Source organism: Pinus tabuliformis, chromosome 1_2, assembly GCF_031772625.1.
Source record: "Pinus tabuliformis cultivar Carrire ecotype Pingquan chromosome 1_2, CPIR1, whole genome shotgun sequence".
In the NCBI taxonomy this organism is placed as follows: Eukaryota; Viridiplantae; Streptophyta; class Pinopsida; order Pinales; family Pinaceae; genus Pinus; species Pinus tabuliformis.
The window spans coordinates 987,697,316-987,769,404 of NC_142298.1; the positions used below are offsets into that span (position 1 = coordinate 987,697,316).

The following is a 72,089-nucleotide window of genomic DNA, read 5'->3' on the forward strand; positions in this document are numbered from 1 at the left end:
TCTGGATGAATAAGTCTTTGTTCCCTTAATACTTGCATGTTTTCATTACAGATTTTACACCTTCGATAGGCTAATTTCTAATACTAGTTAATCTAACTCGTTTTCCTTTCTTAATGCTACAATTCCCACGTTCAAACTCTATATTTTGTTTATTATTATTTCTTTCTACAAGCTTTCTGATTCTAATTGGTACCTTTACCAGTTCTTGTTATCCTTCTACCTGTTTTATTTTATAAAGTTATTTGCAGACTACCCTACTATTTCTCATGGTAATCTGTCATTTTCTACACTCTAAGAGCATTTGACCTGTAGATATAATTATTTATGAAGATACATAATTTCCTTCAGTCTAGTAACTTCGACATGTAGATATATATATACAAATACATAACAGATTTTCTAAATCACTTTATAAGATAGTTTTACTTATCTGGCTCACTACAATTATACAGTTTTTTTCGCGCTGAAAAATAAATCCAGTGACAACATATCTCTCTTTGGCATCACATAATGCATCACTGTAAACAAAACTTTCTTTTTGTGCCTAGGCTCCGTCGTTTCTGGTTCATATCTGTGGTTGTTATGGACGGGATTTGCTGTGTGCCACGATTATAGGCGAATTATAGTTGGGCAAAATTCCAGGCTGCCAAATCTTTACAGATCATGGTGTGATTGTCTGATGCCTGTACTAATTATGCCCTCAAATTGTTTGCAAAATGACAAACAGCATTATTTTTCAGAAACTGTTTTTCATTCGGATTAGGTTTTTGCCATGAATATTAGTAATTTGTCAACATTCAGATTAGGTTTTTGAGGTTCAAGATTTTTGTTTTCAGGATATATGATTCTCAATACTGTTAATTTCTGGTATGTTTTTTCTTAATTTCACACAACATGTTAACTTTCTGTTAATGTTAAGGTATCCGCTCATCAAGTTTATGTTATTTTGTTTCCTTTGTAATTTGCAAATTAAAGCATACGAACAGTTCCTATATTGTTCTGCTTGGTCAATTGTCAAAAATTAAAAGCAAGCATGTTAGCTAACTCACATCTCACATCTTTTCTTGAAGCTTCTCAAATTCCTGTTGTTCTATCTCTTATTTTTCAGTGCTCATAACTCATGACAATCCAAGTGATGTTATAAAGGCAATATACAACATTGGGCAACATGTTTAAGTAGTAAAATATAGATTTCAATAGACAATCTATTGTTATTTTATTTCACAAATGCAATCGACAATAATGTTAACTTTCAGAAATATTCTTAAAGTTATGGTGCATTTTTTCATTTTGTCTTTCCACTGCTTCCTTTTGTTAACTTGCAGAAATATTCTTAAATTTATGGTGCATTTTTTCATTATGTCTTTCCACTGTTTCCATTTCCAATTTCTTTGTTATTTATAAATATGACTTGTTGCTAGAAATTTGATATTTGTTTGGCAACATAATGCAAGAGCCTATTTTTTTAATATATGTATTTTGTTCGAAACAATCATCTTCACTTTTTGCTAATTTGATCAATATTTTTTGCAAAGCTGTAGAAGACAATTGCAGAAGGCAACTCTGGTAAGCAATTGCAAATGATGGAAGAAATAATAGATGTTGACAGTTACAAATTCAGATTGCAATGCATCTTGCCTGACAGCATTGATATTGTATTAAAAAGAAATGGTCTTTTTAGACTAAATGCATTTTCATATACTGTAGGAGATTGTCTATTTGACTCATTCGAAATGCTTCTACATTTTCGTTATACTTCAAATGAACTGTGAAATGGGTTAATAGAACACTTTCTTTTTTGCTTAAACAACAATGATGTTGAAGCAATAGAGTCATATGAGTATGAACTAGCACCTGAATTCCTATACGAGTTACATGGTGTTAATGATATTGGTATATATCTTCATAAAATGCGTTGTTCTACATCTACAAATATAAAGGAGTCTAACCGAGGTTTATGGGGTGATACCTTTTGCATACATTGGTTAGCTAAATGGCTAGATATATCAATTGCAGTTTGGTCATTGACAAGAAAAACGAGATATTTGCTTTTTAATCAACATGAAAATGCAATTCCATATTGCATTCTCTTTGATGATGCAAATCCTGTTAGTGGTCATTATGAACCATTGGTTTACCAAAAGTTTCCAATATGCATTTGCAACTAGTCTAATATCTACCTGTCACCTATTTGCAAAGATATTGAAAGCCACTGGATGCATATTGCAGATAATATGCTTTTAAATGAATTAACAATCGCAAAGCAAATGACATCTAATTGTGGTGACAATCTCTTTAATACAATTTGCTATTTAGTAGCAACAGAATTCGATGCAGAGTGTTTGCGACTTTACATTGTGCAATCTTTTTGCAATGCACTTATGCATAAGAATCGAGATGCATTACATTGTTTAGAACAATCCCTAGTAGTTAATGTGATATTCTATGCAATGAATAACAACTGGCAACAATATCTCATAAATATGGCAATTCCATATGAGAAAGGACAGGTAGAAGGCGGATCATTCTGTTTGCAATGGATATCTGTGATATTCAAAGTCAATATCCAGGTATGGTCCTCTGTTGCTAATAACTTTGTCAGTTACAGTTCTGCCTATTCGACATGTAATCATATTGTTAACATCATGTCATTCAGGACAGATACATCACATATTCACTACCACGCAATGATACAAAAATACGTTCACAATTCTCAACAAGTGCACATGGAAGCAAAAGAGGATTGTAATCAATTGCATCATAAGCATATACTAGAAAAACAACAATGTATATCTCAAGTAGATTTTAACAATAATATTGCATTTGAGATAGCATCTCATTTAGAACAAATGCAGCCAACTAAGCATCGTAGGCTCAATTATCACAAACTAAAGCAATTCATATGTACAAAACGTAAATGCAATGACATATGCAAAAAAGCATTTTCTAATAAGAAGTCAAGAATTACAAGCAAGAAAAATGCAGTACAGATTTATATGGAAAAAGTCAAAGACACGCCTAGGAATACATGTGCAGTTTGCACCAGATTGCATTTTGCAAAAAATATTAGATTCTTCACTATAGAGTTGCAAGAAAAGCATATGAATTTGACACTGAACAATAGGACCTTCAGCAATGAAAACATATGTGTTCCTTGCAAAAAAACAGTCAAGAATGGAAAGCTACCACAATTTGCAACACCTGAACAAATAAGACGTAACATTCCATTGCCAACTGTAAATACACTTTCAGATCTAGAAGAAAGACTTGTGTCATTGAGAATTGCATTTGCACAAATCAGACAATGGGGATATAGGCGATCACAAATTGGCTTAACAGGATCAATTATCAATGTACCAGTTGATATGGACATTGTGCAAAAAGCATTGCCACAATATCTAACTGATACAATGACAATTGCAGTTGCATTAAAAAGACGATCGCAATACAAAAATGCATACCAAACAGGTAAAGTACGTCCAATTATTGTCATGAAAGCATTGAACGAACTATGTTCTAGAAGTCTTTATAAAGCTGAGAACATTTGTATAAATGAGAATTGGGCCCATGTTTTACAAGAGAATAATGAATACATTGTACAAAATTCAAACAGCAACAATGAAAGTGATACAGACAATGATGCAAATAACGAAACACCTACTGAAACATTGGTGCATGGATTAATAGAGTCACAACGCATCTACAATTTGCAAGACAAGATTATTGAACTGGCACCTGCTGAAGGACAACGACCACTAGGCATTTTCAAGGACAAATATGCAAAAGAAATGAACTTTTCAACATTATTTTATGGCGACGCACGTGATCATGACATCAAAAATAGGTTTAGTTACCAAAAAATTGTACAATGGGAATTGTTACAAGCAAGTGGTGACTTCTCATATCATACAACAAATTTGTTTTTCAAGACAATGCGAATAATAATTGATAAAGTGCTTTCTTGCATATGGGTACGAATAAGAAAAGGACAACTAAAAGGCAGGAAAATATTAGCAAAAGATGTCAAGTATTGAGCAAATTTGGAAAAGTTATTGAAATCTGATATTGGATACATAGATTTCAAAAACATTCGCATATCTTCTAATCATTTGGAACAAATTAAGAAAAACATATTTGCAATGATACGACAATTGGGGCCTCCAACTTTCTTTGTGACATTTACAAGTGCAGAACATCGATGGAAACCATTAGTAGATACACTCGTCACATTGTTTAGAAATAAAGCAAATAAAAATGCTATTGATATATTAGAAGATGATGACATTGACTACCTTATAAGAAAATATCCAGTCACATGTAGCCAGTACTATAGACATAGAATTAATGCTATAAAGCGATTGATATGTCAAGATACTACATTCTTTGGAAAAATATCTGATTACTATTTCGTAACAGAATTCCAAAATAGAGGAACTGAACATGAACATGGACTGTTATGGATAGAGAATGCTCCAATATATGGAAAACAAAGCAATTCAGAAATTGAGAAGTTTCTTGACAATTACATAACTTGTAATACAGATCATTTGGACCCAGATATTGCTAAATTGCATAAACATCACCATACAAGAAGTTGTAAGAAGCGAAAAAATTCAAACTGCAGATACAACTTCCCCATGCCACCAATGAAATCAACAATGATCATCGAGCCAACCAATGCACAAAATAAAAAAATCGTAGAGAAATCAATATCACTTTTCGCATTCTTGGAGCAAACAAACTACAATGATTCAATAACCCATGACAATTTCCTCCTAGAAATAGGACTACTAGAAAGTGAGTACATAGAACTATTACAACATACAATAAAGCAACCAACAATTTTCCTGAAACGAAAACCTTCTCACATTTGGAATAATAGTTTTGCAAAGGCTATGCCTACTTTATGGAATGCAAATACAAATGCACAATTTGTACTAAATGCATATGCCGCAGCTTCATATTGTAGTTCATATATGACCAAAATTGACAAGTCTATGACAAATGCATTTAGAAGAATACGCAAAGAGCATCAGAAAGATGAAATTGATGCTATGCAAATGATTCGTAAACTTGGAAATACATTACTCAATCTACAACAAATGTCAACTCAACAAGCAGTGCATATAGCACTTTCATTGCCATTGAGTTGTAGTTCAAGGGAATGTATATTTGTAAACACATCTCCAGTTGATGAACGCACATTTATGCTTAAACCGCCTATTCTTTTGAAATAAGAACTTGATGATTCAGAAGATGTTATGTGCCATTCCATTATTGACTACTACATTGGACGGCCAAGTTCCATTAGCAAAATCTGCCTTGCAGAATTTGTATCAAATTACAAGAAAGATGGCACACCCATATCTAAAAGGAAAAAACCAAATGTTATACGATTTGTCAAATATAACAAACACAATGATATTGAAAACTTCTGTCGAGAGAAATTATTATTATATATGCCATTTGAAAATTGTGAAAATACATTGAAACAAGAATTGTCTACATGGCTATCTGCATATACATTACATGAAAAAACAATTCAAGCTAATGAAGCCAAATTTACATATAACATCAATCCAACATGGGGTGATTTAGAGACTGCAACAAATGAGCAAATTAGTTCTTTAAATACTAACCAAATGAATATGCGAAACCAAGAGAACAGTTCCCATTATGAGGAATATGATTTGCAATCGGACTTGCAATTTCCAAAACAATTTGAAATGAAGAAAAAAATCAATCTTGGATTTCAAATTACTGCCCATCCATTTTTAATGGAGAACAATGAGTATTACAAACTTAGAAGAATCTTGAACAAAGAGCAACAAGCAATTGTAAAAGACGTTGCAATTAAAAAAAAAAAAAAACCCAAGGAACCAATTTACCTTTTTATTACAGGCGGAGCAGGCGTAGGTAAAACACTCATAGCAAAAGCAATTTTCCAAATGCTTATACAATTTATGATTCACAAAACACAACTGATCCTATGAGACCAAAAGGTCTAATATTAGCATACACAGGAAAAGCTGCATATAATGCAGGTGGAACAACAATCCATTTTGCATTGCTAATGCCTTTTAACAAGTCTCAACTGTTCTCACTCAGCAAAGAAGTATTGGACAACTTATCAAAGCTATATCAAGAATTGCAACTAGCTTTCATAGATGATATCTCGATGATTGGTAGTCGGTTCTTATATTCTATTGACAGTAGATTCAGAAACATAAAACATTTCCAAACCAAATACTTTGGGAACATTGACATCATATTTTCTGGTGATTTCTATCAAGCACAACCTATTCAAGACTCTCTTATTTCTGAACAACCAAGAATCAACAATCAAACAATAACACATGATTTCTGGAAGGATAATGTCAAGTGCTTCCAATTGCATATGACTATGCAACAAACAAATAAGAGATTCATATGAGTGTTAAATAGAATGCGAACAAATTGTCTAACATCTGATGATATAACATATATGAATACAAGTTGCATGCGCCATGTACCAAATGATCCGACATTTCCCTATTTATTCTACAAAAACAAAGATGTTGCAATGCATAACAATAAAATGTTAATGCTGATGCCTGGCAAAGAAATTTTAATTAATGCAATTGATGAAAATGAGGAGAATAACGGCAATTTCCCAACCCATCAACATACAGCTATTTTGCCTTCGCACCTTCTGATAAAGTTGAACATGTTAGTTGAAATGTATGCTTGCAATTATGATGCACCAGATGGCCTAGTGAATGGTGCAGATGGAATAGTTAAAGCATATACCCATACAGATAAGGTCGATGTTCTATGGATTAAGTTCCATGACCCTAATATTGGTCAGCGACAATCTAGAAAACTAGCTCATTTGTATACTTTAGACATAGCACATGATTGGACACCAATACTGCGAATATAAAAAGCAATGCCTATGACATCAAAGATGGCCCAATTGAAAATACGGAAACAATTTCCAATTCAGCTTGCATGTGCACGCACAATACATAGATCACAAGGCTTAACCTTGGATAGGCTTGCATTCGACCCTACTGGAGTACAAGTGCATGGCCTAGTATACACAGCACTATCACGTGTCAGAAACATAGAATCATTGTATTTGCTTAATCCTCTTAAACACAATAATTTTAAGGTTAAGCAAAAAGTAAATTGTGAAATGCAACGTTTGCAAACCACTGCAAAATGGCAATTAGAATATGACTCTTCATCAATACAATCATTGCGATCCATCTTTATTCTTTCATTGAACACTCGTAATCTTCATGCACATCTTACTGACGTATGCAATGATTATGACACAATGCAATATGATATCTTATGCTTACAAGAAACACATATGTCATTGTGTATGGAAAATGAATATTTCAAAAATTTCAATTGCATCTCAAGTTGCATTAAGCATGGAGTAATGATATTGATAAAGAAAAATATCATTATCCTTGAACATACCCATTTTGAAGAGCACTTTGTAGAAGCATTGCTCGCAAAAGTAAAAGTTCACGCATTACAAATTGCAATACTCAATATATATGCATCGCCACATGCAAATCTAAACAATATTTTAAATGTCATTGCAAAAGCTTTATGCCACTTAGATCTAAACAATATCATAGTTATATTAGGGGACTTCAATATTGATATGGTACATTGCAATCAAAAAACAAAGCAGCTAGAAACCTACATGGAAAACTACAATCTTCATTTCCTTATTGACAAAACTAATACCATGCATAAATCATTCATTGACCATGTTTGGGCAAATCTAGCTAATATAAAATATAGAATTTTCATATTGGATACATATTGGTCTGACCATGATACAATATCTCTTGTCCTTCAGCTATGATATACACATGAAACAGTTTACAAAATTGCAAATTTTGACATTTTTGCAATACCTCATTATTTTTACCATTTCTATTTTACTAAAGCATATTACAATATTCTTTTTGTATTAAACCAAATGATAACATCATACATACTATGCATTCTATCGTACATTTACATATATGAGGTCGTGTATTCATCAATGCAAATTATGCCAAAGACACCCTTTTCAATTAACCAACACAAGCATCCTATCATAAATTTGCAGATATGACCTCATCTATTTATGAATGCAGATTCTACCAGTAAAACCTTTTTCAATTGAACAGAACGACCAAGAAAAAAGAACAACAACATGGAACATAAACAAACAGAGTATATTCTTCTTGCCTTTCCTTTCCTATGGATCTTCTGTTCTTGTTCAACTTTTACTTTTATATGTTCTTTTAATTTGCACTAAATATGTCTTACTATTCTATAACATAGCATAAATCTTGAAAGAGGAAAAGAAACAATTGAAGAAATAGAATGCATAACCCAATTAGAAAGGGCAAGCGAACCGCTTGTTTTGCAAAGGTATGTCTACGAGAACTACACAAATATGCTAATTTGTATTTAGGATATTAATGTTTACTATATATGCATTCTAATTTTACATATGTATGGTTCTATGGTTTTAATGTTCTTGTTCACTTTTTACTTCTAATTTGCACTAAATATATCTTAGTATTCTATAACATAGCATAAATCTTCAAAGAGGAAAATAAACAATTGAAGAAAGAGAATGCATAACCCAATTAGAAAGGGCAAGCCAACCACTTGTTTTGCAAAGGTATGTCTATGACAACTATACAAATATGCTAATTTGTATTTAGAATATTAATGTTTACTAAGGTATGTCTATGACAACTATACAAATATGCCAATTTGTATTTAGAATATTAATGTTTACTATATATGCATTCTATTTTTACATATGTATGGTTCTATGGTTTTAATGTTCTTGTTCACTCTTTACTTCTATATGCTCTTTCAAATTGAACTAAATATATGTTGCTATTCTATAACATAGCATAAATCCTGAAAAAGGAAAACAAACAATTGAAGAAATAGAGCGCATAACTCAATTAGAAAAGGCAAGCCAAGCACTTGTTTTGAAAAGGTATGTGTATGAAAACTATACAAATATGCTATTTTCTATTTAAAATATTAATGTTTATTATATATGCCTTCTCTTTTTACATATGTATATTTAAATGTATATAAATTAGAAAATCTTGGACGAGTGAAGAAAGCACTAGTAGTAAGTCGCCCCAAACAATGCAGCAAGAAGACATGTACAGGTTACATATCACAATTTCTTTATTGATTGCTTATCACAAAATACATGTGATAATATCCACATCATATTGAAATGTGCATTTACTTGTGTTAGTCCAAGTGAAACAATCACAACAAAACATGATTCAACAAATGTACAAAATGATACATCAAAAAGGTATGCATATGAAACACAACACTCTAATCTATTTATAGTTATTCAGTTTTTAGGAGAAACATAGCATTGTAGAAATGTTTATAGCAATTTCTAACTAAGCAATTTTAATAGGCAAAAACAGATACTGCCAATTAAAGTATCAATTGAAGATCTGAATAGTCGTAAAATTGGGCTGCTATTTGTTGGAGACATAATGGTTGTCTATACTGCATTCCTTGATAAAGCAAACAAATCACGTCAAATATTACGAGCTGATTTGACAGATTCTCAAGGAATGATGACTATAACGTTAACTGTACCTGCACATTTAGTGGAGCGACATGAACAGAAAATTTTGCAAGGCAACAGCATCTCAATTACAAATTTCAGGATATTGCCTAAAACTGTTTATGATCGCAGTGACTGTGACAAAATAATTTTGTTTAATGAATCAAGTATCATAAAAACTGTACCTGAAGTTTGCAAAGAATATTGCTTCATTCCCAATACAACCATTAGTCAACTTGCAAACAAAAAAGAAATGTACCCAATTGGCACAATCGATGCAGCTATTACACTTGCCAAACGGGTTGGATTGCATTACATACTCCATATCAAAGATGGAGATTCTGAAAATGACAATGCAACTGTATGTATTCGCATGTTACTTATTCCTAATTTTTAGTAAATAACATGCATCACTTCAATATATCGTTATTGTAATTTGTCTCTTGCACTTGCAATTTTTCAACACATACGAACAATGTATTTGCATATTACTTTTCGTATTTTTCAATAGATAACAATTTCTCTTTTGCAATTGCAACTGTTTGACACATATGAACAATTTTTCCTTTCAATGGAAAAACAATTGCAGAAAGGAGACTTCCCCCTCATCCTTTTCAAAAATTTAACAAAAAAGGTAAACACAAAAGAAACAATATCCAGGGCATCAAAGTAAACGTTCATGACTGAACTTAACACAGATGCACTGAACAATCTCAGAAAACTAACTACATCTACCTATGCTGTAAGTATAACAATAATAGTGTTTTTAGTACCTTTGCATTTGCCATGTAATAATGTAAATTAACATTTGAATATTTTATAAACAGGTCGAAGGTATTCTAATGGCAACAAATCCATATTCAACTCCTTTCAAACCTGTTTGTGCAATTTGTAATTCCCCAGTGAATTCATCCATAGTGATAGCCAATGGAACAATTTTCTATTCACAATGCAATGATAATTGCCCTTTCATCTACAAGCATTGTATAAATTCTGTAATAGAATGCATTACAAATAACTTTGTCCAGTGCACTATCAGGCAGCCCTTATTACATGACTTATTTCCTGATTTAAAAGCAATGTCATATGAGGAATATTTGCAACAGAAAGCTACGACCGTTTACATGTTACGTGACTTCAAAATTCAGAGCAAGTTCACACTCAATGAAGATAGTGAGCTATTACATGTCAACTAACAAATGGAAGGTACATCAACATATGCCTTAACATCTTTTGTCTCAAATATGTCCTCTTTTCAATTCACAATGTTATCATTTTATTATAACTAACTATTTGTTATACAAATTACAAAATGCAGGAACATGGCGGCCTTCATGTACACATCAAATGCAAAAGTGATATGAATATGTTTCTTCATATTATGGTCTTACTGTAATACAACTATTTAAATTGCAATTTCCACTCATTTACAAAGAAAATGTACTTTCAATATTTTAAATTCCATTGCTACTTCAAACCGAGAAGAGAAGATTTTAAATTTCTGTTCTCGGTTCAAATTTTAGTCATAATGAGCTTGTTGTAAGCCATCTTGTTTTGTTAGTTTTTGTTTCTTGGGTAATGTACACAACGGTTTAGGAAAGAAGGCTGGAAAGTCTTTATGCATGTGTGTCTGTACTGTTTCTGTTTCTGTCCTGTATTTCAAATGGAAGGCATTCTGCAACATGCTTGAAGCTTGACAATCAGACATTGTCTTGCCACCTTTTGTATTTATATTTTTGCTCCATCTTAAAAAGTACCATGTTTGGTTTAAATTATATCATTGAATACAGCAAATGCAACATCAGATGAGCAATAATTTTGTATCTACGGCTGTTGAATGCGGACACCAAAGGTTCCATAGATTGATTAAACATGGTGCTTATTATCCACTCAAGTTAAATGACAAATTGTATATTGAATCGGTTACTCATTTCTGTTTCTTCCTATGTTATGCTTGAAAGCTGTGTTAGTTTTTGTTTCTTGGGTAATGTAGGTAACGGTTCAGGAAAGAAGGCTGGAAAGTCTTATGCATGTGTGTTTGTATTGTTTCTGTTTATGTCCTGTATTTCAAATGGAACGCATTCTGCAACATGCTTGAAGCTTGACAATCAGACATTGTCTTGCCATCTTTTGTATTTATATTTTTTCTCCATATTAAAAAGTACCATGTTTGGTTTAAATTATATTGTTGAATACAGCAAATGCAACATTAGATGAGCAATAATTTTGTATCTACGGCTGCTGCATGCGAACACCAAAGGTTCCATAGATTGATTAAACATGCTGCTTATTATCCAGTGAAGTTAAATGACAAATTGTATATTGAATCGGTTACTCATTTCTGTTTCTTCCTATGTTATGCCTGAAAGCTATGAAGTTCTGGAGGTCGCATCTCTTATTTGTTTTTTTTCCCAATTTTCCCTAGTTACAGATACATACACTGAAATGCTACATTGCAAAAATGAACTTCCATGGGCTTAACCGCCAGATTCCACCAAACTATTTAGCACTTTCAACCTAGCCTCCTCTCTCTTTGCTACTCTGTTATACACGTTCGGTTGCATTATAGGGAATTGGAACCCTGGTGAACAGTTGTAATGGTACGTTCATTTCACTACAAAATCGAAATGCATAGATGTCCCAAGAATCAATAGCTGATTTAGTAGCTAAATATATCAAAGTATCAATACCTTAATATCTGCTTTAATAGCTAAACCTAAATAATCCATACCTAGGATAGATCTATTAAGTATTAATAATTTATTTTCCCTGTATAGATCTATTAATTATTAGCCCCAAGGGTTAGCTCAATCGGTCGAGTCTCTGTTGTTAAGTGCCTCGCCAATTGGGAGGTCATAGGGTCAATTCTCCTCGACGCCCTTGGGGTTAGGCTCTGATAGTCTGGGTAATGGGATTTGATTCCCTTCGGGGTTGATCTGCCCAGATTTTCATATGTGAAAAAAAAGATCTATTAATTATTAATAATTTATTTAATTTGTTGTACTATGGCACTTTCCTCTATTAAATTAAGTACTGCAAACTACTTAGAAGCAATATGTTACCATACCAGGTAAACTTTATAAATAGCACCAAACTATATGGACTTTAAAATGAATATATGTTGTTTGAAGATGGAATTATGGCATAGTGCTATACAAAATCTACTGATAACTAGCTATGATAAGAGAGCTTTGCTAATCAGCGGACAGCTGCGTACATTGCCCTCAAGGCACCACAGAGGTTTGTATTGCATTTGGTATTATTTTATTTTACCTATGTTTTTGTTTATTGTTAACTGTACAATTTGCTTAAATTTTTTGCATGTTATTAAACACATGTGATCCAAAGTCAAACGTAGAGTTATATTTTCAAAGCGAATGCTACAGGGTGACTGCTTTGCGTAAAATCTGGTAGCACTACCAGGAAAGAATTTATCCCAGACACCATCTGAATATGCCATAGATCTGAAGAGTGCTGACATGGTTTCCAATTTACAATCTGAAGAGTGGTCACATGGTTTCCAATTTACAATCTGAAGAGTGGTCACATGGTTTCCAATCTACAAAGCACGAAGGAGAGAATGGCCAATATACATTTCTGGTAACTTCCACAGAATTTGCAAACGTCCAGCTGAGTAGTGATGTAGAGAATGGCTGATATACATTTCTCTGGTTAACTTCAACAGATTTCTCAGATTCCTCTCACGCTGGTGCCCTACCTGCATTAACTACATTTGCACTAAATCTGGAGTGATCTGCATAACTGCATCAAGTACAACGTGTTACATAATCCTAAATCCTTTTCCTGTGTGTTTAAACCTGAATATAAAGGAAAGGCCGCAATGCTTTGATTTGCAAGATTGCTATATAATCCTAAATCCTTTTCCTCTGTGTTGATTCAGGACTGAGATTCCACCTGGTCTTTTGGCTTGCAAATTTATTCACTGCAATAACCGTTATGTCATAGAATGGTATAACAACCAGAAGCATGACATCCTTTTTGAAGAGTATAGCTGCAGGGTAAGTAATCTAAATTCCTATATTCAATGTTCTAGTCTGCTTGATTGAAAAATAGTTATAGAGTAGCTGCAACTAAGATCTTGCAATAGAATGCACTGACTGGACCTGAAGTATATTTGCAGATGGCTTTCCAAAACTTCAACGGGCACAGAAAATTCAACACCTCCTGGAAGCAATATATCTCAAGGAGCAGGGGAAGAATCAATGGCAGCAGTGGCCTCTCCTGCCTTGTCAAGATCTGGAGGCACATCAGTAAACGTTGTTTATTTCTTACAAATCTTGTAGTTGCTTTGAGTTGTATATTATGTTTTAGTGTTTTGACAAATTTTGATTATATGTAAGTCAAAACCTTGGAACAGTTAAATAACATCCATTTAAATAACTTATATCTGGATTTTTCATTGGATTTTGTCTAAGGGGAAGCTTTTTAATGTTTATGTATGGTTTAAATTTGTGTCTGCTGCAAATTTCTCTTAGAGTTTACTGAATTAACGAGGTTGAGGAAGTGGGAGCTCTTCTGACATTTTGATAGTACTGAAGCTGAAGTCATTTGCTGATTTGGTGATAAATCTCTGTTCAGCCACTAATAAGTTTGTGGGTATTGAACCTCCACATCTGATGGTGCAAGCACGGAGGGCGTATAGCACCCGTTGATTAGCGTTTTCTGTAGGAAATTATGTCTATGAAGAAGGGATGGAAGAGATATGGAATAGTGTTGTTTTTGGTGCTTCTATCCATGCTCGTTCCATTGGTATTCTTGCTCAGACTCAATGCTAGATTTCAGAGCAGTAAGTTTATCTGAACCCATTTCATTTTTTATATGATTTGAAGCCCCCTTCACACAGAATGTCGTGTATAGAGAAGCTGGCTTTGGAGTACTTGGGCAAGGGGACTTAAAGGTTTTTATGAAACCTGTTGCTGGAATTTGTAGTGGGTTGTTTGCATTTTTTTGCACCATTTTGCCCCTTTGTTGTATACTAAGACAATGGGCATTTGATGATTGCCTAGATCCTCAGCACTGTGGAATATTTTGGGGCAATGTTTGTATTAGATCTGATTGAAAAGCAGGCAGTGCGAGGCTTATTTCAGAACTTTATGAGTTTGTACGCTCAGGGTTTTGATCTCTCCTTCTGCATTGTCATGTTTAGCTACTTAGGGTGAGTCTGGGGTTTGAGGGCAGATACAGTTTAACGCTGTCGGATTTGGGCACATTAGATGCCAAAGATTAGAGAACACAGGATTAGGGGTTCAAAACAGCGAGGCCAGTGGACTTCAATTCCTATCGGGTGCATTGAAGGATTTCATCAATAGGTTTGTGGCTTTTTTTCATTATATTTACAAAAATGCCAAATGCAGCTTCTTGAGGAGCATACTAACTGAACAATTTCTTAGTTTTACAGTTATTCTTATGAACTCTTAAAAGATGCCCTCCTTTAAAGCTCCTAAAATTATTGAGTAGAACTGAGCCAAAGAGAAAGTAGCAGTCCCCAATCTGATGCCCATTGTGTCATTCCCATCTTGGTGCAACCTTGTGTCATTTGATAATGATAGATCTGTCTTGTTAGTCTGAAGGAGCATTCGTTTTTTTATGGAAGTATAGAGTAAGTTTGGTTTAGTGGTGACTAGGCGCTGACAACTGCTAACTAGTAGTAGGATTGCTTAATTTGGCATCTTCAGTAGCCACTAGAAACCCTTTGCGATGAGGAACTTGCATGTGATAGAGTACCTTTGAGCAGCTTGATCTTATTTTCAAATTTTGAATCCTCTTTATCTCTTCAACATCAAAGAAGTCATTTGGTTGTTCTGTAACCTGTTGTATGTTTCTCTTGCAGGCTATATCAATGATGAAGTCCCTCCAATGCTGGTGAGAATACCCTGATTTGGTTTTGGTTTCACAATTGAGGGTAGTTTATAACATACCTAATTTTTCGATAGTCATAATAATCTTTGTTGTTTAGTAATGATATGGAATAGGAGTTGGATCAAGTATACATTCTGTTAACTTGTGTAACATCAATATATTGTTAACTTCACATTAAGAATTTGAACGAATGACATCCAAAGTCAATAACTTACTCAGTTTTCCTTCTTGTTCTTCTGTGCAAGTCGTGTATGTAGTAAATTCTGTAGTGATGTCATGAAAGTTTTCTAACATTTTACTTGCTACATTTGGTGTGTTCAGAACTAGACAGATTTTACCAGGATTGTCAGTCTGTCTAAACACGATGATGCTTCACAACAAACAGAAGTAAGGTTTATTACATAAGATTTCACCAAGATGTAGTGGGTATGTATTAAATACAATTTTCTTTGGTGCCTTTTGCCAGTTGGTGGTAAGAAGATCAAATTCTAATGAATCCATGTTATACAATGTACTTGCACAATATGGCACTGACCCCATCAGAAATACAACCCATCTCATAACTACCATAGTTCTTTTGTAAAATTTTCACTGCTTTATTAAATAATATATCGTTGTTTCCATAGTATGTTGGTTTGTTGACGTCAGTGATCTGTGAAAGAGATGGATTTTGATATTACTGGGCTTTTAAATTATAAATTTTAAAATGAATATTCTGATTAAAGCCAGCTTTTGTTGTCTCCACTTTGCAGACAAATCTTTCTAAGCATCTGGATGATCTAAACAAATTGGGGTCTAAACTATCAAATGTTTCCAAAGATGAAGTTGTAACAAAGACCTCAAATTTTTCTACAACGAATGTACGCAAAAAAACTATCTTGCTTTACTTTTATTAATGTACCATCCTTTGTACTTTCCTTAATGATTGCCCACGGATTTTTATATCATTCCAATGAATGGTTTTAGGTTATTATTTCCCAAACAAAGCCATATATAGTTGCCAAAGATACTGACTTCAACACTGGTTACATCTTCTCTGGCACGACACATGGAAATCTGGATAAATTATTAACCAGGCATCCAATCTCAGGAGGTACACACGTAAGATTCTATGAGCTTTGACACAAAATGATTTTAAGTACACTAAAATTTTGAGATTAGGTTACTTGATAGGAACACTTGATCTGAATTGAGTTGGAATTTTGCAAGAAACACAGGATTGTCAGAGAAACCTGGTGTTTCATTGCCAAAAAGAAGAGCAGAAAAGAAGGTAGAAATATAAGATATTTTAATTCTTCAAACTGATGTCAACTACCTACATTTAAACATGATCTAAATTCCAAAGTAGTGTTGATAAACAGATATTTTTCTTTTCAAAAGTCTTAAAAGTCATATGAACACTCACTATGAACTGCTAAAATATTTCTGCAGAGCAGAAAACTAGCTCACAGGGATGTTAAAAAGAAAGTCAGTGCTAATGGCCTCTCTGATGACCCAGACAAAGCTTGTGAAGTGGCTCTGGGCAGTTACTGCATCTGGAGAAATGAGCATAGGGTATAAGTGGTTGATGCAACCGTGAGACTGTTGAAAAATCAGCTCTTTCTTGCAAGAGCTTATTATCCAAGCATTATAAAACACCGCAATCATGAGAAAATCCAACTGGAGCTAAGGAAGCATATCCAGGATATTGAACATATGCTAAGTGAGGCAACTACAGATGCTCATCTACCAGAGAGGTCAATTCCTTGTCATATTCTTAAATAGAACTTTTAGTAATTATCCTTACTCTTCAACTCATATAGCAGATTTTTGTCAGCTTCTGAACTTGCATTGTGATTTTGAGTGGGTTTGTTTATGCAGGGCATGGAAGAAGGCAAAGATTATGGAAGGAGTTCTAGCAAAAGCAAAAACTTACCCTGTTAATTGCAATAATGTGGTAAAAAACTTGGGACAAATCTTAGACCTTACTGAGGATGAAGCTCATTTTCACAGAAAACAAAGTGTCTTCCTCTACCAACTTCTTGTCCAAACAATGCCAAAAACTCTTCATTGCCTTTCAATGAGATTGACTGTGGAATATTTTCAAACTTATCAAAGCAACATCGAATTACCATTGACCAAGAACTTGGAAGATTCAAGTCTTTATCATTATGTCATTTACTCTACTAATATCCTCGCAACATCTGTGGTTATTAATTCTACTGTTGTTCATGCCAAGGTAAAACCTTAGTTTCTTCGCTTATCTATGGTTTCATCTTTGGTTCTAAAATATATGGGATCGTAGCTTCTATCAGAGCTCTCACTGTGTGTTGTTCTTCGTTATCATTGCAGAAGCCGGAGAAGCATGTATTTCATTTGATTATAGATAGACAAAACTATGTTGCAATAAAATTCTGGTTTCTGGAGAACACCTATAGCAATGCAACTGTCCATGTTCAGAGTCTGGATGATTTAAATCTTCGTCATTATACCAATTCTGTGATGGGTTCTTTATCATCATAGGAGTTTCGTGTTGGTATAGAAAGCCCCACTAAATTTTCTAATGATCCCTCTAACTCAGGTAAGCACCTTAAATACTTGTCTACCTTCAATCATCCTCACTTTTGGCTTTCTGAAATTTTTCCAAGACTCAACAAAATGCTATTTCATGATGATGATGTGGTCGTGCAAAGGGACCTGACACCTCTTTGGAGTATTAATTTGCATGGGAAGGTAAATCGTGCCATGGAGATTTGTGAAGTAACGTTTCATCACTTGAGGAAGTACCTTAACTCTTCAAAGTTTTTCCCAAATGGTTTTGATGGAAATGCGTGTGCATGGATGTCTGGATTGAATATTATTGATCTGCAACAATGGAGGAAACAAGACCTGACCAAAGTTTACAAGAGATGGCTAAAGATGGTAAATTTTCTTTATGTTTTAAACTGAATCTTCTGAAGAAGCACTTGAACAAGTCTATGAATTGTACTGCATGGTGCTTCATGTTCACAAGTTGAAGTATATCGATTTCTAAATATCTACTAATCTTGCTTCTTCCCTGTTCCACAACAAAATAGGTATAATATTCCGTGGAGATTTGGGACATTGCCTGCAAGTCTGATTACATTCTACAATATGACCCGTCACCTGCAAGACTCTTGGCTTGCAGTTGGTTTAGGGCATGACTTTGGAATTGATCAGCTTGATATAGAAAAATCTCTTGTTTTCCATTTTAATGCCAACTTGAAGCCGTGGTTAGAGATAGGTATTAATAAATACAAGCCATATTGCGCTAAGTATTTAAAACAAGAGGGTCACTTCATGCTTGAATGCAATGTCAATGGATGATGATGTGATATATTTATGTGGATCATATCTCAAAGTGGCAGATTTGTGAAGGCATACCGGTGTGTCATGCCATGGAATGGATCGACGTGGTTTTGCAAAAGCCTTATTGGAAGCAAGCATGGATGTGTATTGGCTCATGGGCTAAACCTTTGAAACAAAATTATTCTTTTATTCAAGATTGTAATATCATTTAGTAAGGGCTTCCAATTCTGGAACCTATTCCAATTCATGAATCGTGTCCTTTTAGGCTCCTACGGTTTTGAATCTTATTGAATCTATGATTAGAGTGCTGTTAATTTTCTGATATTGACCTAGTCATAGGTAACTTATACAATATAGATGATAGAGGAGAATCATAATTTTAAGGACTCGAGACGTACTCTGATCAATTATTTGATTCTTTTTCTACTCAGAACAGTCTCAAACAGTACAGGGTAACTAGCTTTCTGTATTTCGAGTTCATTCTTCCAGCAGGGCCTGCATTCCAATCAACTTCTAAAAATGGTGTGAAAATTGCCTAAATGACAGAATTACTTGGCAAGAATATAAATATAGGGTTTTGAATATTTATCTATGTTATGTTTCATTCCCATTTGGGGATTGAGGGAACGAGTTTTGGAGACAGTTGAAGAGATCCCCCAAATTTTAGCGGATGGCACTCCAAAATATATAAAAAACTGCCAAGTTTTAACATTTTATATCCATTCTGACCTGCAAAAATCTGGTTTTCTCTGAAAAAAAAACCCCTGTAAATTCAAATTGAGTACCTATGTACCCCGCTGGAAGAAAATGGGGGACTTCGCTCTCTTGCAGTTGCATATCAAGTTAATAATATGGCTTCTTTTGCTTTATCCGTGGGCTGAATCTTCCCAGTAAGTTCTTCTTGTTGATTATGTATATCTTTATAGCTATCTCAAAATCATTGCAGCAAGTTCCAAAGGGCAGGAAGGAGAGTCCAGAAGGGCCCTGGCATTTTATTACTACTTTTCCAAGTTCTCCACTTCCCCGCAGACCCAAGCAGGGACTACTGCCACGGCAATGGCTCCTTGTAATTCAATGTACTCTCTAACATCATGAGTAAAGACATGATTGTAAATTTCTTTTCTACACATTGGTTTGCAACTTTATGTATGTTCTATTTTTTAAACGTTTGTTAAGGTTTATGTGCCTATGATATATATTGAAAGGGTAGACTTGTAACCCTCGGCTATGGAGAAACCTCTAGAGATAAGTGGCCACATCACCTATCTTTATGATGATCGATTGCAATGGGATATAGTTGTCCTCATCCCCAATGTCCAAGATTTAGGCTTTCAATCGAATGGTGGAGGTTTCGATTTTTCTATTGGAGTAGTTCTGCAATCCTCTAAGTCTAGGGCTTTGGCTCAATTCATGCCACTTTTTGGCCTTGGTAAGTAAGAATTGTGGTTTCCTTCACATGTTTTAGAGGAGATTAATTTACGTTGTCGCAGTGCCTAGGGAGAATGGAGTAGTGCATCCCTCGACATTCCTACTCAATCATGTGACAGAATCTCACCCTTCCAAGTAAATTTGTTTTCTTTGTTTTTTCCTTAATGACCTTTCAGAGTCTCATCAACCCTCTTTTTTAATTTCTAACCCTTAGCTTGATACAAATAATTCCTCTTACATTTCGCCAGTTCTCCATGACATTTCCTCATGTACCAATTCTTTCATTCTTGCTAGAGTTTGACTTCTTCTGAGGGTTTTATGTTTATTGTATCATTTCCACTTAATTCTTAGCACATATTTCTTTATAGTTTCACCAAACTGTACAAAAAAACTAATCCCCTTAACCCACATGGTCTGATCCTCAGATGAGAGGTTTTGCTCAGGCTCCAACTTTTCTTTTACAACGGTGAGTTTTTTCAAGTCATGGCAACTCACAATCCCAAGGTTTTCCCTGTTCTAAGTTTCTAGGTTTTCTACCCCCTTTCTACTCAGGAAATTCAAATAGTTAAGGTTTCGGCTAGGGTTCAAATATTGGCTTGTCAAGCTAGTTATCTAGAATGTAACTTGTATATTGTGATCCGTTATATATTTCCCCTCGATGGGCCATATATATAGATATATTAAGAAAAGTCTTAGGAACTCATTTTCTAAATCGATTTTACGTTCTTTATTTTTCAAGAATTATCTAGCTGGAATGACTATAAATATTTTAGGGAAAGTTCAAGTTGGATTTCATTATGTAATTATTTTTAGAGTCCCTTACCACCGTGCTTTGGTTATTTGACAGTGTGCCTTTCTTTCTCTAATTAATGGATTTTCTATAGGATTTCTACCACAACATGCATGGTTAAATGTGGTTGTTCATTGTTAATCTATCATTTTAGTGAATAATAATTATCCATTTCCTATGTAATGACTAGTTATAAATATAAAAATTAATATTAATATTAATATTTAATTTATTTTTATATAATTGTTAGTAATATAAATATTTATAATTAATAATTAATAATAATATCTATATTAATATCATTGTTTATTAATAATAATTAATAATTAATATTAATGATTATTAATATTATAAATAATATAAAATATTAATATTGTTATTACATAATAAATGTGGTTGATATATACCTATCAATGTATTGCCACTATATTTTTCAATGTGTTTGTGCTAATATATATATATGTGTGTGTGTGTGTGTGTGTGTGTGTGTGTGTGTGCGTGCGTGTGTGTGTTTACTTGCTCTAGTTTTTATCGAAAAAAATATTACGCTCGCACCTTGGGATAGGTCGCATTTTTGTTTTTCTAGGGGTGAATATTACGGTCACACCTCGGGATAGGTTGCACCCAATTCTCATCTTTGATAGCTTCATCAAGCGATTAAGTTTGAAATGACAACAATGAAAATTTTGAATTAAGATCCAAATCATCATAAATATCTTGCAGACTTCTCCTTTTTCTCTTACCATTGCTTAATTCATCACCTAATTGATAATTGTGAGTATTTCGATGTGTTGGTTTGCTTGAAGATCTATGTTGTTCATAAAATCATTGAGTCCTTATTGGCGTGAGTCTATTTGGTGTCTTCTTCTGTAATCCGTATTTCTCATTTTTTGCTACATATTCTTCTTCCATGAGTGGTACTCTTACATCAACAGTTTTGTCTACATTCTCATTCCATGACTCTTGTTCTTTGAACACAACATCTCTACTGATTATAGTATTCTTAGCGACATAGTTATATAATTTATAAGCTTTTGATTTCTCACTATAACCAGTAAATATGAATTTTTCACTTTTATCATCCAACTTGCCTCTTAACTCTTTAGGTACAAATGCATATGCTACACATCTAAACACCCTAAATTGAGACACATCACAAGACATACCTGACCATTCTTCTTCTGGAAATCTATTCATCACACTCTTTGTAGGAGATCTGATTATCACATAAACAACACATGAAACTTCTTCTGCCCAATACTCATTTGACAAGTTTCTTCCTTTCAACATGTTTCCTTCCATGCTCATAATTGTTCTATTCATTCTCTCTCTTACATCATTATGTTGCGGTATGTATCTGTTTGTAACCTTCCTTCTAATTCCATGTTGTTTTCAGTATGCATCAAATTCCTTCAAATCATGTTGTCCACTATGGTATGATCTCCATACCTTGATCTATCGATCACTTTGGTCCTCTACTAGGGATTTGAATTCTTTGAACTTTACAAAATTTTTAGACTTCTCCTTCAAAAAATAAACCCACGTCTTTCTGTTGAAATCATCACTGAATGTGAGGAAGTAACAACTTCCACCAATCGACTTCTCTACATCGGTCCACATAGGTTTGTATGAACCAACTCTAGTGGTTTCTTTGTGTTGCATTCAACTCCTTTTGGAAAACTCTCATGGTGTTGCTTTCCCAAGATACAACACTCATAAGTACTAGTAGGTTCTTTGATGGGAGGTAATCCTCTAACAATCTTCTTCTTCTACAATAATCTCAAACCTTAGAACTATAAATGTCCAAACTGAAAGTTCCATAACCAATGATCATCAAAACATGCAACTATAAAAGAACTAACATAATCTCTATAATTCATTTCGAAAATTGCAATGCCAAGGAATCTGTTTCTTTTCCTTTTTCAAGTATCCTTTTGCAAATTAATATATTTTTTCAAACTTATGTGGCAGGCACTACACTACCATGCAAAACTTGTTTATATTGAGTTCTATTCACTTTTAACATTAAAAATACAAGTGATATCACAATGTTTTACTACGAAGCGATATGCTTTTAGTGGTCTTTATTGTAGGTAGTTTTTTTATGCATATTAGTTAAAGTAAGACTCCATTAATGTTATTAAAGGTAAATTAGTTATAATATTTTAAAATTGGGGTATTTTTAAAAATATTATTGAAGTTACAATTCTTTTAAGTTTTAATTGAAAACTTTAGATTATAATTGAACCAATGTCATTAGAGTAGCTATGTTTTTTAAAATTAGATTTATAGAAGATATTATAATAAATATTAAGAAAATTATGATCATTTTAATTATAAGCCTCAAAAATTTAATCTAAGGAGCTTAATAGTGGATTTATAAAAGAGATTATGATCAATATGAAGAAATTGTAATCATTTTAAAGCCAAAGCGTCAAAACCCTAATCGCATAAAAGAGTTTCTTTGAATGTAATTTTATACTTTTATATTTTAAGCCCATATATTTTATAGTGTGATGTTGCAACTAATATTGCCATCGGTTATATCCCTAATTATTAAAGCATACATAATATTATAAGAAAATTATGTAGAATAAACTTTTCCTTTCTTGATATTTCCATAAAGTATGGAGAACATAATCAGGAGTAGCTAATTAAAGTTGAAGAAATTTATAAGGAACACAAAATTTATTCAAATCTTGAAGTAGTTTGTACATGTCCATGGATTTCTAGAGAAATAAGTGCAAATGTCATATACATTTAAAAGGATGGTACATGAGGCATATCTACTATGTGCTACTTAGAGGCTTGTAAAAAATTATATATATGCAATTGTTAGTTATAGGAAGACAACTATTTTCAACTGTAATTGGAGTGTACTTTTTCATCCATTTTGTGAATCCACATGATCCTTGCTTTGTTGCACCCGTTACAGACACTTTTCTTGGAATGCCTCACTCTTAGCATCGAAGGAAACATTCATTATTAGAATTAGTAACTTATGGATATACATCAAATTTGTATGGATCCAAGCAAACACATTTCAATGTTGATGAATTGGTGGGATACAACCCGTTGATATAGTAAAAGGAAATGAATTTACTAGAGTTAATAATATTAATATAAGAATGAATGACCTTCAATGTAATGTGAACTAGGTTCAATCACTTAATCATTTTAAATAAGGTCTATGAGATACTTATGATGGAAAAAACATAATATAGTTCATTTACTGATGTAGAGACCAACAATGTTTAGGTTCACTTTTAGTTGAGGCTTTCCATTTTGGGTACAATGTTTTATACTTATATAGGAATTCTCTCTTACACAAGGTGTCATTTAAGGTGTTTTGACTCTATATATAGATGCAATCCTTAGAAATATTATAAGGGGGATTAACAAAACCTTGATGGATGATTTTGTTGAAACTAGGTGCCGAAAAACATGCCCATGCAATAATGTGTATACATTATTTAAAACAAATAGATTGTATTGTTCCTATAGCCTAAAAACTATTTAAATTTTCATGCAACCTACTACATAATTTTCCAAGAAAAAAATTAACAAGAGCAGAGGCATTAAAAAGTCATGCTCATTCCTATATTTATTAGTAGAAGGAAAGAGTGCTAACAATTGCATTTATATACAATTGCATAACATATGATATGTATTAAAATAATATCTGTTTTAGCATAATAATATTATATAATTAAACAACTTGAATAGTCAAATCTAGCCATTCTTAGTCAATCTTAGCCGTTTATCCTGTCTTACCTAATATAGTCGTTCTTTCAATATAGCTGTTTTTCAGTCAAACCTAGCCGTTGGATGATCTGCTCTCCCTATTTAACATGTAGCCATGATCTAGTTCTTCAACTTGTCCTGACAGTGAACCACACTCGTTGGTTTGAAACACGTTGACAAATGTACTATCATGTGATTTACGCCGAAAAATGTTTCTCATAATCTTGATATGGATCACAGAAGCCTCAATTCAACAAGAGATTCCATAAAGCTGGAATCTAATAAAATAAAGTAGAAACCAACCTAAAACAAATCCATCCACCAATAAACTTCAAAACAAAATCAGAGTTTGATAAATCATAACAAAATTTAATAGTTTTTAGCTATAATATATCATACACCATAAAAATTTGCAGGTTTAGTGTGCTTAGACAATCCTGTGCATCAAGTTATGTATAAATGAGATTCTTGAGGGATTGTATGTGCCTTAGTGTCTCTGCATTTTTCTAATTCTTTTTTTAGTAGTTGTTCATTTGAATGAATGCAATATGTTTTTTTTCCTGCCTCATAATTCCATTGTTATTGCCTTTAAAAGCATAATTGTTGAGAAAACCATATGAACTAGTTAGTGGACCTTTTAAAAAGTAACAAAACTAAACCATAGAAGCATGTTTGTTCATTCATGAGAGTTGCATTACCTAAATTGAATTTGACGCCTAATTGATGCAATATCTATAGGAGTTAATAATCTTCTCATTTAAGAAATCATTATAGATAAGTTAAAATTCAAGAACCAATGAACTCTTGTGACTTGGAGAATGATTAAAAGGTTTGTAGGTTCTTCAACTATCTAAAATTTCGAATATAGATGTGAACTGAAGTTGTGGTGTTTGTCATCGTTTACTCAATGGGATTTTTCAACCCCTGCTGTGACTTTACGTAGAAAGTCAAAGACAACACTCCACAATATTTGGTGAAGTGACTCCTCTATACAATAGAGGTCGATTAGTATATATACTCTACACGTCATACCTATTGCATCTCAACTTTTTGGAATATACCTATTTCAACTTCTCCTCTACAACCATCACATGGACACATCAAGTCACCCGATCATACGTCTTTCCTCCACCATCCCAGTTTTATGAACAGAACAGACTATGAATACAACTGTAGTTACGGCTATGAATACAACGGTAGTTGTTGGTCTTTACTTAAATTGCATTCAGTAAACTAAATTCCATAGAGAAAAGCAAATCACAGTTTTCAAAACAACAAAAAAAGGTATGGAAGTAATCAAGTGGCAAAGTAATCAAGACGGTAGGCCTTGAATTTTCGAGACCGCGCGATCGCATGCTTCTCCGCATTTTGGATAAGCGGTAAACTTATAACACATGGGAATAGGTATCCTCGAATAGCATTACCAAAAAGTAGAGTCAAATATTTGAGAAAATTAAGGACGCACACATAAAGACAACGTATCTAGTTCAATGTAGTGGTTATGACCCGTGGAACGTGGAGGGAATTAATTGATGTTCTCCTTGGAATTTGGGTTGCATGGACATTTGTATTTTAGATAAATAAATAAATTTTATACATATTGGTGACTGGATAGACCGGTTTCCTTGGAAAAAGTATTAAATATTTCAGAGACCACTTTTTTTCTTCTAATATATATATATATGATCTTGAAGGTTAACTGCTGATCGAAAAAAAATTGTTCTGCAAAGGGCGAATGATGCCGAGTCTGCCAAAATCCGATTCAAAAGTGAAGTAAGAAATCTGAGTACTCTTCCTACTCATAAATTGGTCAGCGAAAAGCCTGCGAATGATGTCATTTCTTTGCTATGAATGACAGGCTTTGAAGATGGAGTTGTTCAGAACTTTGACGGAGCAACATAGAGATAACTTTGAAAGCTTCCTATGGTTGGAGACATTGCAACGGATCATAATCTTGGAGTTGATACGGAGAGCAGCAGCGAGCACCTCTGGAGAAATCTGGACGCCATTGTAAATATTGCACGTGTTTGATGACAAAGCTGATTACTCGTTGGCATTACCTGTGTTTATTTTTTAAATTATTTGTAATAATTTTATGGAGGCTAGATTTTTGGAATATGGTAAGTTGGTTATTAATATTATGTTATTATTTTCGCGCTGATCTATGTTCAATTTCCGTGAATTTCTATGTATGTTTAATTTGATTTTTTAATTATAGAGATTTTAAAATTATATTAAAAAATTATTTATTTTTTCATAATTTTTTTAAATAAAAGAACATTTACACCAACATTAAATCACCAATGTAGCAATAGCTATTTTATAGTTAAATCAAATACCAATGTAGCAATAGCTATTTTTTAGTGTAAGTTAAATTAAAATAGAAAAATATACATAAAAATCTAATTAATAAATACATATAAAATATAAATATTAACTATAAATTAAATTCAATAAAACTTTAAAAGAGGTTTTAATTCTTTATCTTAAAAAAGCCATTATAACTTATAAATTAAAATAATTATTTATATTTATAATCAATATATTTCCTAACTTTTAATTATTAAACTTATTTTAATTTAATATTTTTAATAAATTATTTTCCTAAATCGTATACGTTAATTTTTTTATAAAATATTTCAAAGAAAAATGCTAACCAAGTATACTTCTAATTATATATATTATTATAATTTTGATAAAATTAAAACATATATATATGAGAAATTTATAAAATGACAAATAATATTATTAATAATTAAGGATTTTATCTCTCTTAATTCATAGTAAATCAGAACTTAACATAAATCTATGTTACTATATATTATTTTGTTTTGATTTAAAATTATTTTTATATGGCAATTCCATATTAAATAGATAAAAAGTTCCAAAACTTTATATAATTTTTCTTATTTTTTATGATAAAAAAATTACACAATTTTATATAATTTTTAGTTTTTTAATATATGTATAATTAGATCAATGGAAATACAAACACAAATTTGAATTAATGACCAATCACAATTAGTACTTTAATAATGTATTCAATTACCATTACATCTTCACATTGTTAATGACATGTTATTTTTTATTTTTTAACCATAATAAATATTTTAATATATAAATAATTCATATTAAACTAGCAATTGCACCTGATGTTGCAAAGGAAAAGTCGTAAGGCGGTATCATATGTCTCTATGGTGCCACCAAGCCTCTTGTGATATTTAAAGATAAAATAATTGAAAATGGCCCCAACATTGATCTTGGATGTGTAATTGAATGCAGTGGCTGGAGACATCATGGTTGTAGATCCCAACATAATTGGCATGTTGATTGAAGGAATCCACTTGACCTTTAGAAAGGCCTTGTGTGCCAAACACACAATAATTGGAACTACTGCCCCACCTAAGAAGAACCAATTTAATTGGGGATATATACTCTAAGCTTGCCAAAAATCCACTTGGGACCAACCAAACCGATATGACTAATGCATGAAAAAACACACGATCACTAGGACATGTCCATTGGCTATTTGCAGCCAAAAGATATGTTTGGTATATATCTTTCATTGATCCTAACATGCACCATGTAACTCCTAGGTTGATTGTTTGAGCCACTATTGTGACTATAAACTACATTGGATTCACAAGAGGTCAGTCAACACAGCTAATGTGTGCAACTATTGACATGATCGAAACAAAATTCGACAAATCTTAAGTAAATGTGAGATAAAAATTGTAGTTTTCTCAAAATCAGACTGATCCTAATATCTACAATGCAACTCCTAGGTTGATTGTTTCAGCCACTATTATTCCTATAAACCGCATTGCATTCACAGTAGGTCAGTCAACAAAACCAATGTGTCCAACTACTCACATGATACCAACAACATTTAACAGATGTTAAGTAAATGTTAGAGGGAAAATTGTAGTTTTCTCAAAATTGAATACCCAGTTTTAACAAATAATTCTAGTTTGCATCTATAGTATATATACAAATTTGAAACTAAGAAGAAGTCAAGTTCATACGAATTTAACAGAAATCTCAATAGTGTGTTTAAACATTTATAAACTGTATAGAGCTAAATCTTAAAACCAGTTCTTTGTGCAACATAAAATAAACTCCTAAAAATATTAAACCTTTCTTCAATTGACGAGTAATAAAAAATTATTTTTTTGGAGTGATTAGCTGCAAGAGGTGAAAGGAAAAATAAGATTCTATTTGATTGAACATTAACTATTTCTCATTTTCTAATTTATAGTTTTAGCTTTTTCACATTACTTAACATTGATTTATTTTATGTTAAAGACAAAATGGTCATCATATGACTACTGGAAAATGTGACTTACACATGGGAGATCTTAAAGTTTCCTAAGGCAAGCTACAATACATTTGGACCACATCTTTATTAGAAAAATTAGTGATGCGGGTCCTGGCAGGCTTGTACCTACAAAGACCACAACCATGGAAACCCGGTACAATAGCACAGTTCCTGCAGACACATTTACTTATATTGATCCTCCGTACCAAAGGACTGATAGCCTTGGCCCCAAGTCTAATTTGTATGCTACGAGAGTAATCATTTTGCAGTTGCTGACCTGAAAAACATCCATGGTTGTAACAGATGAAGTTAAAACATCCATTGAGAATGGTTCATTTCAACATATCCTAGACAAAAATATTAGAGATTGGCCTCTTAATGAGGCCATGGAATTGGAAATATTACGATTAAGTCGTGCATAGTTCTAGGACTGGGATAGACCAGACTTGGAAAAGTATGTTTTGCCAGAGCTTGAGAGATTCAAAGTCCTTAATGTTTCGCAAGCCAGACATGTCAAAGAGGAAATTGATGGTATGCCCCCAAATCACTTTCTATGTCCTATACTTCAGGTTAGTTTTTTTCACCCACACTTTATTTAAAAGAAAAGATCGGTGACTATTATAATCTATGTTGGTAGGACAATGATCTCCATTAGAGGATGTGTTCATTTAAGTACAGAACCTTAGTGTCTTGGACTAGTGCTTGCATAACTAATTTAAGCAGTACAATAACTAGGTTGAGCTCAAATTGACATAGTCCAAAATAGACATTTTTACGATCTTAGGACTAGAATCTCTGTACCTTACACATGTATATGTCATAACCGTAGAATCTACTGCACTTATATGTGTGTGTCTCCCTAAATGAGTTATGTAATACTTTAATTTGTTTAATTGTCTTGTGCAAATCTTCTCATGTATTTCTAGGACCAGGTGTTTAAGACAAATTTTGTAATGTTATCAGTCTAAGAGTCTCTATAGGTGCTCTCCCATATTCTGTTAACTTTCCCTTGTATTCTCTCACAATTCATAAGCCTTTCTATACATCAAAATTTCATTCATCACATTTAATGGTTTATAAATAAGTAATTGACAAATAAACTCCAGAAGTAACAAAGATAGTGATTTATCATTTTGTATCGAGAGGAATACATTCCATAAAAATTACAATAGTAAAGTGTTGCGTCATAGTGGAACTGACCCATAGAAATTACAAGCATGAATGGACAAAATTATTTTCTCACTGCATTGGATTCATCTAGATTTGTTTTGAACACATAAAATAATGGTGCTAAAACTTCATTCATCCCTCACACATAACCAATCCCTAGGTTCAACTTTGAGAAAATTAGTAAGATGTGTTTCAATGCTTCCTGTTTAAATGCCCAAATAAATCTCTTAGGAGAATTATAATTTCCATGAAAATACAATATTGCTAGGACACAACCCATTTGTCATTTTCACATTAACAGTTCCTTGGGCTTTGTAAACTTCAAAAGACCAATCCTTGTTACAAATGCCTAACCAAATATAATTCAACCCAATAGTAACATGATCCTCACTTGCAATTGCAAATGCAGAATCTCCAGAGAAAGAGATGCATACCTGGATGTGTACGTTTTACATCACATTCAATCTGTTCAATTGTCTCTGTATCCTAAGAAACATCCAAGCCAATTGAAATTAGACAATTGGAGACACCTTCTTAGAGGCCATCTTCTGTTCCAAAATGCTTGCTAATGTTAATTTATGTTAACGATGTGATTCCATATAGTATTCATCTCAAGGCTTATAGGATGTTCTCCATGGGTAATTTCAAATCTTCTGAGGAATCCAATTATAGATAGATGTTCTAGATGCAAATAATTATAGAGTAATCACATCCCTTGAAAACATTGCAAAAAATATTTCTAGTCAGAACAATGAAAATGATAAAATCATTCTTCATGGAAAATAAATAAATAACTAAATTTGAAGAAATAGTAATTTTTAGTGACTTCTCATGGGACAAAATCTATTTGGAAAGGTTCCTCTATAATGGTTTTAAAATTGCCACATTTCAGGAGTACTGGCCTGGATCACTTCATCATTCTCAATCTGTATGACATTGAATAAGGAATTGAACACAATACCTTTCATTCTGAGGATAGTTTTCTTCATTGATTGGGAACACCCATCACAGTGCAAATGAACCATGAGCACAATTGTTACCACAGCTGGCTACAAAAACAGAGTGGGTTCTTTTCAAAATTCCTTCCATTAGCATAGCTTCAAGGATGAAAATCATGCAAACCAACAAATATTCAATGTGCAGATAATCCTAGCATGGCTTTAACACACTTCTTTCCCTTTCTAGCATAACCTTCACAATGCATGTCCACCTTTATCACAACTATGAGAGGCCCATATTCCTTCTTATGGACCCCACCCTTCTTTTATTTCTTCTTCTTTTTGGCCTTTCCTTCCTGCATAGACCACCATTTGTTGTTCAAAACATAATCAACATTTCTGAAACCATGGAGTTGACCAACACAGAATGTAGATCTCAATGCACAATAAGATAAAATTGGCTTTGATCTTGAGCACGTAGACAAGGCAGTTATAAATGGTTTTGCCAGCAGTTGGCTCTCATACATTCTTATTAAACTTTAGAATGGAGATTTTCCCCAATAGCCAGGCTACTCCCACTCTTTAATAGGAAACTTTGTTTTCTTCTCTAAGTTGTCACACCCATCACACTGCAAATAAACCCTGAGCAGAGTTGTTTCCGTAGCTGGCTACAAAAACATAGTGGTTTTTTTTATAATTGTGTACATTGGCACAGCTTCAAGGACCAGATCTAAACCAACAATACATCACACCATAAATTCTAAATCACAACATCCTGCGACCCTGAGCTTGAAAACCATGTCATTATTGTAGGTCATGCCTTCGAGCTACGTGATGTGGAAGTTGCATGGGTTTTCATTTGGTCTTTGGTCCACTGCATGAGCTTATTAGTGGGATCCAACTATCTCATAAACCCTAGGAGAAGAGTTTTTCACTGCAAAATGAAAAAGCAAATGGCAAGGTGAAGCTCACCATCATGGAGGAGGAGCGTTATATGACTTGTCTTATAATTCAGTTGTTGAAATGGTATAACTATGAATGCGACGACACACTAAATTTGTATGACATTGAACAAGGAATGGAACACAATACCTTTCATTCTGAGGATATTTTTCTTCACTGATTGGGCACACCCATAATGGCACAAATGAACCCTGAGCACAGTTGTTACCACAACTAGATGCAAAAATACAGTGGTTTCTTTTCAAAATTCCATCCATTGGCATAGCTTGAAGGGTGAAAATCATGCAAGCCAACAAATATTCAATGTGCATATAATCCTGACATGTCTTTAGCACACTTCTTGACCTTTCTAGCACAAACTTCATAAAGCATGTCCACCTTTATCACAATTGTGAGAGGCCCATTTTCCTTCTTATGTCCCCCACCCTTCTTTTCTTCCTTCTTCTCTTTGGCCTTCCTTTCCCGCATAGACCACAATTTGTTCAAAACATCCTCAACATTTCTAAAGCCATTGAGTTAACCAACACAGAATGCAGATCTCGATGCGCAACAATCCAAAATTGGCGTTGATCTTGAGCACTTAGACAAGGAAATTATAAATCATTTTGCCAACAGTTGGCTCTCATACATTCTTTTTCAACTTTAGATTGGAAGGATTTCCCCCAACAATCAGGCTACTCCCATTCTTTAATAGGCAACCTTGTTTTCTTCATTAATTTGGCACACCCATCACAGTGCAAATGAACCGTGAGCAAAGTTGTTACCTCACAGTGCAAATGAACCCTGAGCAGAGTTGTTACCACAGTTGGTTGCAAAAACATAGTGGTTTTTTTTTTTTTTTTTTATAATTTCGTACATTGGCATAGCTTCAAGGACCAGATCTAAACTAGCAATACATCACACTGTAAATTCCATATTGGATGAAAATATGGGAGTCTAACTTTCAAAGAGATGTGAAGTTAATTGATCAATAGTTCGAACACTCTCTCGTGACCTTCACATTCTGAAATATTACAGGAAAACACAATAAATATAAAGATACCCATAACCTTACAAATCCTTAACAAACAAGGGACACCCACTGAAAGATTCAAACATATCGGAAACTTTCCATCTCTAATTGGTGCACTCAAAGGAGCCTCATTATTTACTAGAAAAACCCTATAATAGAATATCAAGCAATAACGAGATAACCCGACGATCCTAGAACCTACAAAAACATAAGGGTATTAATGAAAATATTTCTTATTAATTTATTAGAGCAAACCATGTGTTCTACAATAGCATTATGGTTGAGGCATTATTATTTCTCTCGCCGGGGGAATCCTCTAGTCAGGTTACAAACACTTGTACAAAATTTAGAAAAAAAAAGAAATCAAGTTAATAATTAGTTTACCAAAGAGAAAAACCTTAAGCAAGGCATTCTTACTCTTATTTTCAACTGACAAGTGTTGAATAAATCCAAAACTCTTTGAAGAAAAATGCTCTCATTTACTTGAAATTAAACCATGTAACAATGCACTACTCTAATGGGCTTTGTGATGCCCTATCCTTCTTGCCCAATCCTCTTACTCTTGTAAATCCCCCAGAAAAATGGCTTAACAAAATGAATTCAAGCTTTTGGACTATAGATTTTTGTATCTCCTCAACAAGCATCCCCTACTCTTACATGTTGTTGAGTTATGTTACTAGAAATTAGAAACGGAGTTTTGAGGTTTCGCATTCAAGGAACAACGAGAGAGAAAAAAACATTAAAATTGCTTTAAACACTCGTTTACTAGATTACCAAATATTCCAAACCCATCCTTCTTCCTACAGTTTTATTATGTTAACAAAAATTCAACAATATATTAATGAATTATTGGCTTTAGCATGCAACAAAACAAAACACTAACAACAAATTAACAATTTAATAAAAGTAACTAAATACCTAGAAATGTCATCTTCCCTTTTAAGTATATTGTGAGTTGAGATTGCTCTCTGTTGGGAACCATAGATTTGAGCATTTAGGTGGAGAGATGGGGAAAGATCTGTGATCAGCTTGTACAAAGTATCGCTGGTTATAATAAGAAGAAGGCTGGTTATAATAAGAAGAAGTAAAAATCTCGGTTATAGAATGACCATTTGATTCATTCCAGAAAGTTGTTGGGGGTTAAATTCTTTGTCTTCTTCCATTACCCATCAAACTTGTGATTTCAATAAATTACTGCCTAAGCTAGTTTTTTTTTACTGTATATATAGATTCAACACCCTCCCTGATTTTAGAGAAATTTGACCAGAAAACGCCACTGTAAAAGCTTCCAAAAAATCACACTAAAGACAACTCCAAAAATATTAAATTTTTGCGCAATGCTTTTTTGGGAGAGTTAACCGTAGTTTCTAGGATGTAACAGGTGATGACTAAACCTTGTGACATAAAACTGTTGTAAGAAAAAATGATCCATTTAAGGAAAAACAAATTTAACACCAACAAAGACAATAACGACCTTGGGAACGGCGTTTTCCGTACCGTCTCGGTTCTAATGGTAACATAGTTGTTGAGGACCCTTTATAAAATCGAGAGGCACCCTCCTCTCTATTATAAATGAAATTGAGGGCCTTTAGCCCTTTTCTCTTTTAAATAGCTAGGGTTGGTGAGGGTTGATCTCCTTTAATTCATTACTTGGGGCTGGATGATTCACATGTATGTATGCTCGAACTGGATCTTCTACTACTAGCAATAGGCCGTGACTAAGTGGATTTAGGCAGAGAGTACGTGTGCGATGCACTCAAGAGTAAGGCATCAAGGAAGACTCGAATTCCCCGGAGCTGTATTTTACGTCTTCTTTGCAAAGAAAAGATTTCTCATTTACCTGGAATTAAACCCTCACCGAAAACTATAACACGTTTACCTGTGATTAAACCCTTACCAAAACCTATAACAATTCTAGCGAGTGGAGGAAGTATCGCGTTCTTGCCGAGATAAGCGACTGATGACTTGAGCCGTCGCGATGTAAGTAAAAGGAATTTTGTTGCTTAGGTCTTAATTTAAGACACATGAGCACGCCCCACTTAAAAAGTTTGTTTTACTTTTGTCTTTATTTAAGACCATTAAAATGTTAGGATGGGTATTTAAGACGAAATTAAAATTTCATTTTGAATAAGCGTCTTAAAACAACCCTTCATATAGTAGTGTTAGAGTTTAGTGTGAACTTAAAGTGGCCAGATTTTCATAGAACTAAGAAGTATTTGCTCTGTCTATATATGTTATGTAATCAGTTACAAAATCTTGCATATTCGTGTATCTTGTTTAAATGAATGCTTTCTCAGAAATTCGTTAAAGGTTCACTAAGGATTCTGGAGTGTTGTTAGAAAAGCAAGAGGCCGTGTTAAGAAAATTCGGGCATTAGATCCGTTAGAAAGTTCATGTAAGAGAGAGCTCATTTGCAAGATTGATTCTTCGCCGAACGAAGCCCCATGCTTCAAAATTGATATCAGAACCAAGTAACGTCTTCATTTATTAGTTTTTTCAACTAACCATTTTAAAAGTTAATCCTCCAGCAACGATTTTCATGTCACTACATTATTAGATTATTGAGCATTACTAAAATTGTGAGAGTTTTATCCCTTCTCCATTTGAAATAGTGAACGTTCAGAAGGATGCAATGTTTTTCAAACTATATAATCAATGTGACTCCCACCTAGGAATCGTGGAAAAGCAAAGGATGTCCTATTTTTCAGCCCCTGCTGTAAAACGGAGAGTCAAAATTTTAGTAGAAAGTCAAAGACGATAACAATAGAATACATTTCCACAGCATTGGGTAAAGTGACTCCTCTCTACACGCTACGTTGATCTACTATATATAATCTACACGTCATTAACAAAATTGGATTTTGACGATTGCGTATGGTGGCATATGAACTTTTTGAATATACCTATTTCAACTTCTCTTTTACAACAATCACATGGACAGTTAAAGTAACTCGATCACATGTAGGAGCAGAACAAACTCTAGGAGCAAAGGCAATACTGAATCTCTGGTTACGGTTATGAATACAACTGTGCTTCTTGGTCTTTACTTAAATTGCAATCAATAAACAACTAAATTCCATAGAGAAAAACAAATCACAGTTTTCAAAACAACAAAAAAAGGTATGGAAATAGTACCATGGAAAGCGGCGTAATCAAGTGGCAACAATTTCTGAGTTTCCGCGCAGAAGACAGAAGAAGGCGGGAGTTTTTTTTAATGTTCAGATTGAATTAAAATTGGAAAACACTTGGCTATACACGAAACACGAACACAAGTAAAACTGTTTTTATTCTTGAAGCTTCTGCCATACAATGAGCTTGGGAGTCTTCTGAGCATAGGAATAAAATCTTAAATCAAACTAAATTTTATTCTTGAAGCTTCTGCCATACAATGAGCTTGGGAGTCTCCAAGCTTTCTGAGCATAGGAATAAAATCTTAAATCAAACTAAATAATTCATTTGTTTAGGTCCGATAGACCAAAGTTTGGTCTCAGTTAACCATCATTATCTTAAATATCATATATAAAAATTAAATTCGATAAAATTTTAAAATAAATTTTAATTTCCCACCTTAAAAAAAATCATTTTAACATATAAATTAAAATAATTATTTATATTTAATATATTTCATATCTTCATATTTAAATTTAATTATTAAATTTATTTTAATTTTATATTTTTAATAAACTCTTTTTCTAAATTATATATATTAATTTTTTTTGTAAAATATATGAAAAATGCCACCACATATACATGTAATTATACCTATTACTATAGTTCTAATAAAAGTGAAAACAAAATTATTTATATATATAGATGTGAAATTTATAAAACGACAAATAATATTATTAATAATTAGGACAAGCATGGAGAGAAATCAAAAGACTTAAAGTGCAAATTTTTCTTCAGCATTTTAAGTCAAAAGAGGTTTGTATTTTCAAAGATTTTATCTCTCTTAATTCATAGTACATCAGAAGTTAAGGTGCAATTTTTTTTTCAGCATTTTCACTCAAAAGAGATTTGTATTTTCAGAGATTTTATCTCTCTTAATTCATAGTAACACAGAAGTTAACATAAATCTATGTTTTTTTTTTTTTTCAAAAGGTGGAAAAATCTATGTTAATATATATTATTATTATTATTTTAATTTCAAATTACTTTTATATAGAAATTCTATATTAAATAAATCAAAAGTTGCAAAACTTTATATAATTTTTCTTTATTTTTTATGATAAAAAATTACACAATTTTATATAATTTTTCTTTTTTAATATATGTATAATTAGATAAATGGAATGACCACAAAAATTAGAATTAATTATTGCTTTAATAATATACTCAATTATCATCGCATCTTCACATTATTAATAACTTGTTATTTCTTTTTTTTTAACGATAATAAATATTTTAATACAAACATATTAAAATATTTTTAATATAAGTCGAAAACAAATATTTCAGTTACCATTCTTATTTAATTATATTTGTATTATATAATGTTTCTGAGAATTAGTTTGAGTCCAGAGGCAGAAGTAATTAGTGATCTAACTTACGAAAAAAACAAATTATTTGGCATCTTGATCTTCATATTAAAGGTACAGAATCAAAAATAAATTATACTATTTTTATTTAAATTATACAAAAAGCATGTAAAACTTAAAATGAAAGGGTTTTTCGTTTTTTTGATATTTCATAATAAAAGAAGATCCGTGTGAGGTTTACTAGTCATTAAGTGGGGCGCTGAGTTAAAAAAAAATATTTGCATGCGAGTTAAAAATAAATTATATTATTTTTATGTAGATTATATAAACACCATGTACCGCTTAAAAGTCATGGTAAAAAAAAAACGTGTTTAAAGTGAACAAACAATCATTCTTATTCTTATATATATTAGGAAAACAAATAGTTGTGCCAACTGTCACTGGACTAATATATATGGAATGTACAAAAGCTTACGTTGTAGGACGCAAAAGTGGACAAAAAAAAGAGAGTTGTCTGAAGCTGGGGCACACTTTAATGAACGGTAAAGGACTTGAGGGCGAATGTAGTCCACCTCTGAGGTTAGATATTGAAGCAGAATTTGGCCTACTAGAGAAAACACAACTCAAACAGCAGGCCTCGTCAACTACTCACACTGCAAGCACAAGTTCGGTAAAAGACGCCAAAGTGAAGCGTCTCAAAGAATTAGGTTTGGAAAGGTGAGTCACTTAGACGCGTATTGTAATTTGCATTAATTAGGTTTGGAAAGGTGAGTCACTTAGACGCGTATTGTAATTTGCATTGATGTCATTCTGTAAAGGAAGGTATTAGACTAATTCATTAATTCATGCAGGGCAAGAACGTTTGGGTGGCCAAATACATACTCATTTACCAAAGCTATGGGAGAAATGCTCATAGAGAAATCGAGGGGAAATGTTCCAGTGGTCATCCTCCGACCGACCATTATTGAAAAGTACTGTGGCAGAGCCCTTCCCAGGCTGGATGGAAGGCACCAGGTGCCCATAAATATCCATCCTTTATTGCTAGAATCTGGATAGCACACATAAATATTTCATGATAATGTTATTAATATCACTATCATATCATTATTCACATTGATCATGTGTTTTTTTCAGAATATCACGCAGAACTATGGACACCGTCATAATAGGGTACGGAAAAGGACAAATCTCATACTTCTTAGCTGACCCAGAACTCATTTTAGACGTGGTCAGTCACTTCAATTCCCCTATGGCTGTTCCTAAATATATAGATAACTTAGTATTTACATTTGATTGTTCAATTCCTTCTCGCATAAGGTCCCCTACCTATGTTGTTGTTCGTAAATACATACACTGCTTAGTATTTAGATTTGATATTTGTCGTTTGATGATTAACAGACTCCCGCAGATATGGTTGTAAACGCAATGATCGTAGCTATGGCCGCACATGCATACGAGAACGGTCTCTTTGTTTATCACGTAGCATCATCTGTTGCGAATCCATTGCGTAACTCTGTTGCAGCAGACGAGGCATATAAGTATTTTTCGAAGCACCCATGTGTTGGTAAAGATGGGAACATAATTCATGTAAAACAGCTCTGTTTTCCAAAGAGCATGAGCAGCTTTCGCCAATACATGCATCGACGTTACAAAGCATCCCTAGAGGTAATTAATCTTTAATATACTCCAGAATTTCTTTTATAGGTCCTCTGAACTTCAATACGTACGTGACAGCTAGTGGTGGTGTTGAAAAACAGGTATTCAATGTAGTGAACAAGGTCTTGTGTTGCAACTTCACTGAACGTTACAAACAGATGCTTCGAAGATACAACAAAGTCATGCGCTTAGCAGGGTTGTACGAACCATACCTCTTCTTTAACGGAAGGTTGTGTTGTGCCCCGTAAATATATTTTTTTCTGGTAATTTCAAACACAAAAGCACAGAGAAAATGCTCTGTTTTCTCCACAGGATCCTTAACACAGGGAAGCAAAAATAATTTCTGAGTAGACAGAGTTTTCCACATACAAATCAAACTTGTATTCATTAATAAAAGATAACTGCTGTTACAAATTCTTCTTCTGCCAGAGGGATTCTCCCAGAACTTCCACAAAACAAATTACTCTCCTTCAACTCCAAAATTTATTTTTTTACACTACTGTGTGTAAAAATAAAATTTACATTTACTGCTGTAAAAATCACTTACATTCACGACTGGAATTAAAAAAGCTGACTACACTGATGTGTAAAATTTCCTCCATTCAGGCGCTGCACATGTTTCCCCTTTTTTTTTTTTACTTCTTCGCACTACAGTGCGATTTCATTACCAAAAAAAGAACAACAAAAACATAAAAACATACTACTTTTGACCATACTCCCGTAAACAATAAAAAAGTAATAAAATTAAAACATTACATATACGTTTGACTTTTGCCCATACTTCCATGGTAAAAAAAAACAATAAACTTAAAAAATTAACCAACTCTTACCGACCAATAGTAAATTCCATCAATTACTTTCTTTACTAGCCGGTGGTCAAACAAAACTTCACGCAAGTATTAAATTGCTCCTGTGTAGACCTGTACGCGACCATTGATTTAATCGAACGGTTGCCATCAATTCCCGGAGGCCCCATTTGCACGAGCTTTACGTTCCAGGGGATGGGCCGTTTTGGAATCGTACACTGGACGCGTGGCAGCAAGTCGGGGTGATCGGAGCCCTCCTGACAAATACCACTCTTGGAAAAAGGTGGTTTTCGGAATTAAATGCGCTGCTTGTATCCCTTGACAACCAGCCTTGCCTTGTGTCTTTCTATTTTGCCTTCAGCATTACTCTTGGCCTTAAAGACCCATTTGACTCCAATGACTTCTTTACCTTTTGGTAGTTCAACCAAATCCCATGTCTTGTTTCTTTCTATGGCATTAATCTCCTCATCCATAGCTTCTATCGATTTCCTATCCTTAATTGCATCTTCGAAATGAATAAAGTCATCAACATGACAATATAATGCAAACAAAGAATTCATACCTTCATCATAAATATCACTTAAATTTCTGAATTTCTTACCTCTTTCATTTGGTGTGCAAGTGCTTGAAGATGCACTTGAATTTCCTCCTTGTGATGTGCTTGGAGAAGCACTTTCATTTCTCCTCAAGGGTATCTCTTGCTGCCCTCATGTTGGTACTGTTGTTTGAGGATGTATTTCAGCCATCTCCTCATCATCTTCATCATGAGACAAACAGTTAACATTCACTGTTTTCTCTATGCTTCCATCCCAAGCTTCCTCCTCAATGAATTGAACATCTTTGCTCACAAAAGACTTCTTGGTAGATGGGATATACAACCTGTAAGCTTTGGATTCCTCACTGTATCCAATGAAAATACATTTCTCCCCTTTGTTGTCCAACTTCTTCCTTAGCTGATATGGAATGTGTGCATAGGCCACACATCCAAAAACTTTCATGTGGGTGACTCCTTGCTTTCTCCCACTCCATGCTTCTTCCTGCACTTTGTACATCACTGCTTTTGTAGGACACTTATTCAAAATATATACTACATAGTGTACAGCTTCAGCCCAATAATCATTTGGCAAATGCTTTGCCTTCAACATGCTCCTCGCCATATCCATGATGGTCCTATTCTTCCTTTCAGCAACTCCATTTTGCTGCGGGGTGTACTGAGCTGTGAATTGCTTATGTATTCTATTTTCTCTACAAAAATGTAGGAATTCCTTGGAGATATACTCACCTCCTCTGTCAATTCTTAGAACTTTGATATGCAGCCCGCTTTGGTTTTCTACAAGTGCTTTGAAATTTCGAAATTTTTCAAACACTTCACTTTTGTTCTTCAAGAAATAAACCCAAGTTTTTCTTGTAAAATCATCAATGAATGTTAGAAAATATTGGCTGCCTGCAAGTGATGGAGTTTGCATCGGTCCACATAAATCTGAGTGGACAATCTCTGAGGGTGCTTTTGCTCTTATGCTTTTCCCAGATGGAAAACTCTCTGTGTGTTGTTTTCCCAAGATACAACCTTCACAAAGGCTGTCCGGTTTCTCTATCAATGGTAATCCTTTTACCATTTCTTTTCTACTCAACAAGTTAAGACCTCCAAAGTTGAGATGTCCAAATCTCAAGTGCCACAATCAATTTTCATCATTTGGTATGCTTTGGAAAGCCTCTTGGGTAACTGCTACAATTACTTCTTTATTTTTCAAATCTGCCCTTATTCTGAGAGGGAACATCCTGTTCCTTGTCATCTTCACTTTAGCAATACATCGTTTGCTGGGTGCTCTATCCATGATGGTGCATACATCATTCTCAAAGAAAACATTGTAACCCTTTTGAACAAGCTGTCCAATACTTAAGAGGTTACATTTCATTTCAGGAACATAATAGACATCTGCTATGGTTTTCTTTTCACCTTTCTTTGTAAATATTTTTACCTCTCATTTTCCCATAACATAAATTTTACTATCAGTCCCAAGTGTGACTTGTGACTTCACACTCTGATCTAAAGCAGAAAACAAGGCTATGTTTCCTGTCATATGGTTACTGCAACAGGAGCCTAGAAACCATATATCCTCACTATTTGTTTCAGCCATATTATAAACTAACAGCACATTATCTTGGCTGATATCTTCTCTAGTGATATTTGCACTAGATCTATTATTCATATCATGCTGCTTCTTCCTACATTCATTGGCATAATGCCCATATTTTTTACAATAATAACATTGGACATTGGATTTTTCATACCTTTGTCCTTGAGCATGATGTTTTCCACTTTGTTTGCTGCTTCCTTGGCCTTGGTTCTAATTTGGATCGCTGCCTCTTCCTTGAGCATTTGGTGGACTGTTTCTTCCACCTCTGTTTTGGCTTCTGCCTCTTCCTCTCTTGTTTCCTCTGCCTTGACCTCTTCCTCTTCCAAAGGACATCTGGGTCTTGAAGGCTTGCTCTAGAGATGAGTTTTTATTTCTACTCAACCTCTGCTCATGTGTTATCAGTGATGCATGAAGTTCATCAACTGAAAAGTTTGAGAGATCCTTTGTCTCTTCTATGGTGGTGAAAATCACATCAAACTTTGAGGCTAGGACCCTCAATAGTTTCTCCACAATCCTCCTTTATTCAAGAATTTCTCCATGAGATCTTATTTGTGTGACTAGAGCAATCACATGTGTGAAGAATGAGTCAATATTGTATGACTCCTTCATGCACAGATTCTCAAAATCTCTCATCAACAACTGTAGTTTTGCTGTCTTCACTTTCTCCATGCCTTGATAGGCTGTCTTGAGAGTTTGCCATGCTTATTTGGATGTCTTGGCTGCTGCTATCCTTGGTAACACACTCTCATGCACTGACTGATATAAAAACACGAGGGCTTTTGAAACCTTCTTCCTACTGCTCTTCAGCAGATCTTTCTCTGCCTGAGTTAATCCATTAAACTCATCTTCATCTCCTGGTTCTTCAATCCCATATTCAACAAGTTTCCATAAATCTTGTGAGGCAAACAGGGCTCTCATGGTTATTGCCTAATAGTCATAGTTTTTCCCATTAAACTGTGGGAGCTGAGTATTAAACATACCCATGCTAGTGCTTGTGCTGGCCATTCCTTGCATTCTCAGCTATGCTTCAAATATTTGACTGTGTATTTAAAAAACACTGACTGTCTTCAACAGCTACACAAAAAAAACTTTGAGAAATACCTTGGATTCTTTTGCTTGAGACTTCACTCTGCTGGAGAAGTTGTTGCAGCAAAAAAACTCCTTCCTTCAGCTTCTTTGACACCTTCAAAGAGCCTGGATTTGCTCTGATACCATGATGGAAATTTCTGGTAATTTCAAACACAAAAGAACAGAGAAAATGCTCTGTTTTCTCCACAGGATCTTTAACACAGGGAAGCAAAAATAATTTCTGAGCAAACAGAGTTTTCCACATACAAATCAAACTTGTATTCATTAATAAAAGATAACTGTTGTTACAAATTATTCCTCTGCCAGAGGGATTCTCCAAGAACTTCCACAAAAACAAATTACTCTGTTTCAGCTCCAAATTTTATTTTTTTACACTACTGTGTGTAAAAGTAAAATTTACATTTATTGCTGTAAAAATCACTTACATTCACTGCTGGAATAAAAAAAACTGACTACACTGCTGTGTAAAATTTCCTCCATTCACGCGCTGCACATGTTTCCCTTTTTTTTTTTTACTTCTTCGCACTGCTGCGCGGTTTCATTACAAAAAAAAATGAACAACAAAAACATAAAAACATACTGCTTTTGACCATACTCCCATAGACAATAAAAAAGTAATAAAATTAAAACATTACATATACGTTTGACTTTTGCTCGTACTTCCATGGTAAAAAAAAAATAATAAAATTTAAAATTTTACCAACTCTTACTGACCCATAGTAAATTCCATTAATTACTTTCTTTACTAGCGAGTGGTCAAACAAAACTTCATGCAAGTATTAAATTGCTTCTGGTGTAGACCCGTACGCGACCATTGATTTAATTGAACGGTTGCCATCAATTCCTCGGAGGCCCCATTTGCACGAGCTTTACGTTCCGGGGGATGGGCTGTTTAGGAATCGTACATTGGACGTGTGGCAGCAAGTCGGGGTGATCAGAGCCCTCCTGACAAATACCACTCTTGGCAAAAGGTGGTGCGGGGAAGTCTGGGTGGTTTTCGGAATTAAATGCACTGCAATAAATGCGCAGTTGAAATTATAATTTCAACACTCCCCCTTAATTTCAACTGCTGGGTTATCAGTCATACCCAGACATTTCTTAAAAAATTCAAAACTTTTCTGGTCCAATGGCTTGGTCAGTATGTCTGCAACCTGTTCTTGAGTCCTGCAATGTTGTAAAACAATTTCTCCATTGTTCACCAATTCCTTGATGTAATGAAGCTTCGTGTCAATGTGTTTCGTTCTCTTGTGAAACACGGAATTCTTGGATAATGCAATAGCTGAGCTATTGTCACAAAAAATCACCGTTGTTTTTGCCTGCTCTTGGCATAAGCTCCTTAACATTCTTCTCATCCAAACTGCTTGACATGCTGCTACTGTAGCTGCCACATATTCTACCTCTGTTGTAGACAATGCTACAATAGGTTGTTTCTTAGAAGCCCATGAAATGGCTCCTGAACCCATGTGAAAGACATAACCGGAAGTTCTTTTCCGATCATCTACACTTCCAGCCCAATCACTATCAGTGTATCTAGCTAAATCTAAACATTCTGAAGTAGTATATAAAATTCCAAATCTCTTAGTACCCTTAACATACCTCAGAATCCTTTTTGCTGCCTGCCAATGTGCTTTTTTTGGCCTCTCCATGAATCTAGAAATTAAACTAATAGCAAACATTATATCTGGCCTAGTTGTAGTCAAATACATTAGGCTGCCAACTATGCTCTTGTACAAACTAGGATCAAAATCCTTGCTGTTGTCCTCTTTGCTGAGTTTTAATCCCATCACTATGGGAGTGATTGTTGCCTTGTTGTCCTGCATATTAAATCTGCCCAACACTTCATTTACATATCTTGCTTGTGAGATAAAAATCCCATTTTCATTTTGATCTACTTCTATTCCTAAGAAGTATCTCAGCGAACCCATGTCAGTCATTTCAAATTCTTCTTTCATGACTGTTTTGAAGTTTTCAATAAGATGATCATCATTACCTATGAAAATAACATCATCAACATATAACACAACAATTAGAAATTTACCATCCCTTTCTTTGATGTAGACGGTGGGTTCTCCCTCACATTTTTCAAATCCATTTTCCAGTAGATAGGAATCTATCCTATTGTACCACGCTTTTGGTGCTTGCTTCAGCCCATAAAGAGCTTTCTTCAATTTACACACTTTGTGCTCTTGACCTTTCTTCTCATAGCCTGGAGGTTGCTCAATATAAACCTCTTCCATTAACACTCCATTTAGGAATGCTGACTTCATATCCATTTGGCAAACTTTCCACTTATTTTGTACTGCTATGGACATCACTGCTCTCACGGTTTCCATTCTTGCAACTGGTGCAAAAGTTTCCTCATAGTCTCTCTCATACTGCTGCTTGTATCCCTTGACAACTAGCCTTGCCTTGTGTCTTTCTATTTTTCCTTCTGCATTACTCTTGGTCTTATAGACCCATTTGACTCCAATGACTTCTTTACCTTTTGGTAGTTCAACCAAACACCATGTCTTGTTTCTTTCTATGGCATTAATCTCCTCATCCATAGCTTCTATCCATTTCCTATCCTTAATTGCATCTTCGAAATGAATAGGGTCGTCAACATGAAAATATAATGCAAACAAAGAATTCATACCTTCATCATAAATGTCACTTAAATTTTTGAATTTCTTACCTCTTTCATTTGGTGTGCAAGTGCTTGAAGATGCACTTGAATTTCCTCCTTGTGGTGTGCTTGGAGAAGCACTTTCATTTCTCCTCAAGGGGGTCTCTTGCTGCCCTTGTATTGATACTGCTGTTTGGGTATGTATTTCAGTCATCTCCTCATAATCTTCATCATGAGACAAACAGTTTTTAACATTCATTGTTTTCTCTATGCTTCCATCCCACGCTTCCTCTTCAATGAATTGAACATCTCTGCTCACAAAAAACTTCTTGGTAGATGGGATATATAACCTGTAAGTTTTGGATTTCTCACTGTATCCAATGAAAATACATTTCTCCCCTTTGCTGTCCAACTTCTTCCTTAGCTGATCTGGAATGTGTGCATAGGCCACACATCCAAAAACTTTCATGTGGGTGATTCCTTGCTTTCTCCCACTCCATGCTTCTTCCGGCACTTTGTACATCACTGCTTTTGTAGGACAACTATTCAAAATATATACTGCATAGTGTACAGCTTCAGCCCAATAATCATTTGGCAAATGCTTTGCCTTCAACATGCTCCTCGCCATATCCATGATGGTCCTATTCTTCCTTTCAGCATCTCCATTTTGCTGCGAGGTGTACCTAGCTGTGAATTGCTTATGTATTCCATTTTCTCTACAAAAACGTAGGAATTCCTTGGAGATATACTCACTTCCTCTGTTAGTTCTTAGAACTTTGATATGCAGCCTGCTTTGGTTTTCTACAACTTCTTTGAAATTTCGAAATTTTTCTAACACTTCACTTTTGTTCTTCAATAAATAAACCCAAGTTTTTCTTGTCAAATCATCAATGAATGTTAGAAAATATTGGATGCCTGCAAGTGATGGAGTTTGCTTTGGTCCACATAAATCTGAGTGGACAATCTCTAAGGGTGCTTTTGCCCTTATGCTTTTCCCAGATGGAAAACTCTCTCTGGGTTGTTTTCCCAAGATACAACCTTCACAAAGGCTGTCTGGTTTCTCTATCAATGGTAATCCTCTTACCATTCATTTTCTACTCAACAAGTTAAGACCTTCAAAGTTGAGATGTCCAAATCTCAAGTGCCAAAACCAATTTTCATCCTTTGGTATGCTTTGGAATGCCTCTTGGGTAACTGCTGCAATTACTTCTTTGTTTTTCAAATCTGCCCTTATTCTGAGAGGGAACATCCTGTTCCTTTTCATCTTCACTTCAGCAATACATCGTTTGCTGGGTGCTCTATCCATGATGGTGCATACATCATTCTTAAAGAAAACATTGTAACCCTTTTGAACAAGCTGTCCAATACTTAAGAGGTTACATTTCATTCCAGGAAAATAATAGACATCTGCTATGGTTTTCTTTTCACCTTTCTTTGTAAATATTTTTACTTCTCATTTTTCCATAACAGAAATTTTACTATCAGTCCCAAGTGTGACTTGTGACTTCACACTCTGATCTAAAGCAGAAAACTGGGCTATGTTTCCTATCATATGGTTACTGCAACCGGAGTCTAGAAACCATATATCCTTAATGTTTGTTTCAGCCATATTACAAGCTAACAACACATTATCTTGGCTGATATTTTCTCTAGTGATATTTGCACTAGATCTATTATTCATATCATGCTGCTTCTTCCTACATTCATTGGCATAATGCCCATATTTTTTACAATAATAACATTGGACATTGGATTTTTCATACTTTTGTCCTTGAGCATGATGTTGTCCACTTTGTTTGTTGCTGCCTTGGCCTTGGTTCTGATTTGGATTGCTGCCTCATCCTTGAGCATTTGCTGGACTGTTTCTTCCACCTATGTTTTGGCTTTTGCCTCTTCCTCTCTTGTTTCCTCTGCCTTGACCTCTTCCTCTTCCAAAGGACATTTGGGTCTTGAAGGCTTGCTCTAGAGATGAGTTTTCATTTATACTCAACCTCTGCTCATGTGTTATCAGTGATGCATGAAGTTCATCAACTAAAAAGTTTGAGAGATCCTTTGTCTCTTCTATGGTGGTGACAATCACATCAAACTTTGAGGGTAGGACCCTCAATAATTTCTCCACAATCCTCCTTTCTTCAAGAATTTGTCCATAAAATCTTATTTGTGTGACCAGACCAAGCACATGTGTGAACAATGAGTCAATATTGTCTGACTCCTTCATGCACAGATTCTCAAAATCTCTTCTCAGCAACTGTAGTTTTGTTGTCTTCACTTTCTCCATGCCTTGATAGGCTGTCTTGAGAGTTTGCCATGCTTCTTTGGATGTCTTGGTTGCTGCTATCCTTGGAAACACACTCTCATGCACTGACTGATATAAAAATACGAGGACTTTTGAATCCTTCTTCCTATTGCTCTTCAGTAGATCTTTCTCTATCTGAGTTAATCCATTAAACTCATCTTCATCTCCTGGTTCTTCAAACCCATATTCAACAAGTTCCCATAAATCTTGTGAGGCAAATAGGGCTCTCATGGTTATTTCCCAATAGTCATAGTTTTTCCCATTAAATTGTGGGAGTTGAGTATTAAACATACCCATGCTAGTGCTTGTGTTGGCCATTGCTTGCATTCTCATCTATGCTTCAAATATTTGACTGTGTATTTAAAAAGCACTGACTGTCTTCAACAGCTACACAAAAAAATTTTGAGAAATACCTTGGATTCTTTTGCCTGAGACTTTACTCTACTGGAGAAGTTGTTGCAGCAAAAAAACTCCTTCCTTCAGCTTCTTTTACACTTTCAAAGAGCCTGGATCTACTCTGATACCATGATGGAAATTTCTGGTAATTTCAAACACAAAAGAACAAAGAAAATGCTCGGTTTTCTCCACAAGATCTTTAACACAGGGAAGCAAAAATAATTTCTGAGCAGACAGAGTTTTCCACATACAAATCAAACTTGTATTCATTAATAAAAGATAACTTCTGTTACAAATTCTTCCTCTGCCAGAGGGATTCTCCAAGAACTTCCACAAAAACAAATTACTCTGTTTCAGCTCCAAAATTTAATTTTTTACACTACTGTGTGTAAAAATAAAATTTACATTTACTGCTGTAAAAATCATTTACATTCACTGCTGGAATAAAAAGAACTGACTACATTGCTATGTAAAATTTCCTCCATTCACGCGCTGCACATTTTGCCCCCTTTTTTTTTTTACTTCTTCACACTGCTGTGCGGTTTCATTACAAAAAAAAATGAACAACAAAAACATAAAAACATACTACTTTTGACCATACTCCCGTAAACAATAAAAAAGTAATAAAATTAAAACATTACATATACGTTTGACTTTTTCCCATACTTCCATGGTAAAAAAAAAACAATAAAATTAAAAATTTTACCAACTCTTACCGACCCATAGTAAATTCCATTAATTACTTTCTTTACTAGCCGGTGGTCAAACAAAACTTCACACAAGTATTAAATTGCTCCTGGTGTAGACCTATACGCGACCATTGATTTAATCGAACGGCTGCCATCAATTCCCCGGAGGCCCCATTTACACGAGCTTTACATTCCGGGGGATGGGCGGTTTTGGAATCATACATTGGACGCGTGGCAGCAAGTCGGGGTGATCTGAGCCCTCCTGACAAATACCACTCTTGGCAAAAGGTGGTGCGGGAAAGTCTAGGTGGTTTTCAGAATTAAATGCGCTGCAATAAATGTCCAGTTGAAATTATAATTTCAACACTCCCCATGAATTTCAACTGCTGGGTTAACAGTCATACCCAGACATTTTTTCAAAAATCAAAACTTTTCTGGTCCAATGGCTTGGTCAGTATGTCTGCAACCTATTCCTGAGTCCTGCAATGTTGTAAAACAATTTCTCCATTATTCACCAATTCCCTGATGTAATAAAACTTCGTGTCAATGTGTTTCGTTCTCTTGTGAAACATGAAATTCTTGGATAATGCAATAGCTGAGCTATTGTCACAAAAATTCACCGTTGCTTTTCCCTGCTCTTGGCATAAGTTCCTTAACATTCTTCTCATCCAAAGTGCATGACATGCTGCTACTGTAGCTACCACATATTCTGTCTCTATTGTAGACAATGCTACAATAGGCTGTTTCTTAGAAGCCCATGAAATGGCTCCTGAACCCATGTGAAAAACATAACCGGAAGTGCTTTTCCGATCATTTACACTTCCAGCCCAATCACTGTTAGTGTATCCAACTAAATCTGAACATTCTGAAGTAATATATAAAATTCCAAATCTTTTAGTACCCTTAACATACCTCAGAATCCTTTTTGCTGCCTGCCAATGTGCTTCCTTTGGCCTCTCCATGAATCTGGAAATTAAACTAACATCAAACATTATATCTGGCCTAGTTGTAGTCAAATACATTAGGCTGCCAACTATGCCCTTGTACAAACTAGGATCAAAATCCTTGTTGTTGTCCTCTTTGTTGAGTTTTAATCCCATGATTGTGGTAGTGATTGCTGCCTTGTTGTCCTGCATATTAAATCTAGACAACACTTCATTTACATATTTTTCTTGTGAGATAAAAATTCCATTTTCATTTTGATCTACTTCTATTCCTAAGAAGTATCTCAGCAAACCCATGTCAGTCATTTCAAATTCTTCTTTCATGACTGTTTTGAAGTTTTCAATAAGATGATCATCATTACCTGTGAAAATAACATCATCGACATATAACACAACAATTAGCAATTTACCATCCTTTTCTTTGATGTAGACGGTGGTTTCTCCCTCACATTTTTCAAATCCATTTTCCAGTAGATAGGAATCTATCCTACTGTATCATGCTCTTGGTGCTTGCTTCAGCCCATAAAGAGCTTTCTTTAATTTGCACACTTTGTGCTCTTGACCTTTCTTCTCATAGCCTGGAGGTTGCTCAATATAAACTTCTTCCATTAACACTCCATTTAGGAACGCTGACTTCACATCCATTTGGTAAACTTTCCACATGTTTTGTGCTGCTATGGATAGCACTGCTCTCACGGTTTCCATTCTTGCAACCAGTGCAAAAGTTTCTTCATAGTCTCTCGCATACTGCTACTTGTATCCCTTGACAACCAGCCTTGCCTTGTGTCTTCCTATTTTTCCTTCAGCATTACTCTTGGTCTTATAGATCCATTTGACTCCAATGACTTCTTTACCTTTTGGTAGTTCAACCAAATCCCATGTCTTGTTTCTTTCTATGGCATTAATCTCCTCATCCATAGCTTCTATCCATTTCCTATCCTTAATTGCATCTTCGAAATCAATAGGGTCATCAACATGACAATATAATGCAAACAAAGAATTTATACCTTCATCATAAATGTCACTTAAATTTATAAATTTCTTACCTCTTTCATTTGGTGTGCAAGTGCTTGAAGTTGCGCTTGAATTTCTTCCTTGTGGTGTGCTTGGAGAAGCACTTTCATTTCTCCTCAAAGGTGTCTCTTGCTACCCTTGTGTTGGTACTGGTGTTTGGGGATGTATTTCAGCTATCTTCTCATCATCTTCAGCATTTGACAAACAGTTTTTAACATTCACTGTTTTCTCTATGCTTCCATCCCAAGCTTCCTCCTCAATGAATTGAACATCTCTGCTCACAAAAAACTTCTTGGTACATGGGATATACAACCTGTAAGCTTTGGATTCCTCACTGTATCCAATGAAAATACATTTCTCCCCTTTACTGTCCAACTTCTTCCTTAGCTGATCTGGAATGTGTGCATAGCCCACACATCCAAAAACTTTCATGTGGGTGACTCCTTGCTTTCTCCCACTCCATGCTTCTTCCGGCACTTTGTACATCATTGCTTTTGTAGGACACCTATTCAAAATATATACTGCACAGTGTACAGCTTCAGCCCAATAATCATTTGGCAAATGCTTTGCCTTCAACATGCTCCTCGCCATATCCATGATGGTCCTATTCTTTCTTTCAGCAACTCCATTTTGCTGCGGGGTGTACCTAGTTGTGAATTGCTTATGTATTCCATTTACTCTACAAAAATGTAGGAATTCCTTGGAGATATACTCACCTCCTCTATCAGTGCTTAGAACTTTGATATGCAGCCCGCTTTGGTTTTCTACAAGTGCTTTGAAATTTTGAAAATTTTCAAACACTTCACTTTTGTTCTTCAAGAAATAAACCCAAGTTTTTCTTGTAAAATCATCAATGAATGTTAGAAAATATTGGTTGCCTGCAAGTGATGGATTTTGCATCGGTCCACATAAATCTGAGTGGAAAATATCTAAGGGTGCTTTTGCCCTTATGCTTTTCCCAGATGGAAAAGTCTCTCTATGTTGTTTTCCCAAGATACAACCTTCACAAAGACTGTCCAGTTTCTCTATCAATGGTAATCCTCTTACCATTCCTTTTCTACTCAACAAGTTAAGACCTCCAAAGTTGAGATGTCCAAATCTCAAGTGCCACAACCAATTTTCATCCTTTGGTACGCTTTGGAAAGCCTCTTGGGTAACTGCTGCAATTACTTCTTTGTTTTTCAAATCTGCCCTTATTCTGAGAAGGAACATCCTGTTCCTTGTCATCTTCACTTTAGCAATACATCGTTTGCTGGGTGCTCTATCCATGATGGTGCATACATCATTCTCAAAGAAAACATTGTAACCCTTTTGAACAAGTTGTCCAATATTTAAGAGGTTACATTTCATTTGAGTAACATAATAGACATCTGCTATGGTTTTCTTTTCACCTTTCTTTGTAAATATTTTTACTTCTCATTTTCCCATAACAGAAATTTTACTATCAGTCCCAAGTGTGACTTGTGACTTCACACTCTGATCTAAAGCAGAAAACAGGGCTATGTTTCCTGTCATATGGTTACTGCAATCGGAGTCTAGAAACCATATATCCTCATTGTTTGTTTCAGCCATATTATAAGCTAACATCACATTATCTTGGCTGATATTTTCTCTAGTGATATTTGCACTAGATCTATTATTCATATCATGCTGCTTCTTCCTACATTCATTGGCATAATGCCCATATTTTTTACAATAATAACATTGGACATTGGATTTTTCATACCTTTGTCCTTGAGCATGATGTTGTCCACTTTGTTTGCTGCTGCCTTGGCCTTGGTTCTGATTTGGATTGCTGCATCTTCCTTAAGCATTTGCTGGACAGTTTCTTCCACCTCTGTTTTGGCTTCTGCCTCTTTCTCTCTTGTTTCCTCTGCCTTGATCTCTTCCTCTTCCAAAGGACATCTGGGTTTGAAGGCTTGCTCTAGAGATGAGTTTTCATTTCTACTCAACCTCTGCTCATGTGTTATCAGTGATGCATGAAGTTCATCAACCGAAAAGTTTGAGAGATCCTTTGTCTCTTCTATGGTGGTGACAATCACATCAAACTTTGAGGGTAGGACCCTCAACAGTTTCTCCACAATCCTCCTTTCTTCAATAATTTCTCCATGAGATCTTATTTGTGTGACCAGACCAATCACATGTGTGAAGAATGAGTCAATATTGTATGACTCCTTCATGCACAGATTGTCAAAATCTCTCCTCAGCAACTGTAGTTTTGTTGTCTTCACTTTCTCCATGCCTTGATAGGGTGTCTTAAGAGTTTGCCATGCTTCTTTAGATGTCTTGGCTGCTGCTATCCTTAGAAATACACTCTCATGCACTGACTGATATAAAAATACGAGGGCTTTTGAATCCTTCTTCCTATTGCTCTTCAGCAGATCTTTCTCTGCCTGAGTTAATTCATTAAACTCATCTTCATCTCCTGGTTCTTCAAACCCATATTCAACAAGCTCCCATAAATTTTGTGAGGCAAACAGGGCTCTCATGGTTATTGCCCAATAGTCATAGTTTTTCTCATTAAACTGTGGGAGCTGAGTATTAAACATACCCATGCTAGTGCTTGTTCTGGCCATTCCTTGCATTCTCAGCTATGCTTCAAATATTTGATTGTGTATTTAAAAAGCACTGACTGTCTTCAACAGCTACACAAAAAAAACTTTTAAAAATACCTTGGATTCTTTTGCATGAGACTTCACTCTGCTGGAGAAGTTGTTGCAGCAAAAAAATTGCTTCCTTCAGCTTCTTTGACACCTTCAAAGAGCCTGGATCTACTCTGATACCATGATGGAAATTTCTGGTAATTTCAAACACAAAAGAACAGAGAAAATGCTGTGTTTTCTCCACAGGATCTTTAACACAGGGAAGCAAAAATAATTTCTGAGCAGACAGAGTTTTCCACATATAAGTCAAACTTGTATTCATTAATAAAAGATAACTCATGTTACAAATTCTTCCTCTGCTAGAGGGATTCTCCAAGAACTTCCACAAAAACAAATTACTCTATTTCAGCTCCAAAATTTATTTTTTTACACCACTGTGTGTAAAAATAAAATTTACATTTACTGCTGTAAAAATCACTTACATTCACTGTTGGAATAAAAAAAATTGACTACACTGTTGTGTAAAATTTCCTCCATTCACGCGCTGCACATGTTTCCCCTTTTTTTTTTTACTTCTTTGCACTGCTGTGTGGTTTCATTACAAAAAAAAAATGAACAACAAAAACATAAAAACATACTACTTTTGACCATACTCCCGTAGACAATAAAAAAGTAATAAAATTAAAACATTACATATACGTCTGACTTTTGCCCATACTTCCGTGGTAAAAAAAAAAACAATAAAATTAAAAAATTTACCAACTCTTACCGACCCATAGTAAATTCCATTAATTACGTTCTTTACTAGCCGATGGTCAAACAAAACTTCACGCAAGTATTAAATTGCTCCTGGTGTAGACCTATACGCGACCATTGATTTAATCGAACGGCTGCCATCAATTCCCTGGAGGCCCCATTTTCACGAGTTTTACATTCCGGGGGATGGGCGGTTTTGGAATCATACACTGGATGCGTGGCAGCAAGCCGGGGTGATCGGAGCCCTCCTGACAAATACCACTCTTGGCAAAAGGTTTTGCGGGGAAGTCTGGGTGGTTTTCGGAATTAAATGCGCTGCAATAAATGCGCAGTTGAAATTATAATTTCAACATTTTCTAGTACATAATTATTACGCTGTCATTTTTACCGTAGCTGACCATGTTACGACTCACAGGTTTGATATCACAAACACTGAAGGCCTCTGGAAAAGGATGTCAAAGGAAGACAAGAAAGCGTTCAACTTTGACACCAATTGTATTGATTGGGTTCGTTACTTTTAAGATGTTCATATCCCTGGACTAGTTAAATATGTGCTGAAAAAAGAAAGGATGGAGTTGCCAGCCTCCAAATCTAGTAAACGCCTTCTATTTTATGCTATGATTATGAAGGGGTACAGAGGTGCTTGCTTAAGGAGATGAGAGAAATTAGTTGTTGTACTTAAAATTAACTCAATGTGCTACCTTGTTGGATATTTCCTAGTGATGTAGCATTAGAAGTTCCATAACTATTTCAGTGAGCAGCTGTGTCAGATTTATTTATTTATTTATTTATTTTTATTTTTATTTTGTGACGTACGACTCAAAATTCCACTGAAATATGGAGGGTAATGTCTCTTCCATTATTTATTTTTATTAGAAAATCATTATTAATATATTATATGTGCAGTATGATTTATTCTTTCATTCATTAAATTTTTTTTATGGATTTTTATGCAATATCAAATATTTTTATTCCATCAGATTATTATTTAATTCTTAGTATATTTATTTTATAAAAGAGGAGAATAAATGTTAATTTTTTTTTGATAGAATGATTATTATATGAGTTTATCAATGTCATATCATTATTTATATTGGTTTTTATTGATTTTGAGCATTAAAAATATAAATGATATTAAAATGCTTTATTATAGAAGACATATTTTTACTTGGATGTCTATAGTAATGAGTTTTTTTATATTATTAATTAATGTTATTAAAAATATAGTTATGATTTTTCAAAATTATAACATTTTTAGACATATCATTGAAGTTATCATTAATTGAAGTTTTAATTTAAATTGTAATAGATTATAATTGGAAAATTTTCATAAGTGTAGTTTAGAATTATGGAAGAGATTACTATCAATATTAAGAAAACAATGATCATTTTAAAGTGGAAGCCTCAAAACTCTAATAACATAAGAATGCTCCAATGAATGGAAGCTTATATTTTGCTATTTCAAAATGATACCTTTTATAATTATAGTGGAATAATGCAATTAGGATGAATATCCTAATCACTTTTATTAAAGCATATTCAAGATTATTAAAGCATATTCAAGATTAGATGCAAATTATTTCCAATAAGCTCTTCATATAAGTTTGCTTTATTTTTTTATAGATTACTTAGAACATAATAAGAAATAGTTGATTAAAGTTAAAGAAATTTATAACCATGACCAAGTCTACCCATGTCTTGAAGTATTTCATACACTTCTATGGATTATAGAGAATTAAGTGAAAGAAACACATATGTTGAAAAGGAGAAAAAAAGAGGATATCTACTTGGTGTTATTTAGAGGACAATTCTAGGGATTTATATATAAACAATTATGTTTATAAGAACACAACTATTTTTAACTCTAATAGGATTGTGGCTTCTTCATTCAGAACCAAAATTTTCATATATTTATGAATCCACATTATTCTTACTTATGAGCGCACTTCTCAACCTACTTCACTCATAGAATTGACGCCAACACAAACATTTAGAAGCTCTATCTTATGGATATACATCATAGGTGCAAGTATTTAAAAGAACACATCTCAAAGAGCGATGGAGTGACGCCATACACCCCATTGTTGTAATAAAGGGAAAAGAAACTAATAAAAATAACAATACATGAAGTGTGGATGTCTTTTATGTAATGTGAAGTAGGTACCATAATTTAGGTATTTTAAATATGATTCAATATATACTTTTCATGGAATGAATATAATATGGTTCATTTGTTGATGTATACACCACCAATGTTTGGGGTTAGTGTTAGTTGAGGAATTGTATTTTGGGTACAACAACCTATGTATATATATTTCATTTTCTCTTATACAAATTGTCATTTAAAGCCTTTGGTGCTCCATATATAGATGCGTTGCTTAGCAAAATTCTAATTAGTCATTACCATAAATTTGAGGGATGATTTCAAGGCAACTAGGTTCTCAATAATATGTTAATGCAACTACGTGTATGCATTCTTAAAAACACATAAGCTTTCTTGCTCCTACAACCTTAATGCTACATATATTTCCATGCACTATGCCACATAGTTTACCAACTAAATTTTTTCAAGGCCATAGGTGTTAAAAGCACATGCTTATTCCTATGTTTATTAGTAAAAGGGAATAGTGCAAACAATTTTTACATTGTTATGAAAATGCTCAATGCAGCTATTGGAATCATTAATAAGTAATTGTGAAGGACTACATTTAATAGGCGATGGAGGAGATTTTGGCTTTCTCATTGTTTGTTTCAAATAAGTTCACTATTTAGACACAACTATTTTTATATTTCATACATTTTTTTTAAATTACAAAAAATAAAAATATATGGTTTCTCTTTAATTGTAGTACATTAATCAAATTGGGAGCACCCACATTCTTTTTAAAAGAAATTATTTGGCTAAATTTCAAAAGTTTGAAAAAAAAAACAATTTTTTCCATATTAACATTAAAAATAAAAAAATTTCCAACTTAATTTATCAAAATAATTTTCAGCCTATGCATACTTTTCTCCTAAAAATAAAATATTTCCATAAATATATGATACAATTTCTTAACATTTACACAGAATCCATGATTATTTATCTCAAATTTTATGAAATATTCCTTACAAATTAAGATATGTGTAACTAATGGAACTCCGGGGAATACCATAAAATTATATTTGAAATAAAGCTACGTATTTAAATCAAAGGAGAGTTTCTAAGGCTTAATATTCTTTCGTTTATGTATTTGAATACATGTAGATAGTAGACCATATTGTATTGCAATGGACCATTCTCATTCCATCATATTTTTGTATATTCGATCTCCTTCATAGACTTATGAATGGAAAAAAGAACCTTTACTAGTGTTTTTTTCATTGAATTTTAAATATCCCAAAATGGATCTAAAAGTGAACTAAAATGTGTGCCTTATTCATGAGGTTTTCAATACCTTTGAAAGGGGTTAAAAGTATGCTTGATATCTTTTTCATAATTTAAAGAGCATGAGAAAAGAAGAATACATTGATTGTCATATTTTATCATTGGATGAAGAGGAGAATTTGGAGATAAACTTCACAATCAAAATATTAATAAAAGAAAGATTCAGATTTTCACTTTTAACAAGCATGAAAAGATCACCAAAAGAAGGCTCTTTCTTGAGAGACAAGTCACGGGATGATATGAATCTAGTTCTAAGTTTGACAAAACCAACATAAGAAAAGTAAAATAAAGATTAAAATGGTATAGCAAAGTAAGGCCACTCGTAGGAATGGCCTCTCCCAAAGGTAATGTTTGGTTGTAAGATGGAATCATTACTGATGCAAATTCAAGAGGTCAAGTGTGATTAGAATGGTGGTAATTCAGATTAAATAAAATAGAAATGTAATAGTATGCAACTAGGTGTTGATAAAATATATCTATAAGAAACCATCAAGAACCATAAAAGATAATGGGAACCCCACTTTCATAGCATATGGCTGGAAATAAGATGAAGAGAGAGGAATGCCTCTCAAGTTAATGAAAGCATGAGCTCTAAAGAGGGTTCTTGGGCCTAAAATGTAATGCATCATGGCCAACAAAATGGAAATCAAGTGCTACTCTACAATGTCAGTGAAGGATGGAAACTATCATGTAAGTTATGATATGAAAACCATAAAATCATAAAACTAAATTCACCTAATTAATAAATTTAATCCATGTGCGCATCAACAGATTCGTACGGGGGCTTCATTGGGGGATCAATATCATACCAAGTGCATTCATGGGATTTTCTATTGGCAGGTATAAAAAATGGAGCTCAAAGTTAATGAAAAGATATAAAGGGGTATAGAAAATGTTAATGAAAAAATGGATACCTACAATATCTATGGAACGTAGGGGTTTTTTAAATTCAGAATGTGTATTGAGTTTTTATTGGTAAGGGGTTAAATAGTTTGATTTTTAGAGGTATTTTCCAATATGTAGTCAAATTAAGGGTATTGTTTAGTATGCCACAAACACACATGATATGTCACAAGTTCATTGAGTGAATCCCCCATGCAAATTTGACCTTAATTGAAACTTTCTTTACCTCATAACTCAGTAGGAAAAACATGAAATATTCCCTGGGGTTGCAAGATATGCCTCTCAAAGTTTCTCAATGTAGTTTTAGTATAAGGCAACAGAGCTATATTGGATTTTAATAAAAATCATAGGATCTAAATTTGAAAAAAAATATTATACTAGATACATGTAAAACAAGAAAGAATATAGAATAAAATTGTTAAGGAATTTACTAATGAACGAAGAACTGATCTAGGTGTATCCCTAATCACCCAAAAATATAATTCGTCAAATCGCAGTAAAACTAGGACTAGATTGAAGGTCTCATCACAAGATTTCTAATGGCACAAATGATGCCTCATTCCGAGTTCGTGTGTGGAAGTTATGCCCGGTTAAATTTTCTAGTCAAATTGGGAAAAAAATGATAGATTTAGAAAAGTGCTAGACAAATTTGGAGTGTCACTAACATTGGCAGTCTAGCAAAATTTGGAGGCTTCATAGCTAAATTTAGCAGACGCTAGACAGAGGCATCAATAACACTATAGTTGGCAAAACCACCAAATATCGTTGCACTCCTCCAAGTTAAGAGAAGGATTCATGGCCCAATAGCATGGGGCCACGTGGCCCAATCAGATGGTCCCAGGTGGCACCCAACAAATGACCCAATTAGCCACAACCAACCTAGCTAGCAGTTTATGGCAAAAATTCAATAGCCAAAATTTTGGCGATTCGTTTTAAAAAAATTATGTTAAATATAACCGAATGGTAATGGTTCCAAATGTGTATGTGGTCATCTAGACCAATAATAGATGATTTAAAATATGACAAAAAAGATTGGTGGCGTAACAAATTAACAAAGTTTTATTGGTTGGTGACTTGGTAAACAACAAACCATTTAGTGGTGGTAATGTATTCAACACTGGTTTGAATATGTTTAAACAACAATGGTTACAATTTATATGGTGGTTGACATATTAAATTAAATGGATGGTTAAGAAAGACGACGAGACCTAGTTCTAGCGATGGATGATTTTCCACACACACACACACACATATATTTCCTTCCATGGAATTGCACACTCTTTCCTTCAACTACTTGTATACTCCTCTAAAATATTTATTTCCCTTGTAGTCTTCACCCATAATATCATTAGTGAAAGGCTCAAGCTACATTATCAACCCAATTTTTGAAATATTTATCACTAGTGGTCAAAAAAGAATGTATGTTGGCTTATTTGTGGCTCCTTTCTTTTACTTGATTAATGGGGAAAACCCATAGTAAGAATCCTAACAATTTATAATGTCTCACTTGCTACATCTTGCTCTTGGTTTGTAGGCACTGAAGGACTTGATGATCCATATATTCTTTTCCCAAGAGATAGTGCCTCCACTTTTTCATCACTTTTAGAATGGCAAAGATCTATGTATCATATGTCTAGTGGTCAAGTACTACTCTATCAAAAAACACTAACTAGTAACCCATAGGTTTTCCTCCCTGCATGAGCACCACTCATAATGCGTACTTACTAGTATATTTATCTAACTCAAAAATTCATTGAAAATTTGGCATGACTAATATAAAAGTTTAAGTAATATTCTTCCTCAAGTTCTAACGCACCCCCTGTTATCCGCAACCCCAACTATGTGTAGAAGGAGGTAGTTGTAACAACCTCGGGTTAAAGTTTCATGCAATAAAGGATATTAAAGGTAAAACAATAAGACCAAGGTCATGGGACATGTATTCCAAGCTAAATGTGTTACGAAACCAGCTCACAAAAAGATAGAAAAGAAATATCAATGCCTTAGAATTCAGCCTCTTTTAGGGGGCAACCTCCTTTACATTACATAAATGAACAATTCTTGGATGATACAAATGACTAAACATCCTTTCTATACATAGGAATCTAAGGGTTCACAATATAATCAAAGCCAACATAACAATAATATTATAAGGGCACAATAATAACAATAGTGGGCTTCTATGGGGCACACTAATAACAATATGGGCACAATAATAGAATAAGTGGGTTGCACTAATAACAATAAGGGGTTATAGTAGTAGTATAGAGATCTAACATGCCCCTCTCCTTCAAAAAGTGTTGTCCTCAACGCCTGAGTATTTATAGATGCTTATGTATAAAATTCTCATCCTCTCATGTGGAATATTCAGGGGGTAAGTTCTTCCATTTGATGAGACACTCTAAAATTGATCGATTTCGTAGTTGTCGATTTCTTGTTTTTGTGACTGCTTTTGGCTCCAATATGCTTTTTCATTCCTTGTCAAGTTTTGGCAATATTATTTGAACTGCAATCTTCTCACCTATAACCTTCTTTAAGCATGTAACATGGAAAACTGGGTGCACTCAGGAAGATGCAGGAAGCTCCAATTTGTATGCCATCGTACCAATCTTTTGCAGCACCTTGTAAGGACCATAGTACTTTGGTGATAATTTATTATCCTTCTTAGCTTGCTTGAGGGACATTTGTTTGTATGGTTGTATTCATAAAAATACCCAATCAAAACTTCTTTTAGTGTGATATTGATGTGCATGTTGTTTCATTTAATTCTGCACCAAAGTGAGTTTATCCTTTAAAAGTTGGAGAACTTGTTTTTGATGCCTGATGTGATCTTTCACTGCTTGAACCTTTTTCTTCTCAATATGACCTTCTATCTTGAGAGTTTGAGGAGTGGTAATTCCTATCGATGCATTACAAGATATGGTCAGATTCAATTCTTCTTTCTCTGGGGTTGGTTCCTTGTGAGTATCCTTTTCTTTTGATGTTTCTTGATCCTTTTCTTCTTGATATTTCACTGCTTCAACCTTCTTCTTCTTGATATATCCTTCTATCTTAAGAGTTTGAGGAGTGGTAATTCCCTCCAATGCTTTACAAGATATGGTCAGATTCATTTCTTCTTTCTTTGGGGATGGTTCTTGGTGTATATCCTCTTCTTTTGACGTTTTTCGATCCTTTTCTTCCTCATCCTCAAAATCTATGTAAAATAATTTCTTCTCAACACACTTATGACCTATAGTGTATTTGCTACCACAACTATAACAAAGCCCTTTTTCTATTTTTTCTTCCAATTGTTGTCATGTAAACATTGTAGGTTGTGGAAGGCTAGAAGAAAAATCACTTCCATATTTATAGTTGTGAGTGGTAGGCTTCTTTGTTTCCATAATTCGCTTTCATTTTTTCTTGCCAACCTGAATTCCTTCTCCAATGAATCAGGTTCCCAAAGACGAACCTCATGTTGAATGTTATCCTTTAAAGTCCCTATGAAGACATCAATCCTTCTCTTATCTAGAATATCATTTACCCTTATATTCAATTTTTGGAAGTCCTCAATGTTCTTTGCCATTGGAAACTTTTGTTTGAGATTTATCAATTGGCTAAATAATGTGTTACTCTTTGTATCCTCATAATGTGCTATCATTTCTTCCGTGAAAATTGAGCAAGTGACAAGTGCTTTACGAGAACAAAGCCCTTTATACCATAAAACTTGATTCAATTATAAATATAAAGATGAAATATGTACCTTTTGTAAGAGTTTCACCTCGTGTAGATCAAAATATTCCTCCATCTATAGTATCCAATTTAATGGATCCTTGCCATCAAACTTCCTCATATCTCTTTTTTTATTTTAGGGGCTCAATCTTGAAACAACTGTAACTCTGTAATTTCATATCTTTAATTTATGTAATTTCTATCTATTATATCCCTCTGAGTTATCTCTCTAACCCCACAAGTTTGATCACAATTGGATTCCTGAAGAAAGAGTTATGCCCAATCACCCGCGATGACCTAATTATAGAATGGTTAAGTAGAGCAAACTTATATGAAGTGCCACGTGTTAGTGTTTTGACATTAGGTTATGAAAATGATACCCAACAAACTATAGTCCATATGTTTTCTATCACGTTTTACTAAATTTCAATCTAATGCTCAGAGAGAAAGTTATGACGATTTTCCCAAGGTCACCTGTTTGGAATGTAATTCGGGAGCATGCAGAAACCCTAAATGTCTTAGACTGTAACTGCAAAAATATAGCGAAGTAAGATCTGAAATTCAGGACCAAGCTTCATCAAGTTTTTGACTCAAATGGGTTTTGATTTCAGAGTCTGAAACTTCGTAGCAAAACAATTATAGCGAAAATTCCACGATTACCTGTTTGAGATGGAATTTTGGAGCTTGCAAAAACCATAACTTCCTCAAATCAAATCTTTGAAAATATAGTGATATAAGATCTAAAATTCAGACCCGAGGTTCGGTGTGATTTCCTCTCAAATGGGTTTTCGTTTTAGCTTTTGAAACTTCACAGAAAAAAGGTTATATGGAAAATTCCACGATGACCTATTTGGAGAAGCAAAACCCTAGAATCCAAAGCTCTGATACCAAATGTTAAGAAACCAACTCACAAAATGATAGAAAAGAAAGATAAATGCCTTAGGATTCAACCTATTCGAGGGGGAAACCTCCTTTACATAAAAAAAACCTCCTTTCTATATATAGGAGTCTAAGGGTTCACAATATAATCAAAGCCGACATAACAATAATATTATAAGGGAACGACAATAACAATAGTGGGCTTCTATGGGGCACACTAATAACAATATGGGCACAATAATATAATAAGGGGGTTGCACTAATAACAATAAGGGGTTTTAGTAGTAGTATAGGGACCTAACAGAATGTTGAGAAAGCACTATAATAGGCATAACTTGTGGTTTATTATGCCTATGGAAATTGACAAAGGAATTGGAAAAGACAAAGAGGAAAAATTCACATTTAATTATGAAAATAAAGGAAAGTAGTAGAAAAGGGAGATGAAGAGACACGATTTTAATGCAAAGGAAAATTAAAGGAAAATGATGAAAATAGAGGCATCAATGATAAAAGGCTTTAGAGAAAGAATTCATAGCTTTTTCTACTTTAGCTCTTGTCAGTTTTGGCTTTGGATCAGTTTCAAAGAGAGAGCGAAGAGAACAAGAAAGCAAAGTAAATCTAGGAAAGGAAGGAAAGGGAAACATCCTTCAAACAAAAGAAAAAGAAAAGGAAATAAATCTATTGATACGTGTTGTGAAGTACTCAACATGACAAGGACTCCATGCACTATGGAAACAAGGACTTTGTGGCAATCTTGTCTTGGTCACACATATTTGGAATCTAGAGTAGTGAGCACCCACATCACATCATTGCACAATGCCTCGAATGCATTTTTAAATGGCATATGCATGATTATAGGAATTCACATAAAAGTTATTTTTTTATTTATTTATAATGAAGGAAATAAAGGCATCAATGATAAAAAGTCTTCAGAGAAATAGTTCATAGCTTTTTTCATTTTTGGCTTTGGATCAGTTTCAGAGAGAAAGAGAAGAGAACAAGAAACCAAAGGAAAGAAACAAAAGGTAAGGTATTGGCTCATTGTATTGTAACAAATCTTATTTATAAATTACGAGTCTCCATGGTAAAGAGGAGGTGAATCTCTAAGGTTAGATATATATATATATATATATATATATATATATATATATATATATATATATATATATATATATATATATATATATATATATGATGATGATGATAATTTAACATAAGCTGAGGGCTTAATTGGTGATAATTGTTTTATGAAGTACTATGTACACTATGAGATTCAAGGTTCAAATGGCCAATCCAAAAATAAATAATGATAATGATAATAATAATAATAACATAAAATAAAATTATAATTTAAATCTTTTTATGGTTTTTTTTAGTTTTAATAGTCTCAAATGGATGATAAGGTAAGAATTTTGATGTTGATTTATGTTTATCAACGATTTAATTTATATATCAATATGTTGTGAATGTTTAAATGGGAAATTGTTGAACATCTAGAAAGCCTCACTACTTGGTGATGCCTTAAATTATGAGAAACATTTGCATGATACGATCAATGAACTGGAAGAGAAATCTTCCAAAATACTTTTATCGATCTATATCAACCACATTAATTAATGTGTTTGTGCTGGTATTACATAGCTCCAAATTAAAATTGGTTGAAAATGTTACACCATATTGAAAAATATTTTTGTCCCTCAAACATATAATATCTCGATAGAATCATCTTATTTAGATCAACAGAATCTTCTTATATTCCTCCTTTCGACCGCAATAGACTCGAGGTACATTTCCCTCTCAGTAGTTTAAGTATGGTTTTTTTTTTTCAATAATTATTTTTAAATTTGGTTTTGTGTTTATAGAATGTATTTAGTGAAGTTATCTTAACTATTTTATACACCTATCGTTATAAAGGAAATAAATTATACAATACTTATGAGTGAGGTTATAATTTTTGGTTATTTGAAATGTATTTTTAGTTATAAAAATAAATTGAATATTAAAAATTTGATTTCTTTTTTTTTTAATTATGAAAATTTCATTATAATTGAAAACATATCTAGTGAATTTTAACATAATTCCAAAATTAACTCCAATACATAAAAATAATTGTGGCATATTTTCAACAAATCTTTTATACACTCCCTTTATACAATTCCACATTTCAACTCTACACAATAACTTTCGGGAAAAAAAAAGTTAATACATAGTCTCTACCCAAAAAGTTCCTTTTAGAATGTGTAGTTTCTGAACTTGAAAAGCAAAGCATCAGAAGGAAAATAAAATATAAAATATAAAAATATCGAAAACAGAAACTTCATCGATGCGCATTTGATTGGCCTACTTGAAAAACATGACAAAGCTTGAACATATACACTAGTATTGAATAATTTGAAAACTGAAATTTCGCTTGAGTCCAAACGAAATATGCATGACCTTTTGATGTTGGCAAAAAAGGAAAATCGTGGTTTTAAGAGAGCAATATGCTAAACCACCGATGTGGGTGAAAAAAGGATTTTGAATTGAAATGGTAAAATATAATTGTGGAGATTTTCTATGGAAATAATAAGGAGGTTCAATCAAGTATTTTCTTTCCAAATACCTATGCCACAAACGTCTTCCAATGAATTTACAGATATTAAATTTGAGTTCGCTCAGTTTTGCATTTTCTATTGATATCACTAAATTCACCTTCATTGGCTCCTATGACAGAAAGTATCAGAAAATTCTATGGACACTTTTGAAACTTCAAAGAAGAGGAGTAACTTGCCTGAAACCTCATAGTAATAGGTATGAAAATGTGGAAGCTAATGGAATGTAGTCATTAGTCACTAGTGCCATGTGTGAGGCTCATTCTGAAAAGCAATCACAATCTTTGATTTCTGTATTGAATTGTAATTAACATAGAGATTAGTCTTGGGAAAGAAAAGGAGATTAGTATTAATGAAAGTGGAGTATAAATTGTGACATCGTTTTTCCTTTTCTCTTTAAACAAACTAGAAAGAAGAAAAGTTGAAATCTAAGAGACAAAAAATTCAATGATCTCAATATAATTCTATATAATGTAACTATCTAACCCAGTCAACTGAATCAATCTACATTGAAAAATAATTTGGCAAAGTGAAAGAAAACCCGTGACAACTTCCACCAATAGTAACATTTAGGTAATCTTGAATTTAAACATTGAAGAAATATGAAACTTACATAATATATCGACACTCCAACAAAAATCGGAAAATCAACGTTTAATTCAGATTTACAGGCTAAGAGCATGATAAAGGCCTTTAATGTAGTTTTACTGTTTTGAGACCCAAACTTGTAAGTAAGAGGCCCACAGTTGCAGTGTTAGGTTCCGAGACATAAACTTGCACATAGGAGGGCCCATCAGTCATATGTGTATGTACTGAGGAAAAAAATTACATACAATAGCAACATTAAGAATCAGGTGGCAAATTGTGTATCCCAAGTTCAACTCTAAGAAAATCTGATAGGAGTCACCTATGCTTTGTCGCTTTCATTTTACATATGGGCACGCCAGTAAATATAACTTATATCTATAGTCTTTCAAAGGTCTAGTTGAATTTCCAATTTGCATCAATGAAGTTATAGGAAGTGATAGTTTCTCCATCACTAGCATTGATCTAGAAGGAGAGACTCTCCCCATTGAAATAAGAGTTACTCTACCAATTCTATCCCTAGTTATGGGACATTTTTTGCCAACCAGTGTTGGAATGTTTGATGGAAACAACCTCCACATCCCCTGCGCCTCCTACGTTTGTGAAGAGAACCAAATTGAAATAGGAGTGCCCACTTATGGGTTTAGGCATGTTTCCAAATTTAAGTGATTGTATTGCGGGTGCTCAAATGTCACAATAGTATTTAGTTTTATAAGGGAATAGTCTAACTGTTCGATGTTTTGCCCTTCATTTTTTGTGCCCTCTCTCATTGGTTTTCATTCTCCAGCTACTCCGATGGGCCCACTTTGTCTTCTCCAGCAACGTTCGTCTCCTCTGTTTCACCAACCTCCTCCCAATGTTCGTTTTGGTTATGTCCTGGCCATAAATGATGGTAAACACCATGCATCATGCATGCCACTAGTCTACTTCATGTTTTCAAAATTTCAAACTAAGCATGAAGAAATTTTGAGATAAAGCGGGAAGATAGATAATTAATGCCAAACTAATCATGAAATAATATATTCTTTGCAATTTAAGGGCCAATAATATAATTCAGACACGTTGGAATGGAAAATAGTGGGGGAGGGATTGAACGCATATGCAATTCGCTTTAAAATGTAGTGCACAACACCCGGGTGGAAAAGGGTTAATATGGGTTCCTCAACGGCTCCTGGAGAACAAAGATTTGGTCCATCCATGAGGAGGGCTTCCATTCCCTTATGACATCACATAGGAGAATCCAAAATCATTTCTATCTCATTAAATTACTTGTCGTGGATATTCTCTCAATTATTCTTTAATCTCCACTAAAACTTGGAAGTGATTCTCAATAGAATGTCATGGAAGAATTTACGAGGAATAAAAGCATGAAAAATTGCAATGAAATGCCATGGGAATTGTATTTTGTTTGGAAAAATAAAGTGTGATCGACTAGCATTAGTGTCAAGGACGGTCTGAAGATGGAGGTTTGTGACTCTAGCACTTATTTTCTTTGCTTCAGGTGTATCTTTAATCTTATTTATGAATGTTCCATCACTTTTTTTCTTTTCTTTGCGTGTATCTTTAATATCTTCTATGAATGATCTTCAACAAATTGTAAGCATTTCTAATAAAGTTTTTGTTTTGCATATATATAATATAAAATTTAACCTAATATAAAACAAGCATTTTCTTTATTAATGTGATGGGAATAATAGAAGTATTTCTCTTAAACATTCTACCTTGTCCTTAAATATTCTACCTTGTCTTTATATCATTGTTATTGGCATTTATCCCATATAATTTGACTATTAATTTTATCTTAAAATTTATAAAATAATTTAAAATCTTCAAACTTTTCGAACATATAACTATATTTTTTATAAATATATATATATATGAATAAATCTCTTTGATACCCTGAGTTAAGTTACCCATCCAGCATCAAAATGGTAATAATAGAATTTACAAACAGTTACATTAATTTATACTCTGCAAAAATAGAACAAAAAATTATTTATTTCTTGTTAAATATCGAGGAGACGTACAAGCACATGGGATTCACGGTAGAAAAATAAAACTGGTTATTATTCATTGTACTCTCTAACATCATGAGTAAAGACACAATTGTAAAATTGTTTTTCTACGCATTGGTTTGCAACTTTATGTATGTTCTAATTTTTAAATGTTTGTCAAGGTTTATGTGCCTATGATATAAATTGAAAGGGTAGACTTGTAACCCTCAGCTATGGAGAAACCTCTAGAGATAAGTGGCCACATCACCTATCTTTATGATGAACGATTGCAATGGGATATAGTTGTCCTCATCCCCACCGTCCAAGATTTAGGCTTTCAATCGAATGGTGGAGGTTTCGACTTTTCTGTTGGAGTAGTTCTGCAATCCTTTAAGTCTAGGGCTTTGGCTCAATTCATGCCACTTTTTGGCCTTGGTAAGTAAGAATTGTGGTTTCCTTCACATGTTTCTCATACACTTCTTCCAGAACATTTAGAGGAGATTAATTTGGGTTGTCGTGGTGCCTAGGTAGAATGGAGCAGTGCATCTCTTGACATTCCTACTCAAGCATGTGACAAAATCTCACCCTTCCAGGGAATTGTGTTTTCTTTGTTTTTTCCTTAATGACCTTTCAGAGTCTCATCAACCCTCTTTTTTTATTTCTAACCCTTACCTTGATCCAAATAATTCCTCCTACATTTCGCCGCTTCTCCATGACATTTCCTCATCTACCAATTCTTTCATTCATGCTAGAGTTTGACTTCTTTTGAGGGTTTTATGTTTGCTATATCATTTCCACTTAATTATTAGCACATATTTGTTTATAGGTTCACCAAACTGTAAAAAAAAAAACAAATCCCCTTAACCCACATGGTCTGATCCTCAGATGAGAGGTTTCTCTCCGGCTCCAACTTTTCTTTTACGACGGCGAGTTTTTTCAAGTCATGGCAACTCACAATCCCAAGGTTTTCCCTGTTCTAAGTTTCTAGGTTTTCTACCCCCTTTCTACTCAGGAAATTCAAATAGTTAAGGTTTCGACTAGGGTTCAAATATTGTCTTGTCAAGATAGTTATCTAGAATGTAACCTGTATATTGTGATCCGTTATATATTTCCCCTCGATGGGCCATATATATAGATATATTAAGAAAAGTCTTAGGAACTCCTTTTGTAAATCAATTTTACGTTCTTTATTTTTCAAGAATTATCTAGCTGGAATGACTGTAAATATTTTGGGGAAAGTTTAAGTTGGATTTCATTACTTAATTATTTTTAAGTCCCTTACCACCATGCTTTGGTTTTTTGACAGTGTGCCTTTCTTTCTCTAATTAATGGATTTTCTGTAGGATTTCTACCACAACATGCATAGTTAAATGTATTTGTTCATTGCTAATCCATCATTTTAGTGAATAATAATTATCCATTTCCTATGTAATGACCAGTTATAAATATTAAAAGTAATATTAATATTAATATTTAATTTATTTTTATATAATTGTTAGTAATATAAATATTTATAATTAATAATAATAATAATAATAATAATATTTTTCTTAATATCATTGTTTATTAATAATAATTACTAATTAATATTAATGATTATTAATATTATAAATAATATAAATTATTAATATTGTTATTGCATAATAATTGTGGTTGATATATACCTATCAATGTATTTCCACTATATTTTTTAATGTGTTTATGCTAATATATATATATATATATATATATATAGTTATTTACTTGCTCTAGTTTTCATTAAAAAAATATTACGCTTGTACCTTGGGATAGGTCGCATTTTTGTTTTTCTAGGGGTGAATATTACGGTCACACCTCGGGATAGGTTGCACCCAATTCTCGTCTTTGACAGCTTCATCAAGCGATTAACGCTGAAATGACAACAATGCAAATTTTGAATTAAGATCCAAATCATCATAAATATCTTGCAGACTTCTCCTATTTTTCTTACCATTGCTTAATTCATCACCTAATTGATAATTGTGAGTATTTCGATGTGTTGGTTTGCTTGAAGATCTATGTTGTTCATAAAATCATTGAGTCCTTATTGGCGTGATTCTATTTGGTGTCTTCTTTTGTAATTCATGCTGCTCATTTTCTGCTACATCTTCTTCTTCCATGAGTGGTACTCTTACATCAATTGTTTTGTCTACATTCTCATTCCATGACTCTTGTTCTTTGAACACAACATCTCTACTGATTATAGTATTCTTAGCGACATAGTTATATAATTTATAAGCTTTTGATTTCTCACTATAACCAATAAATATGCATTTTTCACTTTTATCATCCAGCTTCCTCTTAACTCTTTAGGTACAAATGCATATGCTACACATCTAAACACCTAAAATTGAGACACAGTACAAGACATACCTGACCATGCTTCTTGTGGAAATCTGTTCATCACACCCTTTGTAGGAGATCTGATTATCACATAAACAACACATGAAACTTCTTCTGCGCAATACTCATTTGACAAGTTTCTTCCTTTCAACATGTTTCCTTCCATGCTCATAATTGTTCTATTCATTCTCTCTCTTACATCATTATCTTGCGGTGTGTATCTGTTTGTAACCTTCCTTCTAATTCCATGTTGTTTTCAGTATGCATCAAATTCCTTCAAATCATATTGTCCACTATGGTATGATCTCCATACCTTGATCTATTGATCACTTTGGTCCTCTACTATGGATTTGAATTCTTTGAACTTTGTAAAATTTTTAGACTTCTTCAAAAAATAAACCCATGTCTTTCTATTGAAATCATCACTGAATGTGAGGAAGTAACAACTTCCACCAATCAACTTGTTCGCATGGGTCCACATAGGTTTGTATGGACCAACTCTTGTGGTTTCTTTGTGTTGTATTCAACTCCTTTTGGAAAACTCTCATCGTGTTGCTTTCCCGAGATACAACACTCATAAGTATTAGTAGGTTCTTTGATGGGAGGTAATCCTCTAACAATCTTCTTCTTCTACAACAATCTCAAACCATAGAACTATAAATGTCCAAACTAAAAGTTCCATAACCAATGATCATCAGAACATGCAACTATAAAAGAACTAACATGATCTCTATAATTCATTTCCAAAATTGCAATGCCAAGGTATCTGTTTCTTATCCTTTTTCAAGTATCCTTTTGCAAATTAATATATTTTTTCAAATTTGTGTGGCAGGTACTACACTACCATGCAAAACTTGTTTATATTGAGTTCTATTCATTTTTAACATTAAAAATACAAGTAATATCACAATGTTTTACTGCGAAGCGATATGTTTTTAGTGGTCGTTATTGTAGGTAGTTTTTTAGGAATATTAGTTAAAGACTCCATTAATGTTATTAAAGGTAAATT

At 33.8% G+C, this 72,089-nt stretch overlaps 1 pseudogene; it reads left to right on the forward strand.

The window, feature by feature from the left end:
• Positions 1-14,308: 14,308 nt before the first annotated feature.
• LOC149209357 (putative galacturonosyltransferase 7) lies at positions 14,309-18,820 on the forward strand (annotated as a pseudogene).
• Positions 18,821-72,089: the final 53,269 nt, after the last annotated feature.